Source organism: Ptychodera flava, chromosome 4, assembly GCF_041260155.1.
Source record: "Ptychodera flava strain L36383 chromosome 4, AS_Pfla_20210202, whole genome shotgun sequence".
Classification (NCBI taxonomy): domain Eukaryota; kingdom Metazoa; phylum Hemichordata; class Enteropneusta; family Ptychoderidae; genus Ptychodera; species Ptychodera flava.
In genome coordinates, this window is record NC_091931.1 from 13,735,088 (window position 1) to 13,794,244 (window position 59,157).

At 38.1% G+C, this 59,157-nt stretch overlaps 3 protein-coding genes and 1 long non-coding RNA gene across 6 annotated transcripts; 1 reads left to right on the forward strand and 3 right to left on the reverse strand.

Moving 5' to 3' along the window:
* The first annotated feature begins 5,571 nt into the window (after window positions 1-5,571).
* On the forward strand, window positions 5,572-22,056 carry LOC139130945 (transmembrane protein 272-like). 2 transcript variants are annotated; one of them, XM_070696798.1, is made up of 6 exons: window positions 5,572-5,683; window positions 7,513-7,567; window positions 8,503-8,595; window positions 9,098-9,169; window positions 19,170-19,394; window positions 19,849-22,056. In XM_070696798.1, the coding sequence occupies exons 1-6, from the start codon at window positions 5,660-5,662 to the stop codon at window positions 20,016-20,018; spliced, it is 639 nt and encodes a 212-aa protein (XP_070552899.1). In that variant the 5' UTR covers window positions 5,572-5,659; the 3' UTR covers window positions 20,019-22,056. The 2 variants fall into 2 exon arrangements, with proteins under 2 accessions (XP_070552899.1, XP_070552900.1); XM_070696799.1 differs by lacking the exons at window positions 8,503-8,595; window positions 9,098-9,169.
* Window positions 9,331-17,425, reverse strand: LOC139130946 (uncharacterized). Its single transcript, XR_011552026.1, has 2 exons — window positions 17,356-17,425; window positions 9,331-13,508 (listed from the first exon to the last, which is right to left on the reverse strand). It is a non-coding gene; the product is annotated as an uncharacterized lncRNA (long non-coding RNA).
* Window positions 22,057-22,496: 440 nt separating the features above from the next.
* Window positions 22,497-31,027, reverse strand: LOC139130944 (matrilin-2-like). The gene is made up of 10 exons (XM_070696797.1): window positions 30,988-31,027; window positions 30,427-30,793; window positions 28,626-28,751; window positions 27,999-28,121; window positions 27,359-27,481; window positions 26,941-27,066; window positions 26,290-26,412; window positions 25,777-25,890; window positions 23,412-23,534; window positions 22,497-22,957 (listed from the first exon to the last, which is right to left on the reverse strand). The coding sequence occupies exons 2-10, from the start codon at window positions 30,788-30,790 to the stop codon at window positions 22,821-22,823; spliced, it is 1,359 nt and encodes a 452-aa protein (XP_070552898.1). The 5' UTR covers window positions 30,791-30,793; window positions 30,988-31,027; the 3' UTR covers window positions 22,497-22,820.
* Window positions 31,028-41,582: 10,555 nt separating this feature from the next.
* LOC139130947 (matrilin-2-like) lies at window positions 41,583-55,890 on the reverse strand. Of its 2 annotated transcripts, none has more exons than XM_070696801.1 (12): window positions 55,822-55,890; window positions 54,107-54,513; window positions 48,621-48,743; window positions 48,276-48,398; window positions 46,839-46,961; window positions 46,192-46,317; window positions 45,519-45,641; window positions 45,001-45,114; window positions 44,625-44,747; window positions 44,155-44,277; window positions 43,566-43,688; window positions 41,583-42,182 (listed from the first exon to the last, which is right to left on the reverse strand). In XM_070696801.1, the coding sequence occupies exons 2-12, from the start codon at window positions 54,450-54,452 to the stop codon at window positions 42,037-42,039; spliced, it is 1,593 nt and encodes a 530-aa protein (XP_070552902.1). In that variant the 5' UTR covers window positions 54,453-54,513; window positions 55,822-55,890; the 3' UTR covers window positions 41,583-42,036. The 2 variants fall into 2 exon arrangements, with proteins under 2 accessions (XP_070552902.1, XP_070552901.1); XM_070696800.1 differs by having other exon boundaries at window positions 54,107-55,057; window positions 55,822-55,868.
* Between the last annotated feature and the right edge of the window lie 3,267 nt (window positions 55,891-59,157).

Genomic DNA, 59,157 nt, shown 5'->3' on the forward strand with positions numbered 1-59,157 from the left:
CTCCATATAGCTGGTAACAATACGCTTTAAATAGAACACACTTAACATGAAACGTACACTTGCAGAAATTTCTCATCAACATATTTGCTGAAATGTAAAGATATCTCGTCTGTCGCTCGATGTCATCGTCATCTCTAAAGCGATCAGATAAGACAACACCAAGGTATTATTTCTTAGAAACAACTTCTAATTTAACACCGTTGAGATACACAGAAGGAATTTTACACATCCTACTGTGATTAGGAAAAATACACATGCAGTTAGTCTTTTTGCTATTAAAAATGATGTCATGTACACCACCATAGCAAGTGCAAACATCTATCAATTTCTGTGAATTTATGTGATTGTAGGAATGAAAAATCCTAGATACGAGTCAAAACGTGACAAATGGCTGTATGGCTCTGCAATATAAGTAAAATGACCTCGCATTACAATGTCAAAATAGGGCCCATGGCTAAACTGGTTCATGCAGATGGTGAACACCTATGAAGAGAATGAACCTAGGATCAACCAAAGGAAAGAATTATGGTTTAGTGACTCCAAAGTGTATGAAAAGGGTGTTTAGCGAATCAAAATTTTATGAAAGGGATTTCAGTACATTGCCAGTAATGGAAATACGTAGTGCAACTCCGACTGAACAATCCACTATATTAACCCTGAAGAAAATAATGCAGTTAGTGATGCCAGTAACACCAATTCGGGATACTTCAGTGAAACCTATATAATTACTGATCCTGTTAGACGATCGAGTACAGTTAGAAAACCAGTTGAAAAATTAAATCTTGAAATCTTGCAATGTATTTTATTTTAAGACCGCCAGTCATGTACCACCTTTCTTTTATAGTTGAGGGAGTGTATTATATGCTATATGTCATTTATATTTATGTAGTGACGTATATTGTACTACGCATGCGTAGAATAAGTTACTCTCCTCATGGTTCAGCGTCTAGAGAACAAGAGCCCCCATGTTGCTCTGTACAAAACGTAATCATACACTACACCTATGTTGGGGTAACATAAATATCCTCGACGGAGGATATCGTTTTGGGCATGGGCAGCTTGATTCTTACACAATATAGATTATGTATCTTGCAGCTACACTTATCATCATATAAGTTGTGGGCTTTTTAATAGATTAACAGAAGTATATATATATGTATATTTACATCCCTTTTCTCGCAGGTTCTATCTACAAAGATGATTGTCCAGCTGAACCATATATTCCACTTTATCTCATCATCTGTGGTGCCTTCTCTATAACATTGGTTTTCTTCTTCATGAGTACGGTATGCCTGATAAACAACTGCGGCGCAGACGACGCAGATGACTGCAAAACTTGCTGAGAATGTTCATTTTGTTATATCGATTACCTTTACTGCACGCCAGTCAGTTTTATTATGTACGTATTACCATGCTGGCCGTCAAAAGTGTTGTACATATTACCTTTTGCGTGTCTTTCTAGTTGATAACTAGATCAAAACTTGCTTGCGAAAAATGTTCATCTATTTTGATTGCTCTCGATGCAGGAATAAACAATAATACGTCTTGCATTTTCAAATATTGCTCATCCCGGTCCCAAATTGAAACGTCCCCTGTGTCGACTTATCTGTGTTTCTCCAATGACAGCCAGATTGTAATTTATTTTTTTCTTTGAAATTGATATATCGGTTTGCAAATTAGTGACGCATGATTCGTTTTTGTATTTAATATCCCAACTGGCGAAGTTAACAATCATGTACCTAGATGTATTTCAACAATAATGCAACCCCTCCAGCCCCATAATGGACGAAACTTTGCACGATAAAATCTTGACCTCTCTACGAGGTGAAGCCGCGTACATTATGGGGTGTAATGTTTCTTTAATTCCATTTTAGGCCGGGAAAGGGTACATTATTGCTATTATTTTATAGGTTTTGCGATGCTAATGAATTTGTAGATGTAGAAAAAATGTGACACACAGAGACATACAACCAAGGAGACACAGACACTATATTTGAATCTTTACTTTAAGTAACGTATTACATTCAAATGCATGACAAAAATGGTAGTTGTAGATGTAGTAAATGATAACATTCAATGAAGATGGATGCATGAATCGCCTTTGATAGCTTTTATCAGATTCTGAATGTTATATATGTATGACGATGGTCGCAAAAATAAATATTACTGCTCCTATTGGGGGCCGATGTTGCGCTGGCTTGAAACCGCAAGGTTTGTTAGCTTAGATTTACCGGATTCGATGAGACGGTGTAAATGCAGGATTATGAGTGTCACCGTGACAAAAAATAGTCGTGTCATCCTGGTGACGTTTATCGTAAAATATTAGCTTTTATACCTGCGTATCTATTTTGCATAAACGGAAAATTATACCCATTCGTCATTCATAGCATTTACCCATAGGTTTCACTTGCCTAAAATGATACCAAAATTTATTTTTTTCCATTCTCCAACAATTCTGTGGCACTTTTACAGCGAAAACGGAGTCAGCGTGGACTGTGTATTGTGACCCGCAACAAAATAACGCAGCAACGGACAGAACAGACAGAACATCCAAACTAAACGTCATCAAAGGAACACCGACTATTCAATCAATCACACAAAACATTCAAAAGATTCAATTTGTTCCTCATGATGAGGGGAGAATAAAACAAAAAGTATGGTAAATCCTGTACAGAAGAAGATTGAACGGCGCGGAATCAAGTGTCATGCGCCTGCATCTACACGGTGACAAAGTTGCTTGGTCAATCGAGGTGCCAGCTGGAGCGAAACTTCGACTTAGACAGCATCAACCGAACAATCGCTGCAGCAAGCAGCTCAATGTAGATTGTTGCCAGTTTTGCCAGTATTATACACCGTAACCATATTATTCGATACTTCATTACTCTACGTATATTACAAACGTGCACATGAAATTTTGACGATAGCAAGCACATCGTCATCGACTGTTCGGTCGACTCCTCTGCCCCTCCCCCTCCCAGCACACATCAGCGACTATCCCCAGTGTATTTTCCATAAATACTATTCGTGTTAAGCGTCAGTTGTTTTCCCAAAGACGCTTCTATCGATTCTAAATATTTGTTTATTCACGAAAATGTGCGCTAGTTTGTACTGATATCAAGTTTAATATGAAACCAGGAAGTTGTAAAACTTAACTCTTCTTTCTTGTCTTTGGACAACGGCTGTCAAACCGGCACCTGGTAATGATGATAAGAACTGCAATAAACGTAGCAACAGCCAGGGAGGATTTCAACAGACGAGTCGGCAGCTGGTTACAATTTGGAATGATTGTTTGAACTGGATAGAGTTCCTTTCTGAATAAACGCACAGGGAAACATTCTGCGGATACACTGAACGGGACACACAGCATTTCTAACCCTTTTATTTTTTGTCCCCGAGCGGTATGTTATGAAGTGTCTGCATTGAGGGCGCTCCGACACACGGTCATGGCGGGTAACTTGTTCTATCGAGCTTGTTTGGAGACATTTGTATTGAACTGATATTTCTCCGTCCATGCTCGCTGTAACTTTATCCCGGAGAGGAATGTTTAAAAAATCTCAAAAGATGTGTCAGGGAAGGATATTTAGAAGACAAATTTTACAAGCAACTGTTTTCATGTAGGGCCTAAGTGTATAAGCGTTATCGATAATGTACATGACAGTTTGCATGACATACTGTTGAATTTCCTGTATCAAATTATTTCATACGAATTTTAGCTTACAAAGCGTATCTGTTTTGCAGTAGGTTGCTCCCCGTATACTGTTGATTCTGAACAAATCTAATCATTTTTGGCGATCGTTCCAAGCGCTACCGGATACCTTGACTCTCATGTTACTTCATTCTTTGTTGTGAACTTGGGTAAATTTATTTAATCTTGTATCGAGAATTTTGCGGTGCTTACTTGTCAGCTTTTGTGAATTTAGCCTACTAAATTCTATTTTGAACCATCTGAAAACTGCAACGCAGTTACAAATGCCAAATACCGTCATTAATACTATAAGTTCAATCTACATGTATAGTTGTGTGGCTGAACCACACATACCTCTATACCTAGTGATTGAGGGCGCCTTCCTAATGGTATTGTTTATCTTGTTTGTCTCAGTGTCTTGTTAAGGAGTGTAGACGCTACAAAGACAAAATATTCGGTTAGGACGTTCATATGCAAGCAGGGTATTCGTTCTCCTATTGCCTATGTGTAGTGATCCAGATAATTTGATTTCAATGATGAGATTCTTGGAGCGCCCAGAATACTGATAACCTCGATGACAACTTTGAGATAAAAGACAGACGTACTGCCATCGTTCTTATACAAATAAAAACCTAAATACGACATTGCTAAACCACTCTTCAGTTTATGTAGATCGGTAGATATAACTAATCTAGCATGGGCAAGCAATCATAATGGGTGAGAGCGGTGAACTTAGTCGGAGTGTACTCGAAATATTGATTTTCAAACATAGTAATTGTGTGGAAATGAATTATCATCCCCAATCCAAAATTGTCTGTGATTGGCAGCGGTTTTCATTCTTCAAAGAACAAAATAAAAGTCAAAGGTTTCAGATAGACGATTTAAAATATGTGAAGGTTTAATGGTTAACTTTGAAATCATCATATTCGAGATGTACATAATCTCCCTAAAAGTAAGCGTGTAGCTCTCTGATACTAACCTTTTCATAATCGTTTTGGAATTTTCCATCACCGGAAGTTCATCAATCACGTTGCTTTAACGCAGAATTGAGCAGTCAGCGAAAGACAAGACCAATATCACAAGGTTGCTTTTTGCGGTCATTGTAAAATGGAGTATTCCGATAGAGATCCTAAAGCATTATTTCACACCAGCATGTTAAAGCATATCTCGATATGTATCGTCTCATCTTACTTTGTCTGACCGCGCTGAACGAAAAACGCAACTCTCCGTTGTTCTGTATCATTTAAGGCATTAAATGTTACCGTACCCCAATACATGATAGGCTAATTATGACGTACAGACCTTCTGGTTTGACCCTAATCTCTATCACGTTAAAGCCCATTTAAAAATATTCAATATTGGTCATGTTGAAATGATAGTATCGAAGAATGAATGCCCGGAATTCTGTTTCCTTTCGGTTCGAAAAAAAAACATGAATTTCCGATGACATTATGTCGTTATCTCTAGGAGGCGTAAAGTCAACATTTTCTCTCACTGACAACAAAGACGTTATTCTTTTCCACATAGAGAGTTCATTTTAAGGTCACATTATTGCCGGAGACTCAAGCCGTGCAGTATGTTTGAACTGGACTCTGAAAAACATAGGGACAAAACTGTTCTTTTTATTACGTCGTTCATATTGTTCTAATAAAAATAAGTATTGTTAATTAATATTCACGCTTTATCTTGAGACATTCTTTCTGCAAATAATCAATAAGCTTCCCTGGTTTTTGTCAGAAGACATCTTCATTTATTACCTGTCGTAGTAGTTTAAAAGTAATCCGTAAAATTTAATGTTGTCTTTGAAAAAATGAAGTCAAACGGTTAATAAGTGAGTTTGATGCTGATCAAAAACACATCACGTAGGGGACTACCCGAGATCACGTGATCTGTCACATGACCATTAAATTACACTCTCACGGCCTAGAGGTAATTGAAAAATTTTAAGAACGACCCGACGAAATATTAGCGATAATGGCGGACGAAGAAAACCAGCGTGTGAGTATCTTTTTTAGATCATACAAACTTGAAATTTTTCGTAATATTTGGCCATCCCAATTATGTACGCTTGTTCTAAATCTGTGTAGCTGGCATATTGTTAGAAAGCGATCACGCTTACGTATGCCCCCTACACTGTTCACAACTGGGATGCTACTGTTACTTCCGGGTTAGACACGGTCAGAACAAGAAGGAAACAAGAATTGCATTGTCGTTTGCTCTGAGTTTATTTTCGGATTTGGACAGCATCGTTGAAAACTAGACTCTCGAGATCTAGACCTTATTTAGGCAAATGCAAAGCAAAGTGTTTAGGGCAATTCGTCAAGTTGATCGATAATAACAATATTCGGCAGATATCTCTACGTATAACCAGTTGACTTTCGGTTTGTCGTCACGCACATTTTGTCGCCTGTATGGGGAATAATAAGCCAACCAAATGACTTGGCTTGGATACTCCCCCAGTATACAAGGCAAATAGAAAATTGCAAGTCGTTATTAAGGCCAATAACCATTCTGTTGTACAGAAAATGTTCAATGCGTGCGGGATCCCAACTTGGTCACGCGCTGTCGGATCATATGCACGTATTTGTGACAAATAGAACATAGTTCAAAAGTTTAGAGTTCACTGCGAGGTTGTTTTGTTCTTTACTAAACTCGAATCAGATTCTTGAGAAACAGGTATCACTGAAAAGGGACCTAAATTGCCAGACTTCACATGGAACATTGTATTTTGTCACGAAAACTTACGCTCCTTGAACTTTATCTCATTTCTGAAACGAGAAACATTTGAAAACGCGCTCCTTTTAAGTGAAAGTGTCTATTATTAGAGCACTCAAGTGTATGAGGCCAACTCAATGTATCACACAAACAATTCAAATTGTAAGATAACATTTTCGGGACTGGATTCTTTAGTATCAAAGCGATCAACACAAATCATGTGTCGCCGGGGGCATGTCAAACGTTCAATTTATTTACCAACTACAAAGAGTTCTGTGGACAAAGACTATATACATGTACCTGGCAAAGCTATATGTACGTCACGTCGTTAAGTGCTAATAAACATCTCAGCTGAACTAGTACATACAGACGCCATCTACGTCGAGTTTGCAATATAGACGAAGTCATCATGTCAACAGTGTTTTGCAAGAGAAATGCAAAGCTTTGCGTTAGAGGACTAGTAAGCTTAGGTCATTATCTCAGCTCATTTGCAGTACAGTTTAGTGCTGTGACAATTTTCAATCAAGGCGACGGAATTCTTACTGAGAAAAATACGTAGATATACGAGTACGAGGGTTATGAGAGATGAACACGACAAAATTTCGTGTGCGGAGTCTCTAATTTTCATATAATGTGAATTTTATGGTTCGACCTACAGTTAAAATGTATATCTCATCTCAACAGGAATTCCAGTCACTTAAAAATGCGCCATTCTACTTGTCTGTCTGCAAAACCCGGTGTTTATTTCCCCCTCTTCTTGTGCATGTCCATACAAGTTTACTACTCGTTGCGAAAGGTAATGCTGTAGTTCAAAGGTGTGGAAAGCTGTATCAATCTAGTAATCATAAAAATGCTTTCACCAAATCAAAAACGCCCTCTCGAAGAAAAGTGCCACTAGATCAAGAATTGACTTTTCATCGCAAATTATGTGTCACACATAGAATAATATTGTGTGCACTGATTTCTTGCCCCATTGTACATGTAGTTATGCTTATTTATCTATTTACTATTTATTCATATATTTGTTTTTTTGTTTATATATCTGCTGTTTTGTTATTTGTTTACTTATCGTTCTTTAATTCATATACATACTTTATATTTTCATCCAACAGGATCCCATTCTACCACGGGAAGACAAGCCGCCCTCATACGATGACCTCGAAAAAGGTACTTGTCGACTCACCAAATCGGATATTTGTATTATATCGACGTTCATCTCATCAGAGTTTGTTGCGTTATTCCCGTTCGAGTCGAGGTTTTGTTTTCTTATTTGATGCTCAAATTAACTGTTTATGGACTGACTTCCCACTAGAAATGATGTGTTATTTCCAAGGAAATTCAGTGATTCCATCGTACATGTACAAACAATTTTATGAATTTACAGCGCACAACGCGCACATACATATGCTAAACATTTAGACAAGCTTTTTGCAGATTATTCATGGTTGTTTCTGACAGACGCGTCGGGGTAGCCATGAAACAGCAATTTATAATATTATGAGTTAAAAATTCATTTTAAATTAACAGCGCAGAACGTAAGAACTTAAGAATAGAAACAGGTGCGATTAATGCTATAATTTATTGAATACTACCCCGCACTTTTTCTGTCTGTTGTACTCTGGGCAGCGTTTGAAAACCAACCCTGCCAGCATAACCTTGTTACGTGCAATATAACCAGTTACATCAAGAACCACATTGAGAGAAAGTAGTAACCCATGTTGCTTACATATATAGTAATAATTACGAGGTCAACTTTGTCCTTGGTCGTTCATGAAGGGTTTCGAGAACACATTAACGTGCTTTCGTTGATTACCCTCTACAATGAGAGTTGACTATTTTTGCACAACTTCTTTGTACACAAGCTTCAAGACAAAGTATGCCTAACACGTGTTCCTGTGGTTTTAGCATCATCTTTCCTCTCTTGACCCATTTACTTGTCTTTAAATGTGACTCACTATCTGTCAATTTCCCTCTATTGCTGCGATTACATCATTCTCTCTCTCTCATTCTCTCTCTCTCTCTCTCTCTCTCTCTCTCTCTCTCTCTCTCTCTCTCTCTCGTGTTTTCGTTTCAAAATCGAACGATATCCGTTGGAACCTCAGCCGGCCTTTTCGCTCGTGTTAAGATGGCCAAACAACAATCGTCAGGACCAAAAGAGCTGACAAATTCAATCTGCGAAATAATCTTTGGATCCGGTAAGAAATGAAAATAAATTCATCCCGAAGTGATTTCTTTCCACTGTAATACGTTACGGTAGTAGAGAAGACATACGTGCACAGCGCAATTGTGTGTGATTGGGATGATACAGTCTAGGGGAAAATAAAGTAATTCACTTTGAAACTTGCACAGCATACGGTAGAGTCGATGTGCAATTTATTGAAATAAAAACATATTTCTCGCCACGATTCCATCTCATGATTTTCAATACGTGTATAATTAATCTTGTGATCTTCAACAATTTCAATATAATCCAGTGTTGGATTGAAAGCTTACACTAATGATGAAAATTCAGATTTGCAAATTTATCCAACATACTCACCGACGTTAAAATGTCAATGTGTAGTGTATTTTCTCAATAATTTACCCTGAGTGCATTGCTTAACAATTAATAATCATACAGGAACTACAAGGAAAATCAATGTAAATAAACACATTTTCGAGACATTTATACATTTCTGTTTGTTTGTTCTACTTTAGCTATTCTGTTACTTGGATGCCTAATCTTTTCTACGGTTTCCATGGCAATTCCTATCGTGATGATAATTATCGGTGAGTAATAGTCTCTCTCTCTCTCTCTCTCTCTCTCTCTCTCTCTCTCTCTCTCTCTCTCTCTATATATATATATATATATCCCTGCATTTAAACTAAACCACTTCTGGTCATTTTGCTCTGTTTGTGGGAGATAAATAATCACCAAAAAAATGATGAGATGGAGCGAAAGGCCAAGTATCCTTGACGTTTTAATGAAATATGAAAAATGAGAAAGCAAGAAAAATTCCTCGCCAGTTTCCCAGATTTGAGAGAAAACTACAGGACAACCCCAAACAATGGAGGTCAAAGGTCAACTGGCGAGGAAAAAGTTACACAACAGTAAAACACTGGAGAAAAGGCACATATTAATCTACCACAAAGGTGTGGGCCTCAAAAACGCCAACACCAACCTATGACTAGCAATGGAGGTTGGAGGGGTGAAGGCTGGAGGATAAAATTGTTGGAAAAACCAAACTGCCAGCTGCTTATTTGGCGGTGTGATCGAAAAGAGACAGGGCAATGTTGTGACCCCCCTCTAAGGCACTAATGAATGGCACTCTATTTGCCGTAGAGGGCAGTCTACCCTTGAAAATATGAAAACTACAACTGCATGTATATAAATCCGATTATCTTTCTATAATCGTGGTTTTATATCCCTGCATTTAAACTAAACCACTTCTGGTCATTTTGCTCTGTTTGTGGGAGATAAATAATCACCAAAACAATGATGAGATGGAGCGAAAGGCCAAGTATCCTTGACGTTTTAATGAAATATGAAAAATGAGAAAGCAAGAAAAATTCCTCGCCAGTTTCCTAGATTTGAGAGAAAACTACAGGACAACCCCAAACAATGGAGGTCAAAGGTCAACTGGCGAGGAAAAAATTACACAACAGTAAAACACTGGAGAAAAGGCACATATTAATCTACCACAAAGGTGTGGGCCTCAAAAACGCCACAAGCCACACATCGTGTGGCCGCCCCACCCAAAATGACCAGAAGCAAAGGTAAAACCTGATGAAATTACAAAACTGGTTGACACAATTCAAGAAAACTTAACTATTTTGGTAAACAACAATGCTAAAAATCTATGTATGGTGGCCCCCATCTCGCTAATGTAGAAATGAGGAAAGGATCAAACCAGAAATGACACCCATATATAGCGGCCCATGCCTGTCCTATATATGAGTGCAGAGCACCAATTTCCCTTTTTCTGTTCAACAAGTCATTGACAATGACACAATGCCCTCATGTTAATAGGTACTTAATTAAACTCCCTTCCTGTCAAGTCCATATTTCAACACCAGGTCAAGATGGTTAAAATTAATGAAATACATATTCCCTATGGTGTATTTTTACATAATACTGTACATTTGAAGGCTGTTGAAAACAAAAATACTGTTAACTTGATGATACTTATTTATTTAATTTTATTTATTTATTTATTTATTTATTTATTTTATTTGACTAAAGATGCTATAACAGACCAAGCCAAGTGAGTGAATAAACGTCGTGTTTTGGCTCAAAACCCCTTTATACTGACTTGGCTGATGGGGAATTGATACTGTCTGGCAGGGAAAGGGTTAATTACAAGTCCTCTGAGAGGACTACTGTAAGCTGCCATACTAATAATGGTCATTTAAATGAACCAAATAGTATCTAATCAACAGGATGCTGCCAAACATTTTTGCATCCTATACTAACACTGACAGATTAACATCGGTACCACATTTCATAAAGTTTGATGCAGTACTTTGGACATTCACCCTAAAAACAAAAATCCATTATGTAAATGCAAACTACCCATTAATTTATATATATGTATGATACCACTAAGTGCCAATGATTTGTATTAACAACACTATGAGATCAAAATCTGTACCAAGTTTATTAACGCAGTATTTGTGGATATATCACTAGAATTAGGAAAGTTCATTACATATACAATCACCAATTGATTAACTTGACACTGATAAATGTCTTTTTCACTGTTAAAGCAATTTGAGCTCAACATCTGTACCAAGTTTCATGAAATTTGATGAACTATTTCTTGACACATCAGCCTAATTACTAAAATCCAATAAATATGCAAATAAGCAATTAATTGATAAGAAACTTCTACATATCTTTGCACGGTATTTGACCACTGATACAGCATTATTAGACATATGACAATAATTATGAAAGTTCATTAAATATGTAAAAAAGAAATGAAACTCCTTAATGTGTTCACAAAGTATTATGATGCTGACGGATCAACATCTGCTCCAGATTTCGTAAAATTTAAAAGTATTTCTGGAGATAGCCCACTAATAAGGAAAAGGAACGAAATATGCAAATTAGCAATTAATTAACATGATACTGCTAAGTATCTTTGTACACTATTGTAGGGCTATGTGCTAAAGATATTGACCATTTGTTTCATTAAATCTGCTGCAGTAAATTCTGGACATCACCGTATATTCTAGACATCACCCTAATTGCAAAAATTCATCAAATATGCAAAATAGCAATTAATTGATGCAATACTGACATATGTCGTTGACTGATATTAGAACGCTCTTTGAAAATCATCTGCAGAAAGTTTCATCAAATTTGGTACAGTTGTACCAAAAACAGTGCTCTCATCCAGAATTATGCAAATTAGCACTAATTATGCATGCCACACCAATATAAATTGACATGCATAATAATTATGCTACAGTGTAGTATCCCTGTACCAAGTTTAAAAAGAATTGGCACAGGCATATCTCAGATATCTGCACTCATGAGCCCCTATGCATGGACACAGCACTAATATTAATTTCATCCTTGAACCCCTGTGGATTATACCTGGGGACCCTGTGGATGGATATCGAATACAGGAAACAAAACGGCTGTCACAAAGCCATTTTTGATTAAATCATTACAAAAAACGGCGTGCATATATATGTGAAAAGGAAAAAAAAATGTACTAACTTTCAATGCAATCGCGCCCGGCATCGCTGAGTAATTTACATGAACGAATGCACAGTCATCAAATATAAGAAACAAAATGGCTGCCACACAGCCATTTTAGACCGGATACAAACAAAATTCAATGTGCATATGTATAACATATAGAGTAATCTATGTACTAAAGATGTGCTGTGAAATCACAACGTCCTATGTCCAACACCCCTGGGAAGCAGAAAAGTAGGCCAGGCTCCACTCCCCTAAAAGGGCAAAAATCCCACACATAGCCTGTACAGGGTAAATGTCAGCCACATCAATCTTCTGAAATGAAATAACAAATGCTGTGCCCAGCCTGCTATGCTTAAAATTGAAAAGAGTTAATATCATTGACTGAGGTTCACCTGAAGTTCCCGAAACTGCAACATATTGAACCGAATGACACCACCTATATCGTGCTTATTCTAAGTGGTGATTTCCCCAATCCTGAGGAATCCATAGAAGGCTGTTAGAAACATTGCTCTGAATAAACAACACTGATAAGCTGATGTAATAACATCTGGAATGGTCTTAACTAGACAATGTAAAATATCGCGTGTGATAGGAGACGAGTACCCAGTTTATGCTCTAATGTGCGATATAAATGAACCAGTTTGTGTACCATAAAAGAATTGGTTAGGTCTGAAAAACCTGCAAGTTTATGAACATAGCTTATGCCTGACAAGTAAGTTGACACAGTGGATGGGGCTAGGTGCTGTCTGGAAAGGTAACCAATAAACAATGCAATAGCCGTGTCTGAGAGTGGTAGTGATGGACAATGCACCCCAAAGTGGCTGCCTGTGAACTGTATAAAAGGTCTCCATGCACGTCTGAGAGTGGTAGTGATGGACAATGCACCCAAAATTGGCTGCCTATGAACTGTATAAAAAGTCTCCATGCACGTTGGTATGTTTTCCTAGATGAACAGACAGTTAAGGGCTTGCAGCAGAAGCCTGCTCACTTCCACCTTCAACCGATTGGTAGAAACTGTGAGGGGATGCCAGTTGCCTAGAAACTAAAACCCCCTGACTGGTAATGTCATTGTTAACTGATTGGGCTACAGCTGGAGATGTAGTAGCTGTGGCTGGGCTTGCGGAGGTGAAAAGGCCAGCATCCTTTAAACCCTGGATGACTGTTCGCGACATAATGGCTGCTAATGCACTGGTATCGGTGTGAGTCCAAGAAGTGACACTAGGTGTTCAAACTGCAGCAACAAGTTGTTCGCTATGTTGACTGGTAGTGGGAACTTGTAGGAATTCTTGAATAGGTTCAGCTGCATGTGGAGGATTGACCGATGCTCTCACAGGGGCAGCAAATGTTGTTGTTGATGAAACCTTGCGTTAAGCTGTAGCTGCTCAGGTGGCCGATGCTTTTCGCTTCGGTGGCATGCTGTTGATAAAGAGAAATACTAACAGCAAGTAAAGTGGACTAGACCTTTGGCCCTATTGGCTAATGGTAAGAATAGTCACGCCAGCATAGGGAAGAAAAATAAAATAACGCTTGCACTGCATAATAAAATGTAAAAATTGTAAACCCTTCACCCTGGTAACACATTAATTTAAGTACAAAGAAATTAAAATAACCACTGCATAAATTAAACAGTGCACGTGGCTACAAATTAAATCAACCCTTGAAACAGAAGGTAAATCCAACCAATAATATTGGTAAACCACTCTCCCCTGACAAGGTATGTGAGAGGGTACAAAAACAGCACTAGTGCAAATGGCCACCAAAATGGTTACCGGGTAAGATATTGCACTAATCATGCTGTAAAAAGGGAATATACCTTCATTGGCCAATTGGGTAATTAAAACTATGCAAATAAAAATGCATACATAAGTAATACGTAATAAGGTATATACAACCAAAATTAATACATGATAGTAAAGCCACTCTTTCATGACGAGATATGTCAGTGTGAGTGGCAACAAAAAAAACTGAAATAAGCCCAATATGCATGTACGCAAGGCTGAAAAGTGTAAACGAATGTACGGAAACTGATAACACGTACCGACCCTACTGGCAGTACTGCACCATCAAAACACGCTCAAATTAACCGTAATGATTTAAGAACTGCCCCCTCCCCCCCCCCCCCGTAAGCTCCTATAATAAGCAGACGTTCGTGTGCCCTTATTGATGATAGATGGCGCTTAAAAAGCAGAGAACGTACTATGGGCCAAAATTCCCTCATGGGTCACAATTGCCCAATTTACCTTACCTGATCTCGCCAAGTGCGCTAAAATGAACCCCATCGGCGCAGAAAATCTGTGCACACTTGCTAAAACACGCTTGTGTTTCCAGAAATGCCCAAAGGCCAAGCCTTCTAACTCGGCCTCTAAAAAAGTGTTCAACAGTGAGACACGCTCGTTAAAAACGGCTACTATATGATGTGATGCGCGGGAAAATCTGGCAAACAAAAATAAACTTGACGTCCATGTAAGGCCAAAAAAAAAAAAGAAATGTTTCTGGTCAGCGCGCGCGTCACTTGAACAACAGCGCGTCACCCTTTTTTTTCCTGGTTTGTGGCCGGCGGCTGTGGCAAACTACATACTGATTACTATAACACCAAACCAAAACGGCTGAAGAGAAAGAGAAAATTCTTTGGGGCACATGATCAGTGACTGCATGAACAATTTAAATGTTACTATATTGATAAAACTGTAAAACTCAGTGTTCTCCCCAGACCATAGCGGTCCCGCTACGCTTTCGCCTCTCCCCGTACGCTTTGATTCTCCCCGTTACGCTTTCAAATAGTCCCGCCATCCTTTTACGCTTTGCGTAGCTACCAGCTGATGCATGCATTGTCTACACATTGGCGCCCACTGCAACTTTCAACCTGGTGGAAGGTTTGAAGTATGGTATGCATCAGATAAGTTGTCCGTAAGTGTTGAGAGGAACGTTAAAACAATAGAACAATCGGCTGGGTTGTTCACAAATTTTCATTCCAGAACGACTATTACGACCAACAAAGACCAACTCAGTAGGCCTATACACAGTCGTTTGGAGAGCTATTCAGCGCTGGGTCTATTTGCCCCATAGACGAGTGTGCAGAAGCGAGAAATACCCCAAGTCTGGAAACAGAATGGCTATAAAAACCACGCCATGTCACATTCCGTGTCCGATTTCACTGTGAAAATTAACACGTTCATCTATCATGCAACCGTCGATAGCTCCCTATCATTTTAAAATTTCATACCTGATACTTTATCTGATTCAAAAACGCTCGTTTCGTGTAATTTTCGGCCGAATTCGACGGACACCTCGCCAAAACCTGGGGGTGAGCAACATTCCGGTCACCTCTTGGGTCCCTCCACTTTACTGACGTTGGCGCCGCCTACCCATGAGGGATGACTGGAATGTTGCTCACGCTAATGTTTTGGCCAGGTTTATCCCGAACTCAGCCGAAAATCACAGGAAATGAGCATTTTGTAAGCAGATGAAGTATCAGGTATGAATTTTCGTGTGATTTTCGGCCGAGTTCAGAAGACACGTCGCCAAAACATAAGGCATGAACAACCTTCCAGTCACCCCTCATGGGTACGCGGCGCTAACGTCAGTAAAGTGGAGGTGCCCAACGTCCACTGTGAGGTGACCGGAATGTTGCTCACGCTTATGTTTTAGCGACGTGTCCGTCGAATTCGGCCGAAATCACACGAAACGAGCGTTTGTGAAGCAAATCAAGTACCAGGTATGAATTTTGAGAATGCTAGGGAACGGTCGACGGTTACATGATAGATGAACTTGCTACTTTTCACGGTAAAATCGAACGTCGAAGATGACATGGTGGCACAATCCCTATACGAAATAGCCATTTCATTTCCAGACTTGGGGTATTTCTCGCTTCTGCACACTCGTCTATGGGGCGAATAGACCCAGCGCTGAATAGCTCTCCAAACGACTGTGGGCCTATACATCGCGGACAAGTGTTCACAGAGGCAGGCGGTGTAGCACTAGCAGGGCGTTTGATCACATTCCCATGCTTTGATCAACGAAATGGATCGCAAAAGAAACAAGAGTTAACTGGTAAGGTTGATTATGATTGTACAACGATGAGTTTTATCCTAGTACGATCACGATCGCGATCGAGTTCACATTGCATAAATTTCAATATGGCGGCGGCCATGTTGGTCGACGGGTTTATAACGTGTTGACATTGATACTGGCGTCGCGTGTGGTGCCACTCCGACATGTCCTCTGAAAGATTTTACACCTGATTTTCGAGGGATTCTAGTCGTACTTAGTTCATGTCTTGTGATCATCTTGCTGGTATTTTTAAAATCAAGAATCGAACGACGATGTCCAGTGGCAGTAGAAGTTGGGGGGGGGGGGCGCTGGTTGAACTCTATCCCCGTGATGAAAAATTATTCGCGGTGTTTGTCGTTCAAAAATGATATAAAGAATTGTGTAAAGCTTAACCTTGTGAATTTTCCTCTTTTTTGGCAAGTTTTGACAATTTATTAGCAATAGGCCTATATGTATTAATGAAACTCCAATCAGACGAACCATTTCTTGCTCTCAAAGTTTCAATCTGAATCTTCTGTTTTAATTGCAATTGTAATTACAATACTGTGATGATTTATTTAAGTGTAATAAAGAGTTTCCATGATGTTCAAACTGCACACTTGTGTGTTACCATTGCATTTTGTTGTGAGTGTACATGTATGTGTGGATGCATGTGCAAGCTTACATCCATATGCAAATATAAATTAATGATATGCAAATGATTGTGCAATTTAGCTGCTACGCTTTGGCGCTTTAACTGACCCTCCTCCCTCCCTTGAGGAGGAGGAGAAAAAAAAAAATCCGCGTCGCCGCACCATTTTTTTAAGAAAGGCCTGACCAGAAACATTTCTTCTTTTTTTTTTGGCCTAATCGAGCAAATCTCCACGAAATGCATCAGACTTGATCCGGCAATAGCTGCTGAAAGTTATGACAAATCAATTGCACCTAGCTGTAAAACAACCACACTGGGTTACACTGGACGACATGTAAATCAAAGCCCCGTACATTATTCACCGTACGGCCTCCGATGCCGTGTAGCTGTATTTCTGCAGAACTGCACATGTTCAATGACTGCGGCACAGGATGTGCGTTACGCGGTAATGACATGGACGCCTCGTCACAAAAGAATGACCTAAAATTAACACCTTTGGCTCCATACTGATTGCCAAAAACATGTGCCTGGATGCCCAGCACTATATAAGGGTAGGACCCCTAAGACAAAAAGAGAGCTTGCCTGAAAAATGTAGAAGCGAGGATAAAATTGTTGGAAAAACCAAACTGCCAGCTGCTTATTTGGCGGTGTGATAGAAAAGAGACAGGGCAATGTTGTGACCCCCCTCTAAGGCACTAATGAATGGCACTCTATTTGCCGTAGAGGGCAGTCTACCCTTGAAAATATGAAAACTACAACTGCATGTATATAAATCCGATTATCTTTCTATAATCGTGGTTATATATATATATATATATATATATATATATATATATATTGTATACATTTTGTGTATATATATATATATATATATATATATATATATATATATATATATATATATATATATATATATATATATATATACACTTTTAAAAGAAGCACACTGACACTCTTGTTATTTCGTCTAGACTAAGGTGTAGTTGTTGCGTACGGCGTCTCTTTATATATATATACAGCTTCTTCAGTTACATCTAAAGAGAGTAGTGAAAATGCGTTAAAAAAGAAACGAGATTAACAAAGACAGAGATTTGGTCGTCACAGAAAGCAAGAGAGATTTTTGAAATAGGTGATATTGTAAGAGTGAAATATGCAAGAGCCGAGCCAAAACTTGACAAATAGTACTAAGGCTCGGTAATTTAAACCGAAGGACCTCGCATTTACATGATCAAATCATACAGGGTCCATGACTAAAGTGGTTCGTGCAGAATATATATGGCGAAATCCTATGAAGAGAACGTAAGTTTAACCAAATGAAATAATCATGGTTCAGTGAAAGGGAGTTCAGTGAATCAAAATTGTATGAACGGGATTTCAGTACACTGCCAGGAAAGGAAATGCATAGTGCAACTCCAACTGAAAGTCCATTATGAGGGAGCATTCTTTTTCCCCCGGGGTCGGATTTTGTACTTACATACATTTAAACAAGAAATTTGATTTTTGGAATTTCACTGAAATATTGATTAACTAAACACTATAGTCTATGAGGAACTATAAATAATTTTTTACAATACAAAAGTAGCTAAATCTGTGCTTTGTGAATGCTTGGCAATTGATATAAATGTATGTGGTGAGAATAGGGTGTTTAAAAAAGGAGATGTCAACAACAAAAATTATATTGGAATTTCACTCAAAGTGATTATTTGTAGGTTCAAAAGGGATTCTTTGAAAGTCCAAAGGTCAAATGAATAAATATATGTCAATTAAGATATAATTGATACAAACTGACATCTGCGGGGAGGTTCACTGTTTTTTGGGGGCATGACAATTGGGGAGGGTCACTCATTTTCTTGCAAACACTTTTGAGGGGTCACTATTTTCCCCCTGGGCCATAGGGTGTAAATGGTGAATGAATCAAACCAGATGATTTTTTTTTGGGGGGGGGGGGTAGTCGCATTTTACAATTGATGAATTATGGGGGGGGGAGTAAATTATAAAAATTTAATTTGGTGGGTCGCGTTTTGCATTTCATTTGTACCTTAAGTTCCACCAACCCCGATCTCCCCATATAAACGAATGCTACCTGGGGAAAATACTGCAATTCATTGTACCAGAAATTCGGGCAAAGTAACACTAAGTCAGACAGTCTACGTAAGTAAAACCAAGTGTAATTACTGAACCTGTTAGAAGATCAAGTAGAGTTAGAAAACCAGTTGTAAAATTAAATCTGTAAAATTCACAATGAAGTACATCTGTAGACAATCTCTCATGTACCACTATTCTTTTAAAGGGGAAGCAGAGTGATATATATATATATATATATATATATATATATATTTATATATATATAATGCAACTTCCAAAAATATATCTCTGTTTACACCCTGCTCTCTTAGGTTCTATTCACAAAGATGACTGTCGAGCAGAACCACACATACCAATTTATCTGATCGTCAGTGGCACATTCGTTATAGTGGTCTTCTTCTTGTCAGCATGTGCGGGTGACAAGAAAAGGCGCCTGGTGAACGACGATGTTGAAGATGATGGCGGCGCTTCGTATGGATGTGCCAAATGCTTATCTACTTTGATTAGCCTGTTCCTGTTGGCCTGGTTCATAGCAGGTCAGTTTATCGAATTTCAATTGATTTTGGCAAGATTACGTAGAAGGAGGAGGGTGTGATCTCTGCGACCGACCTGTTAGACTCTGTCTCTCTGTCTCTCTCTGTCTGACTGTCTGTACGTATGTATGTATGTATGTATGTATGTATGTATGTATGTATGTATGTATGTATGTATGTATGTATGTGTGTGTGTGTGTGTGTGTGTGTGTGTGTATGTATGTATGTATGTATGTATGTATGTATGTATGTATGTATCTATGTATGTATGTATGTATCTATGTCTCTATGTCTCTATTTATCTATGTATCTATGTGTGTATCTAAGTATGTATCTATGTTGGTTAGTTGGTTGGTTGGTTTGGTCCTTTCAGTTTTCATGTGTTTTACTTTGTGTACTTTTGATAATAGAAAGGTGTTCAAGAAGGTAAACAATGGCTTAAAATCTTATCTTTCAGGTAACGTCTGGATTTATGGAACATATGAGCCTAACTACAGTAACGACGAAGCACGTGATTATTGCCACAAGACTCTGTATCTCTTCTCGTTTTGGTTAATGAATGCTACTTACATCCTCCTTGGATTGACGTGCTGTCTTGGTTGCCTTGCATGTTGTAGCTCTGATTAGTAACTATCCATCAATCTGAATTGACCATTGTGTTTTGTTACTAAAAGCAGTATTGTTAATTTTGGAAAATAGAAAGTTCTAACGTTTTTCAATCATTTACATCACGTCAGTTCAGACTTTCAACATCCCTGAAACAAAGCTTAGAGAAGGCATGCAATTCTTTGCTAATCATTTAAAGTTATTTGTGAACATGATTTAACCATACATGTGTCAGACGTTTGTTTGATTTCTTATAAGTATAATCCCCTATTCAGAGAAAGTAACAACTTTGAAATGAGGTTAATGACGATTATATGCGTACCCTTAATGTGCATAACCTATAGGTTTAATAGAAAATGTTTGCAGGGCCCTGGATTTGCTTCACATTAACCCTTAATAAGTACTGTGTATTGGAATAGATATTTCTTGATTTCGTTGTGGCTCTTTACTTTTGTTATTAGAACCTAAAGACGATTATATGAAAAGGATGTAATATTTATTAATTAATATTAATATTAATCAAGCGATATGCAACAGACTTCAGTCTAATCTCAAAATGTACCATAAACACAGTGCTTTGACACAAGTATTTACGAATGGTCTGCTGAATACTTGATCGAAGTACACTCAGTGTGACAGTTTTCGGACGACCTCAGTTTTCGGACATTTAGTGACATGCTGTTAGTTACACCCACTTCGCTCCATATCGTTAGCGTTTTACAAGTCATGTGACCTCATATTAAGTCAGGTGACACTGTTGTCCCGTTTTCGATAGTTTTTTTGGTAGAAGCTATTGAGTTCGCTACGAGCGGCGGTCAAAAATTGTCGTCTGACACCGCGTCGGTGATACTGTTAACATAATGCCGTCAGGTCAAAGTAACTGAAATTTTCACTAAATTCCTGATTTAGCATTGAATTTTGAATGTGGGGGCAAATAATGATGTTGAAAATATTCTTTCCATTGTTCGCTACAATTGCATGTAGTTTTAACGAAAACTGCGCGGTTGTTTCGAGAAAAAAAGTACATTTAATGAACGTAAAAAGTGTACAAGTTTTCGGACAGACAATATTTAGCATAATTGTGTAAACGTAGTAAGTGACTTACCGCGTAAAAACTTGACAGGTAAATAATTCCATACAATGAAATATACTCGATATTTTTATTAAATAATGCCTGTGCGATTCTAATACAAACAAAATATGCGATGGAGACAATTATAAGTAATACTCACTGAACAAACTTAGCGAAGTTTGCCACACCGTACGATGCAAGGTGCTGAAAGCAACACACAGAGAGACAGCCCGTGTCCGATATATAAGCGCTATACACGTCGAAATATAGTTGAGTCGTCCATGGATTAAACATAACTAATTATCATCATTCTTATATACAGTTTTCTAAACACATTGAAATTAAAAATCCGTAGTTTGGAGTTTCAAATTATCAATACTTAGCTCCTAATCACATTCCAAACACGACGTCCGATTGCTGGGATTGCAGTCCGATTACTACGCCCTCAACATGGGGTCAAAACTTTGGCAACTTTGACCCCGAAATACCACTCCCGTCATGAACTGAGTTTGAGGATAAACACAATAAAGTTTCGAAAGGTATGGTAATAAGATTTCGTATTGCTGGTCATTTACGAAACGACTTTGGGCGAAATTCACTACCCTGTCCGAACACTGTCACACTGAGTGTACCCTTCGTGGTGATCGTCAGCGAGATGTAACAGGTGCTAAGGAAAATGAAAAATACTTTTTGGCAAACAACTTTTCAGAGGCACATCGGATGTTATTGTTTTCAACGGTTTCTATTGACACCGTGGCCATAAATTCAAATCAGTGACTCTTGCCATTTGGACAAGTGAAGTATCTTAACGTAACGATTATGTAATGCTTTTTTGTACTGGTTGTTATATCACTTTTTAAAATAAGCTTTTTGTCTTTTAAACACTTGTTATTTTTTGTACTATCATCCAATACTGCGAATGCATATGGTTATGAACTGTACCATGTCTGTGTTTGAGTTTGAAATAAATAACTGGTAAGGCGACAATATTAAACCATTTACTATGTGCCAAAAACCACAAACAACCCTATATTTTACTAAAAGAACGAAAAATGTTGTCGTTACGTGTAGCAAATAAGAGCGACATTAATCATACTGCCTTTTGTGAGCATGAATGGTGTTAGGACTGATCACATCATACGATTGTGAACTAACTCGTAGTGTCTGACAATCATGCAAATGATGAACTGAAGAAAATATGTCATTCTGTAAACACAGGTGCGCAAGCTAATTTGATAAGATCATCAATTATACAGAATGAGTACGCGTTTTTTATGTTTCGAAGTGTCGTTTGGCATAACAGCTAGCATCTCATCCAAACAACATTTTCATCGCCTTTTTAGCCCTTTTGTTTGAAAGTTTACCTTACAGTACAGTACACGTCGACATAAGTCTTCTACACGATAAAAGAATCATGAACCATTCAATTGTGATTTGTTGTTTTATTAGCCCTTGTATATTTCTATCTTATTTTTCATCATGACGTTCTTGACGAGAAATTATACGGAAATGATGTTGTGTCGAGCAGAAAAGAAAGTTATTAATAATATTTGCGATTGCATTTATGAAATTTTATTTATGAAATAATGAATTTGCCGGGATAAGAATATGGAACCGACCCGTGAAATTAACTTTGAAAGTAGGATATGTCCAAATATAATTATCAATCTACATCGACACCATGCTCCATCTCCTAAGTTGTGTTTCCAGCGCTATGACATTGCGTTCTTGCCATGGAAGACTCAGATATCTTAAACTTTTAGTTCAACGCAGGTTTTTCTATCCTTATCGAGGGCGTAGCCTTCCTCACAGGTGCAGTAGTAGCTGCCTTCGGTGTTAACGCAGCCATCAGAACACTGGTCAGTGTCCAGCTTACATTCATTTTTGTCTGCAAGGAAAATGGGTTGTGTGTTTAAACGCTTTGCATGGGGCATTTACTCTATTTTAGTAGTTTTTTGTGGAAATAGCGCGAGGTTTCTTTGAAACTATTGATTGTATTTCTGACGTTATTTCAAGTTATCACAGTATTCTCGAAAAGCGTAGTATGTGTCTCGACAACATCGCTCTGATGCGCAATAGACTTTAAGCAGAAATGGCTAAGAGATGGACCTATCTGCTTTATCGGGCTTGTTTGTATATACTTATCAAGAGGTATACTGACTAATGAAAATCATTTTGCAGACTAGGAATAATTGTTATTCTTGGAAACAAGATAACTTTATGAGAGTTCTTATCAGTGATTCGCTGTTGTTGCTAAACAACCTTTCTACTTGTCCGATTTTTAGACTAACGTCCATTATGCGTACAATGAAACTTCTTAATGCTATATCAGTCACATCTACCTTTACATGTGGTACCACCGTCGTTCGACTCATACCCTGGTTTACAGGAACATTTGAAGCTGCCCTCAGTGTTGGTACAGGTATGATCACACCCACCGTTCTCAATGTCACATTCATCAACATCTGTAAATGCGAAACACGTATCGAGTAAAGCCATCAACGCTGAATATCAAAAATCAATATCGCAGGCACAAATTTATAAATTAAAATAAGGCAACACCATCTTATCACTCAAACCCTACAAATCTTACGACTTCCACATTTTTAGGAACGATAAGAGTACAGTGTACATGTAAACTCATATGGGGACTGTCTGTGTTAAGGTAGAATGCGCCTATAGGGATAGATAATTGGCTTCTCATTTTTTTTTCATCCTTTCCAGGTTAACAACCTATTGAGTATCATTTAAAACTCTTCGAGTAAGTAAAATTTTCACCGTCTTAGATTTTCAAAAACATTATTTTCTCCCGATAGAAAATAAAAAAACAGGGATGGCAGCCATTTTGAATTTCAAATATCGGTCAATGTTAGGTAACAAATATCGGTAAATGTTATATTATTATTATTATTATTATTATTATTATTATTATTATTATTATTATACTTTATTTAACGAGGGTAGTCTGATTTACAAAATGAATAATTGTAATTTCCATCAGAGCCCTCCAGGTAGTTTGCTTCTCTAGTACCAATCTTTGCACGGCTACGTGCGATTTTTATGCATGCTTTGGTAAAAGAATCGTTGAAACTTTTATTGAGAAAAGAATATGCAAAGGTTTAAGCGGGCACTACCTTAAGTTTCGTCAGCAAGGCTTCGTTATACATCAGCACATTTTTAATTTTCACAACATACCATACTCGGTAGTTAATTTGATATGTCGATATGTATAATGCGCAATTTGAAGAGGAATTGAACAATATGACGTTATTTTCATGCTTACTGGCAGTAAATAGCCATCAAGAACGGCACGAGCATCGCATTAACAACACAGCATGGTATATTCTAAAGATACCCTAGAGCTCCGCCAGACGCATTAATACTATCCGTGCTTGTTGTTGCCAAAGTTGCAGCAATGACGCACTGAGCAACTGTCATTTGTCAAACAGCATGTCCGCTGGGGTGACACGAAGCAACAGGTGACTGTCAATAGCGGACCTTTGACAAAACACTGGTTGTTGGTGTAAGGTTGGTGACATTACAGATCACTGATTCTAATAACGATAATTAGGTAGGCCAGCGGCATTCGATCGGTATTTTTTAAAATTCCATTTGAACGGGTATTTTTCTGTTCAAACATCGGGGGCAGGATGACAATTGCCTAAGATCATGAGAACAAACATTGTCCTGCCGACAAAACATGAGAATGTAAACGCCATATTTTTACCAATATATGCAGAAAAGATGTGTTTGGGAGTGGCTTCACACGACCGATAACGTTTGGAACGTTCGGGTTTATTTTCCATTGGCCGATAAATATACCGAGTTCCCTTATTCAATTTCAGGTAATATGCGCCTTGAAAGTGAGAGACTTTAATTTTTTAATCTTACCCGAATGAAACTTTCAACCATTCTCTTACCAAATCGAGAATAACAATTAAGGGTCACCTTGCAAAGGTTATTACTAGTGAAACAAATTACCTAACTTTTACCAATATTTGAAATTCAAAATGGCCGTCATCCCGTGTGAACTCTATTGGTAAAAATACAATTTTCAATCTTTGATTGGTTAAGATGGTTAAAAACTTGGCTTACTCCAAGAGCTCTAAACTGAGGCCCCAAAAAGTCGTAAATCAGAAACGAATTGTAAATAAATGAGTCCGAATATCTGTTCCAGAGCGCATGCCTTGACCATGCGTCTAGATCGAAGTAGTGTAGTGTCAACTAACATTATTTCAACTGAACTATCCTCACGGAGGCTGAAAACAAATTAACATTGAACTTGCAGAATATTTAAAACACTGGAAATGTCATAGTGCTCGTAATATGTACATTAATAATACTCCGAAAGGCATTATCAGTGACGGACTTCACTTTGTCTTTTAAATTAGGATTTGAACTGAAATGAAATTCACACAAGAGTAATGGACTAATAAACTAAAAACTGGAAAAATTATTTTGATGTATACACGTTAATGCTAATATTTATAAAACAGACAGACAGACAGACAGACAGACAGACAGACAGACATACAGACAGACAGACAGACAGACAGACAGACAGACAGACAGACAGACAGACAAACAAACAAAGATGCAGATGCAGTTGCATTATTTCATATTTTTCATTGTATCTGGCATTAACGGGATTTTGAATATGTTAAATAAATTTTATCTTAAAAAGGATGAGATATGGTGGATACATACCAGCGCACATGGTATTGTTTTCCTGAAAGCCATACCCATCACTACATAGGCAGACAAAGCTTCCGATGGCGTTGATACAGCCCTCACATCCAGAGTAAACGCATTCATCGACATCTGGAAGAAGAGGAAAAAATGTTGTATCAAATGAAATCTGATAGAATAACATTAAAAGATCTATTGTTTTCGTACTGTTATTGTACGACTGAAATAATACAACGTGCTTGACACGGTTTAGCGCGTTCAAGTGTTGATAAATAAACAGTATTTTCCCAAGTGAACGGAAAGACTCTTTCTCTTTTCTGAAACTTAGTCACAAGTTTTGTGATGAAGACAGAGAAATCAAGAATGCATTTATGCCTCATTCCTAAAGATTGTAACTTCTACCTTCCAAATATCAGATGTGAGGCCCTCTTTGCACTCCACTTATATTTCTTATATCGTTTTCCTTGATAAGAAAAATCATATTATACGTGCAAATAAAATGTATACAAATTTTCAAAATTTTGCAAGTACCTTGACAGGTTCTATTGTCGGTGCTTATTTCATATCCATCGACACAGGAACATCTGTAGCTTCCGACTGTGTTTGTACAAATCTGACTACAACCATCGGTATCATCATTACACTCATTTACATCTGAAATTGAGTAAACAATAGACCTTAAATTAAGTTTACGAAATGCCACAATGGGCTTTTAGTGTATATTTTACGCTTAGACTCAACATGTTACGTAAATAAGTATCAAACATTATGAACGACTCCCAGACAATATATTAAAACTAAAACCAGCCTCTTCTCAGCTTGAAAGATGATGATTTGAAAATCTCATTTACTCTGCGGGTACTTTGAACCTCGACTTTGAAGGCTTCAAGCTTTTCTAACATTTGCATTCGGAACATTTAGGGCCGTTTTTGACAATAAAGATTCGTACATCTTGATCAATAATTTTCTAAATATCGTATACCGATTGTTTCAACGAAAAAAATTAAGCACTGCCGCTGTACAAGGGTTTAAAGCTAAATACTTAGATGCCATACTTCGTTACAGCAAAGAAGCTCTGCTGCGATAGTAATATTTCTTTCAGCTTTATAACTCCTTGCTAGGTATCTTTTTTGAAGACATGATTCTTAATTTTTCAAAGCAAGAAGAACTTTAAGTAATTACCTTGACAGCGTGTAATATTGCAGGAGTCGACTTTGTAGCCATCGTTGCACGCGCACTCCCATGTCCCCGGTTTGTTGATACAAACCTGCTCGCAATCGTCTTTGCTTTCCTTACATTCGTCTATGTCTGGACGATACAAAGAGGAAGAAAGGAATAAACACGGAGACATTGGTATCCAATTATACGTTGCAACCAGGAGAAAAGTGCATAATAGGAAGCAAATCTCGGATACTGTTTATGACATCGAAAGTTACGTTTTACACCAGACATTTAGCAACACGTGAAAGCACTCGTTTGATTGAACGACTCGTCTTGTGAAAGTTAATAGTATACAGTAGGGATAACTTACTTAATTTCTACAATAATGTGACGTACAACAGCTGCATTATCAATTCGAGAGAACAAGTGAATTTCTTACCCAAACAATCGAAGCCATTTTCACTGAGTATGTAACCCCGAGTGCATGAACACTGGAAACTGCCGACTGAATTGGTACAGTTATGCTCACAACCACCATTGTCTGTGGCGCACTCGTCAACATCTGTTGACAAGCAGTGTGATAGATAAGCGAGCGAGAGCCTTACTTGGACAAATAGAGTATTCAATTTTTATTTATATTTTCAAAATCATTTGACAAATCATATCCTTATCATTAGTGGGAATTGCTTCTTGGGAGTGATGTTACTCATACATTCTTGACTATTATTTCGTACCTAAGTCTTGTACTTTTCCGTTCTTTTGAGGAAGTGTTACCAACTCAACATTCTGACTATTCTAGAATTAATTAATGAATTATTCAATGAATAAATTTATTTATTTATTTGTTTTGTTTGTTTGTTTGCTTGTTTGTTTGTTTATTCATATGTCTCTCTCCATCTCATATACATACACATAGTAATATATATATATATATATATATATATATATATATATATATATATATATATATAAAATATATATATAAATTAAAAGATGTTCTGAGGAAAGCAGTGTTTATACGGAAGATCAGGCAATTATTGTATTAGTATACTGGTTTGTCAGCATTACTGATCACTCACCAATGCATGTGGAATTATCATATCCCAGTCGATATCCAACGTTACATGAGCAGCTGTAACTTCCTTTGTTGTTGGTACACTCCTGGTCACAACCGCCATTATCTGAAGCACATTCGTCGATATCTGGTGTATGGAAAGCAATAAAGTCGCTGTGACTGTCACCCGTACTGCATACGACCAAGCTAAACTTGAAACCCTGTCATGTTGTGAAAAGTTATACGCTACCGTCTAAGTTGACCATTTCAAATACCCTAAAATATTCTGAACAAAACATACCCTTAAAAGTGTATAACATTTTAAGTTAATGATGTTTTTAAACTGTCCAGCCCCAACCCCTATAAGTAAGTTACAAGAACAAGGTATCTCTCTGAACAACTAGAGAACATTCAGCTTGCTTCCATGCGAAAATGGACTCTGTAAAACAATTTCAAATTATCTTATCCTGCTTGCTCCACCATTGCGTAGTCTTGCGTCACCTAGTACTAGCATGCCCCCTTGCAACGCGAAAAGTTAATCGGCAACGAAAGGCAATAACGAAGACTTTATAAACTGCCTGATACATACATATTACGCAGGGTTCTTTATCCTGAGTTATTTATATTACCACAGGCTAATAGTTAATCTTACCGATGCATGTGTGACCATCAGTCACGTTCAATTGAAAACCAGTCGTGCAACCGCAGCGATAGCTTCCAGCAGTGTTTGTACAGGTAGTATCACAGCCTCCGTTGTTCGTCTTGCATTCGTCTACATCTGCGTATGATTAGGCAGAACAAAGTGCACATGATGAGATATCACATCCCTGCATACAAGTTAATTGCGTACTACTGCAAAGGTTTAGCACCTATAGGTAAGTTAAAACATCCATCTTACATAAAGACATTGCTAAGCGAAACATAGAATGGCAAGGTTGGAGAATACAAGGCCTGCATCGAACAATTTGAAAAGAAATATAATCTGAGGAATCCATTTTTGTCACCAGTACAGTGGAATATCTCCTGAGATGGGTGCACTTTTCGTCAGGGATATATGGACCCGTTTTTGTTTGATGCACCCAAACGTTACAGCAAAAACATACCGGTGAAGATTTTAAAGGTACAATGCGCTTAGGGGACAGATATTTGGACTCAACCACTTATACAATATTTAGGGGCAACCACTTGAAACTCATCGAGTAAACAGAGTTTTCTGCGGTCTATGATTGTGAAAGCAAAACTTTTTGCTTTCTAAGTAAGGATTAACATACTGGTAGAGTTGACTTTTAATTTCATGTGTCGGTAAATATAAACAATTTTTACGTGTTACTCCCTGCGTATAAATTGCAATGGCCTCTTGCAACCCTTATTCAGAGTCAGGAAAGACACGTAGAATATCAGTATATACGTAGTGCAAGCAAAATAATTCCAGCCTTTCCGTCAATTTTAGGCACGGCAATCGATCAAAGTTACTTACTGAGCTCAAAAGAGTAAAAGTCAAAATGCTAGGTATTTGATGTGCGGGGATTATCTCAAGGGGCAAGAACATACATCTGGTTGGAGAAGACCCCAATCAAAGTGTTTAAAAGGATGCGTAATGATATGCTAGTTAACTTTCACTCCTGACCAACAATTTTATGAATCAGGCTGGTCGAAATCTACCAGCCACGCCGGCTTGGCATGATCCGTTGAGTCGTTGACCCTTTCAGGCAAAGCTACAGACCCAGAAGTACGTGCAAAAGTGGAAATCGTAGAAAGTTAAAGCTTACGTAAAAACGAATCGCAAGATCTTAAACTCTTCGGTTCGGGATATTTCCAGGTTCATGGAACACCAATTGAATGATGCCATATGGACAGAACTGTCCCGAAAGCTAACATCAAAGCTCAGTGAATCCTGGTGTCCAAAATTTTAAATTTTAGCTTCTACTGGGGAAAAAAGTCTGTCAGTCCGTCTCATTTTAATGCTGCAAAAACGGATCACTGACCTACAGCGAATACAACTTCAACTGTTTGAACGAGTTTTCGTGCAAACTCTGAATTGATGCCCGATGTAAGGCGTCGTTAACTGGTATTTCTGACATATTTTCAGGTATTTTTGCTATTTTTTGACATTATGATCTATTGTCTAACTAAAACATTTGGAAATACTCAGTGTTCAACATGAATTGTAAATGTGAATGTTCAAATTTATTTATGAAAATTTAAGAGTCAAGGGCGGACTAGAATTCTTTTTCCAACGATAGCATTATTGTTCACCATTCATTGTGTTGTTAGGGTTTGTTTTCGGCATACTTTATATTGTTAGATTAGGAAAAGCATATAATAAAAATAGAAAATATTATTCAAAGTTAATATCATTGTCTCTTTAAATTCTTGGCGAAAGATAACGATCGTGAAATGAGATATATAGCTGACGGTGGAAACGGCTTCGATTCAGTCTGCATTCTACGTACCTTCTAGACAACAAGTGCCTGACCATCCAGGGTTGCATCTGCACGACGATTGCAAGGGCGTGCCACGACCATTGCAACCAGGGTTGTTACAGGATCGAGTCTTCCGCAGGGAATAATTGCAGGATCCCCCATGCCGAGCCAAGCTTATCACCCTACGAGTACTCGTCTGAGTTCCTCTGGTACCACAGGGTACCGTACACTGGCTCCAAGCGCTCCAGGCGCTGACCCTGCAGTTTACTGGTGGAGGTGGAGGTGGAGGAGGTCGACGCCGCCGCCGCCGCCGAAAAATACCATCTGTTGATCTAACGTCGAGCAACAGGCTGATCATCAAAATGCAAAGCAAAGACCACACATAAAACTTCATTATCTGAAAAGAGATCGAGTTCGAGTGATGATTGTCAAGTCTTTCGTCAACTCTGAAAATAGAAACCATTCTATTTCTCGCTGGATTTTTCAATATGTGTCAAAACGTTAAAAAGTCTGTTTTGGAGACTAATAAAGAGCATACTGGTATCGTATACTGCAGTCGTACATATCGGAAGACTAGATGTTTTAACTTACATTCTCAATATGGGACCAACTGCAAATGCAATATAGAGACAGGCTTAGAGGCGAATAAGCGTTTCGGTCAACTTGCGTTAAATTATATGATGGTTTCTGTACTTAATCTGATGAGCTCCGATTGGATGACAGGCTATTCCGCATTAGTCACACATCACTGGTATTTCCAATTCAAACATTTCATCGCACACAATGTAAATAACGAATTTTGTAAATGTCATTCTCGTTAAACAATAAAATCGCTATGACATTATGGAGTGTAAGACTTCATTGAACCCGGATGTTTTGACAGATTTGGTGTTAAACAGCTGCACAGATAAAGTTGTCGATAAACTAGCAAGAAGAGTGACGAGGAGTTGGTCGAGAGCACAGCTTTTCTGGAACAGTTTGATTGTGTGTATTGTCAAGTGTCCCGTTAAGGAATCAATAATAGCAAATATATTGTACTTGAATTTCAAAGAAATCTCTCAATGTTGAAACGCACACACTTACAGTAACAGTATTGCTAACATCGGTTCTATCGACAACACTACAGAATCCAAGGCTTGGTCACAGGCCGTAGCTCTGCTCCCCAATCTCACGTATGCATTCCCGAGAGGCATGGCTCGCTGGTTCTTCAAGTCCTTCGCTCAAAGCTATATTCCCACAATGATTGGGGAAAAAAGGCCTACCCACTGATACGTTTCCCCTCCCAGCACCCTATCAGAAAACCAATATCTCACGTCCTTAGTACGCTGGGAGTGTTGGATAGATCTGTTCTCACTCTTCGTTGTCGCGTGAACGTAATATAGTTTCTTTTTACTACTGACAAAGGCAGACTAGCAACGGGTACTGTTGAAGGTGTGAAGCGGTTACATAACCCATCCATTGTGCATCGCCTCAGGTGGCCCTCGACACTCTTTTCCGAAGAGTGCCGACTATGGACCCCTCGGTAGTTTTCGGATTTTCGCCAATTGTTAAGCGAACGTGTGTTCGGCAAAGTTCATGTTGTTGTTGTCTTGTGTTGCTGAGCAAAATTGGCGTGCTGGCGAAAACGGGAAAGTTTTGAGCTTCGGAGAGGTGAGTTTTCCCAATTTAAAAATTCCTCTCACACTTTTATGATTATAATGAGTGTATTTGAACCAAGTTTGAAAGTCTTTTATCGATACTGTAAGATTTACTCAATGGTTTCAGTCAGTCATATCGTCTTTCACAAGTTCATCATGGGAGGAAGTGTTTACGAACCTGCTGGCGTGTTATGTTTTGATTGGCGTGAAGCAGTGTTTCTGCCCTGAGAGAACGCAAAGTACATATCTGAAACATGGTTGCTACGCGATAGACAGCACGACGCCATCGACATGCCATCTTGTAAAAAACCAAGCACAAGGAGAAACCAGATATGAACTGAAAATGCTCACGTGTTTTACAACAGGTTCATTAATAGTAGTACGCTTCACGGAACAATGAGATATATGTTATCACTATATGTAGCAGGTTTTTTCAACTTCGCACAGTAGTCTAAATGTTTAATCACTAATTACAAAACTTTATTTAATATGCAAATGAGCTGTTAATTAACTTAACAGTGCTCAATGCTTTATGGGACAATTAGATATCCATCAGATCAACATTTGTAGCACGTTTTATTTAATTTAATGCTGTAATTTTAGAGTAATGTCACTAATTACAAAGTTCATTAAATATGCAAATAAACCCTAGATTAACTTGACACTGTTCAATGATTCATAGCACAATTAAATATTTATCAAATCAATATCTGTAGCACGTTTCACAAAATTTTGGTGCCGAAATTTCAGAGTTATATACCTAATTACAAAGTTTATTAAATATGCAAATGAACCCTTAATTAAGTTTACACTACTAAATGCTTTACAACACAGTTAGATATCTGTCGTATCAGTGTGTGCAGCAGTTTTCATCAAATTTGATGCAGTTATTTCGGAGTTATATGACTAATTTTAAGACTTCATGAAATATGCAAATGAGCTAATTATTAACTTGACACTGCTCAATGCTTCTCAGTACAATTGGATATTTATCCGATTAACATCAGTAGCAAGTTTCATCAAATTTAACGCCGTAATTTTGGAGTAATATCACTAATTACAAAGTTTATTAAATATGCAAATTAACCCTTAATTAACTTCACACAACTAAATGTTGTACAACACAATTAGATATCTGTCGTATCAGTATCTGCAGCAGATTTCATCACATTTGGTGCAGTTATGTTGGAGTTATAACACTAATTACAAAACTTCATAAAATAAGCAAATGACCTATTTGTTAACTTGACACTGCCAAATGCTTCTCAGTACAATTAGATATTTATCAAAACAATATCTGTACCCAATTTCACTGACTTGGGTGCCGTGATTTCAGAGTTATATACCTAATTACAAAGTTCATTAAATATGCAAATGAACCCTTAATTAATTTCACACTACTAAATGCTTTACACTACAGTTAGATATCAGTCGGATCAGTATCTGCAACAGATTTCATCACATTTGGTGAAGTTATATCCGATTTATATGACTAATTACAAACCTTCATAAAATATGCAAATGAGCTATTTATTAACTTGACACTGCCTAATGCTTCTAAGTATAATTAGATATATATCAGATCAATATTTGTTGCAAGTATCATCAAGTCTGGTGCAGGAATTTCAGAGTTATCTCACTAATAACAAAAGTTCATGTAATATGCAAATGAGAAGATCATTGACATGACACTCACAGTATCATCATAATGTTCTGAGATTGTCATCTGTGAAAAGTTTCATGAAATTTTGTGCAGTATTTCTTGATATATGTTTACACTGTCATTACCGTCTCCATAGGGAAACCATTGTACGGAAAAAACGATATTGCATAACTTCATTAATATGCACGCCACACTAACCAAAATCTAATCAGTTCTTGCAAGTAGCATAGGATACATGTGTACCAAATCTGACTTGAATCCGTTCAGGCGTTTTTGAGTTATCGTGTAAACAGACAGACAGACAGACAGACACACACAGACACACACACACACACACACACACTCACACACACACAAACACACACACACTCACACGGACAGACAGACAGACAGACATCGCTATGACATTAGCCCACGTGTTTACACACGTGAGCTAAAAATGTGGTCTCGTGCAATTATTAACCATGCATAAAATCTCCAAAACGTCTGACACCTGTGAAGCTCATTTTAATATGAAAAGGCTATAGTTTATCGAGACGACCATGAATCAAACGGCGTGCCGCACTGCCCGTCTGTCTTTCTATTTGAATGTGTTTTACGAATACTCTTTAGTCCTTTGTTGTCCCACCACCATTACAGCGCGTGTTATTTGACGAACGGGCAGTCTCGTCAAACCTACATCGCGGGCAGGCGATACACTTCAAAGTGATCAGAGTTTGTGTACTCCGTTTGGTGAAAAATATGTATGAAGATTGATCAAAGCACAATGGCATGTGGTTGTTTTGACAAATATATTGGCAAATTATTAATACTAAATGCTGATAGAGCAGTGAGAAGGAAACTTTCAACAAGTATAAACATGTTTCTTATAGCATTATGTGATTGGATGTAGTCTACATGTTTCGAAAGGGATGATATAAGACAAAGAAAGTTATTTATGACAGTGGCATTTCCTACTATAAAATACGAAAACTAGCAAATTTACTAGTATTGAAGGGACATGCGGCGAATGTGAGACAGAAATTCTCCAACTGATGTGAGACATTCCATCTCAGTCCATTAGTGTGATTCTGTTACTCCATTATTCTCTCTCTCTCTCTCTCTCTCTCTCTCTCTCTCTCTCTCTCTCTCTCTCTCTCATATATGCCTAAGCCCTCTCAATTGGAAACAGGTAATTGACCATGGCCATGTTTTTCTGAACAGCCCGTGTCTCTTGCCTTCTGCAGCACACTATTTAAAGAGGCACTCCCACTTGGTAACATTTTTAAAACACATATTTAATGCTAACGGTCGATATTTGACGTGGCGACTGCGTGCGGATCGCGAGATATCGACATAAACATGTCATTTCCCGAGCGTATTTTCACATCTCGAAGTTTTACGATCGTTTCTGATTTTGATCCGAAATCCCCCGAAGGTTTGTTGTTGTACAGATTGACGATATTCTAGGGAGTCTACAATAAGTTCGAACGACGCAATTAATTTACTTTCTACTGCAAAGACTTTATATACAGCATTATGCCTTTACCTCAGGTAAGTTTTATAAATTTTCTCCGTAGTTTTTGTCGTTTTCATTATTCTAAATCAGTTGTATTATATTTTTAACCAATACCACATAGACATCAGCTTTTACGTGTTAAATATTAGCCGCCTCCGCTGACTACATTTTGTCGTCTGCCACACAGCACGTGTGGCTCGCCGCGCGTGCTGCTATGTATCAACCGCACGTAACTGTGCAAGTCACCTATGCGAATTCTGGTGGAATCAGCAAAAATTGTTTTTCGTTTTTTCGCCAAGTCAGTAAGACTCAGCTTTCTCCCACGGGGCATGACCGATCACCGACGTGAGTGGTACTGTGGCGTATAGCAGCGTAAGCGCAGACTCGTACTATAGCTTAGTTGACAATGGCCCCAGTGCCGAACGTTCGATGTTCTGAAGCTGAATTTAGGTGGGCCACCGGAATTCAAACTTTTACTTTTTTGAAGACATGTTTTTATCGAGATCTCGCGATCCGCGAGCAGTCGCCACGTCAAGTATCGACCGTTGGTATTAAAAAACATGTGCTTTAAAAATATTACCAAGTGGGAGTGCCACTTTAAGACAGACGTAAATACTTCAGGCTGCGGTTATTTCTTTCTCAATATACATATGAATTAAACTCTGTTGGTGTAATATAGGGAAAGCAACCCCAGACATCATTCATATCTTGGTTGTTTGCATTTTGTGTATGATAGTTTTATACTGTAAGTGTGTATTGTGTTTGGCTGTTTTAAGATTCGATTAATCTACGTGTCTTGCACAGACTCCAAACAGGAGTGGAGAGACTACGTACGGTATTCGGCGTGGCACAACAATTCTTTGACGCCGCGTTTTGAAATAGTATTTTGTTCATCAGTCGCTTTTGGTTTGTGAATCATATGGAATGATTTACTGATTGCATGTGATACCATGTTGTTCCACGGGAGTTTGTTCTTCAAGCAGGGAAGCTAGAATTTCTACATTTCGGTCTAATTGTGTTTGTGTATGCTCGCGTAATTCGGAGTTTGAGTTGCTTTCGTGAAGTCTTACATTTATATGTGTATCGTTATATTTCTTTTTCTTTTGTCTGCGATTATTGGTTGCTCTTGGAACAGATCTTTTACCGGTTTCGTCTTCTTCCAGTTCAATTCGGTTTTCTGTCAGGGCTTGTTTGATTGTCGTAGATCTGATGTATGACTGTGTGCCGTTTTGAAAACTAGAATATTGCCAATTGTTTCAATTGGTTTTGTGTGTGTGTTCTGTTGTCGAGAATGTTATCTTGGTTGTATCGATGACCTTTATTGCACACCTCTGTTTGTGTGTATTGGCATGCTGACAGAGAAATATTTTGTACATGCTACCGTTTGTCCTATCTTCAAGTTGATAACCAGATCAAAACTTGCTTCAAGAAAGTTTTTCACCTATTTTTTATTGCTGTCGGTGCAGGTATGAATAATAATATGTATTTCGTATTTCAACATTGCTCATACCGGCCACAAATTGCCCCCCCCCCCCCGAGTCGGCTTTTCTGTGTTCTTCCCACATCGTAAATATAGTTTTCCTTCATGTAAGGCGCATTCCTCATAGGTTAATTGATATAATAACGGTTTACAAATTAGTGACGCATGATTAGTGTGTGTTGAATATTACAACTGGCGAAATTTGTGATGATATATTTGAATGTATTGTTTGTTATTCACTAACATACGTTCAGAGTTTTCTAGTTCAACCTAGACTCATATTACAGAGGTCACAGTTTAGATTCTAGATCAAGATAGTGACATAAAGAGACACACAATTATTGAGACACAATTACTGTATGTGCAACTCTATTTTATGTAATGTATTGCATTCTAATACATGATAAAATACATGGTTTATAGTTGTAGTGGTAACCGATATCATTGAATGAAAGAGAATGATTCGCCATTGACAGTCTGTATCAGATTTAAAATGTTATGTAAGTATGACGATGGCTGGAAAAATAAATATTACTGCTCATATTATTAGACAGGGCATATGTTGCACTTGCTTTTATCCGTATTGATGTTAGCTTAATTATTGCCGGACCCAGTAAGAGGATGTGTAAGTGTAGGGTTGAAAGTTCAACAGTAACAAAACATTAAAAGACCTTTTATTGATTGAATAAAAACGGGATTCAACTCATTATTCCTGTATTTCTGTATACGGATATATATCTCTGTTCCCCAAAGCCTCCAAATTTTCAAGACGGCAACGTCTCATCGAAGACGGATAGCCGCAGCTATTTTGCTTGTTTACTCTGTTTATCACCACATCGAAAATGTAGATCAGGAACACTCCAAAACTGGTTACGTTTATCGTGCATATCTCGATGTTTCCCACAGATTATTACGGCTGCTATTTTACGGTAGACGTCACCAGGATGGAGCGATGAGCATAGCTGTATGATAAAATCACTGGAAAAACATAACCAACCAGATTTTTTAGCGTTTTTGTCTTCTTCCAGTTCACTCGTTTTTTGTCAGGGCTTGTTTGATTCTCATAGGTCTGATGTATGGACTGCATATTGTAGCACAGGGCACAGCAGTACGTCCCCTGGGGCAGGGGAGGGATGGGGAGGGTGCAATGGTTTACTTTATTTGATTTTATTAGTAAGATTTTGAACTAAAATTTTACTACGTATGTGACGGCTGTGGTATTGACTTAATTAATGCGCTGATACGTACAGCTGATTAGCCATTTGCAAATGTTTGCGGAGCAATTACAGTGGTGTACACACAAGTTGGAGAGGATATAGGGACTTGTAGGTAATATAGAAAGCAGTCAGACGGAGTGGAGTCGAAATTTTTATTTGAAATACCACAGTCAAAATCAATAAAATTACTGTAGTAATAAAAAAGCAGTCAGACGATTTGGAGTTGAATTCTTTATTGAAATATCACAGTCAAAATTAATAAAATCAAATAAGTAAACCGTTACACAACTAACCAATACCTCCCTCCCTCACCCTAGTGGACTTACAGCTGTGCCCTGTGGTTGTAGCGAAAAATAGAATATTGCCAATTGTATCGTATATTTGTTTTCGTTTAAGTTGCCTATACATCTTGTTTTGTGTTCTATTTCTCCGACGATGATATGTATTTCACTCTTTCTTTTATTGTCGGTATTGCACTTTTTACCAAATTGTGTGACTTTGTGCGTAAAATCGGCTCCCGTTTTGCATGTTCTAATGTATCTTAACGTTGCGCCTTCAATGAGGTCCTTCAATGTTGCAGTGAGGTGGCATGAGTTTCTGTGTACGAACTGGCTGAAATGTGTCTGTTGGTTTTGTGAGTGTGTTCTGATGTCGAGAATGTTCTCTTTGTTGTATCGATGGCCTTTATTGCACACCTCTGTTTGTTTGTATTAGCGTGCTGACAGTGAAATATTTTGTACATGCTACCGTTTGCCTTTTCTTCAAGTTGATAACCAGAGCAAACCTTGCTCCCAGAAAGTCTTCCACCTATTTCATTGTTCGCGATGCCGGTATCAATGATAATATGTGTTTTGTACTTCAAATATGGCTAATCCCGGTCCCCAATTAAAATGTCCCACTGAGTCGGCTTATAATTTCCTTTCATGTATGGCGCATTCCTCTTATGTAAATTGATATACCGGTTTACAAATTAGTGACGCATGATCAGTGTGTGTATTTAATTTTACAACTGGCGAAATTTGTGATGATATATTTGGATGTATCATTCGTTATTCACTAACATACGTTCAGAATTTTCTAGTTCAACTAAGACTCATTACAGAGCTCAAAGATTAGATTCTGGATCCAGATAGTGACATAAAGATACACACAATTATTGAGACACAGATACTGTATGTCCAACTCTATTTTATGTTTCATTCAAATGCATGATAAAGTACACGATTCATAGTTGTAGTGGTAACCGATATCATTGAATGAAAGAGAATGATTCGCCATTGACAGCCTGTATCAGATTTTAAATGTTATGTAAGTATGACGATGGCCGGAAAAATAAATATTACTGCTCATTATTAGACAGGGCATATAATGCACTTGCTTGTATCCGTAATGATGTTAGCTTAGTATTGCCGGACCCAGTGTAAGGATGTGTAAATGAAGGGTTGAAAGTTCAACAGTGTAACAAAAAATTACAAGAAATTTAATTGAATTACCACTGGATAAGATAAGACTCAATTTATTATTCCAGTATTTCTCAACCCGAAATATCCTTGTTCCTCAAAGCCTCCAAAGTTTTATGTTCGCAAAATCGCATCGTAGACGAAGTGTGGCAGCCATTTTACTTGTTTACTTTGTTTACCACCAAATCGCAAACGTAGATCAGGAACTCTTCAAACCTGGTGACGTTTATCGTGCATATATCGAAGTTTACCACAGATTGTCACCGCTGATATTTTACGGTAGAAGTCACCAGTACGAGCGATATGGGCATGGATGTATGTCAAAATTACTGTCATAACCATAACAAAAAATTAGATTATAGTTTTCCCAGAGGTAACACAGTTCCAACACAACAGTGTCACAGATTGGTTTCTTTTGCGAATTTGAGATATCTTCTTTGTTGGAGTACATTGAAGTGTTAGGGATGATGTTACACTTGTTATTGAGATAATGGGTATCACACTTACGCATTAGATGTATTGTGTTGCATCTGATATTCAGTGTCGGCTGAATGAACACTGAATTCAAGCAGCTCTTATTGTTTAGATACATGCAGTTGTGGACACATTAGCTAATAAATTTGTGATGCATGGCCAACTTTTGCGTGAGTTTCTAATAAAGTGTAAACAATAATTGAGTTTATGGCGATTTATATCGGTTGCATGTGCTCTAGTAACCTCGTCGCCCCTCTAGAAACTTTGAAGCTTTCACAATGACAGTTTTCGGAGTTTCAGGTACAGATCACAACTTAAATACAAATAGAAAGGGCATGTAAAGGATATAAACGTATATAAATAAAGTAATACTATATCCATACAGTTGAATTTAAGCTAATCAGATAAAGCACATTACAATTAGGCCTGAGCAATAAAGGCGGTTGTAACTCTACTACCAATATACATGTACATATTTCTTGTACTTTAAGTGGTTTCCTCTGTAGTTAAAACATGCGAATACGAGTAGAGTTGATTTTAAAATTGAGTGAGTGCCATTGCATGGAAATTCAAGGCCTGAGACTGAGCAGTGTAAACAGGCACACAGTAACTGCACTACGTCACACGCGTATCTAGGGTATGGCAGCGGCAGTGCAACAAATGACAAACAATCATGATGACAACCCTGGTACAGCGAGGCGCTTTCAATTTATTCCACATAGGTAAGTTCTATAATATCATTATGCAATGTGGACGATGCTTTTAAATAACTTTCGTGCATTCATTTAATTTGTGCTAACCCGAAAATTTTCCTTGTAATCTGACCGCCCTTTGTTTCCGCATCTATACTAGTCCAGGAGCTCGTTTCAGAATCAGGACGCCATATTGATACTAACAATTCATATAGGGCCAGGTGACTTACCAGTATTTACTGACATGCCTGTGAAGGTGCGTAACGAGAAAACAGATATTCACATATACAAAATGCCACCTAAAACATAAACTGGGATTCATTTTATATCTAACATTGACAGTATGCAATGCATATGAGCTTATTCAGGTCAATTTAAACGTGTTTTTTTTTGTCAAAAAGATACACCACACCACTAAAAGAGAAGCAGATGCATAGACCAGCGCTCTCTACTTTGAAAGGAGGCTGTATTGTCTCAACAGAGCTTTCACCACATGATATCTTGACCATCGAGCCACACATTACGTCAAATCTTAACAATTTAAGGGCGATGGTCGACGTACCATTTATTGGCTGCTTACTTTGTACGAATAAAGAGACAACCTAAGTGAACGCGTGTGAGTATGACTTGTTCCCGTACATAAAGATTACCGCAAAATGATGACTTTCTTCGGTGTGCTGTCATTTTATGATAGGAATAAAGGAATTCTGCACGAAACGTTAACATTCATTGATTCATTCAATTCGTTAAGATGAAATCAGAGCCAAATTCAAATCAACGTGGTCGGTTAAGTCTCGTCCGTTACCATTCACCTGATGATGGCGCTAGCTCTTTATTCCTTCAGTATTATCCGGTATATTGGTGTGCTCCCTTCCAAAAGCGTTACCGATTTGATTTTTCAAAACAAAGAGGGACCGAAAGAAACAAGAAAAGGAACACTTGGTCCTAAGTTCACAAACTTGGCGGATATCCTTAAGTTTGATCTTCGTATATTATTTTTCCCAATAGTCGACTAGTTATATGCGAACGAGCTCAAAATATCCGGTCATTCACGTACTCAAAGTATTCAAATGTTTATATTGCTCTATGCAGTTTATTTGCAATAATTCTATGAAGGTAATATTTACAGTTGTAGTCAAGGTACAAGATACATATCACTTATTATGTAAGCGGAAACCGGTGAATCAATATTAAACAAACATGACATCCGCAATTCGATCAAATGGCAATTTACAGATTCGAGAAATTGAACTACATATGCATGTTAATGGACGGAAAACATAATCTCTATCACGAGAATACAAATACTTTGTACTCGGGGGGGTTTATGAGGTTTACGCTACAACATCATTTGCATCATGAAGTCGACCGATTACATACTTCATTTTTTTATTAATTATGTATGATAAAATATCAATGTCTAAAGTTTACCAATTTACAGTATAATAATAAAGTCCGAAGACTTTTGATCTGTTTCTTGGTCTATTGGCATTGTGACGTGCAAAAAACAGTGGGGGACTTAAGCAACTCCACCTTCCGGTTCGACGCAAGTTTTTCGATCTTCATCGAGGATTAGACCTTCGTCACATGTACAGTAATAGCTGCCTTCGGTGTTAACACAGCCATTGGAACATTGGTGAGTGTCTCTCTTACACTCGTTGATGTCTGGAAGAAGAACAGTTAATTATCACTTCAAGAAATTAAAATAACTGCTGTGAGTTACCGATTTGAGGAAACGTTCCAACCGCTTTTAAAAGACATCTATAGGTATAGGGCGAAAGTAAAATACAATTTTCTTCTTTCCTGTGTTTTGATTCATCGTCGGCACTGATAGAAATATACTTGTTCCAACTTTGACAGTTCAAAGCTAACATTGTCTTGCACCGGAGATATGCTTGCTGTTGCTGCAGTGCCTCTGAAAAACTGAAACAACCTTGTCACTTTATCTTGTTTCATAACTTAAATTTGATGTCGAAATCGGTGCCATGGTCGGTCAACTTGGTATAGACAAGGCATTATATACCAAAGTCAAGTGATAGGACAACTACAACAAAACTACCTCGTAATGTGCGCAAACGAAAGCTCTTCCGAAAACAAACTTGATGGTGATTTTTCGAAAGAGTGTATGAAAAATTGAGATCACTAGTGCAAAGACTACAGGCACTAGGTGGGTCGACATCTTAGATTTTACCACTGATAACCTACAGGTCACCATGGCTTCACCGTTTTGGGTTTCATATAGCTTCGTCTAAACACAGGAGACAATGAATTACAACTTAGGAGATGGACGTAACATACTCGTTCGTAACCTGTTTTCAACGTGTGATATTTCTTAAACAAGGTTCGCTCTCTCTTTACTTGACACTTAATTACAACTCGAACTCATCATTTCACACATTTCTGAAATCTACCCGTAAACAATGCCTGATATACAATTTTTTGGCTGTGTAGGAAGATTACTGTGTCTTTACATCACACCAGATACCATCATGGTGCTTTTTTGCAATTTTATATATATGACACCCAACTGACGATCGTCAAGCACATGAAACAGGCTGTAGAGTAACAGTGGCATATATATATATATATTTATATATACATATATATATATATATATATATATAATATATATATATATTACACACTTTAGTCAATATAAATATATATATATATATATATATATATATATATATATATATATATATATATATATATATATATATATATATATATATATATATATAGACTTTAGTCGGTGTAATAAACTCACAACGCATGACTTTCTTACATTGACCGAAATATATATTTGAGTTCAACATAAACTGCAGGCTCCCTACTTTTACACCATCTTTAGTCACCGTCATTTGGATAAACTGAATAATAAAATTGAACACGGCTAAAAAAGTGGCATTTTGCATCCACTGACGACTTGCGTATATAGCTGATGAAAGTGCCACGCTCATACTGTTCGACAATACATGTAGTCCAGAATAGGGCAAGAAGATAACCACCAATAGTAAGGTGGCAAACATTTCTTTGGTGACTTACCACGGCAGGTTCTACCGTTATTCAGTAGTGCATATCCCGGATTGCAGCTGCACACGGCTTCGTTGCTGACTGTTTCACATCGATGGTCACATGTCTGGGAGGTCCCTGTACAGGCATCTATACCTTAGGAGGATAAAAATTGTCGTGAGCGGCAGATGAATATACGAGAAGTACAGATAAGCTATTGACACTCTCGAATTAAGTTGGAAACGTCTGCTTGCTTTTGGTAACATAGATAAGTTGTTTTCCATGACAGAACATTTCAAGACACTGAAAGATTGTAAAGTTTTCTTTCGTACTTTGCAACTAATTTCAGGGACCACGTTACGGAAGTAAAGTAATATCGACCACACATTCAAGTTTTTAGGGCATTAAATAGAGGGGAAATTGTAAGCGAGTTTTCGTAAACTGTATCGTCATCTGCATGAGTAAGTGAAGTACTGTACGTCTTACAACAGAAAAAGCCGAGAATCGATACTGACATGTTGATGACGTACACTCAGAAAACAATGTTAGCAGGTGTCCTGTGAGGACAAAGGTGAGACTGGAGATTTAATGATATTGGATGAAAGTTTGTCACACAGCTTACTTGAGCACGTCCGGCCGTTTTCGTCCAAGTGATATGGGTTGTTACAGTAACACTCAAAGCTTCCAGGAAGGTTTCTACAACCATGTTCACAGTCACCATTGTCGACAGCACATTCGTCGATATCTGCCAGGAGTTAAGCGAAAGCAAAAAGAATTTGTACATCGCCTTCCACACGAAATACAGAAAGTAAGTTTCTCAAAAGCGTCACCTGTTTTGTAGTAAACTACAAAAATGATTTTAAAGGACAAAGAAGTTCCTTCGTGTTCTTTGAGTGCCTCGATATCACTTTGTTGATCGTTGGTCTATTTATGGTGTAAGCGCAATAACGGAACACAAGAACTTCAATAACAGTCCTCGGAGCAATTTAAAGTTCCTGAAGTTTTGAGATTGAACGTTTGGTTACAACGCCGTAAGTAGAATAGGGTCAAAATATGCATCAGTAATTTATGTTCGTCATACAGTAACTCTACCTGTACAGGTAACTCCATCATCGTCTGATTCGTATCCGGGATGACAGGAACAGTTAAAGCCGCCCTCAGTGTTGGTACAGGTATGGTCACACCCACCATTCTCAGTCTCACATTCGTCTAGATCTGCCAATGCAAGGTACAAGTATGTTGTAAAAAGTTCTCAAAATGTCTCCGTATATTGATCATGCCGCCGGAGTACCCTTAATGATACACACGAAAATGAATATAACAACACGGTAAATGTTCCAAGCCGTCATGACATTTATATCCTACAGTTATGGCGGTGCTCATTGGGATAATGATTATATTGTACGGACGTACTTGATATTTCTCCCACCTAAAAACCTGGCAACTGTTCACATATTTAAATGCATACCTTCGCATGTAGTTGTTCTTGCATCAAAACTGTAGCCGCCGTTGCAGAGACACGCAAAACTTCCTATGGTGTTGACACAATAATTGCATCCATTACTGATGCATTCGTCAACGTCTGTAAAAACAAAATACATTTTACAAATACATTTTTCCTCGACCTTCCTAATTGCACAAGGTAACTGAAATTTTCTCCAAGATGAATTTTAAACCTATCACAAGAAAATATCCATTGATCACGTTTTCATTTTCACTTACCTTGTTTAACTATTTAAAGTTAACGTGATAGATTTCTTGCCGTAAATTTGATTCCGCGAAGAATTTTCTCCTCGGGACATTTAACACTTTTAGTAATAGTCCAGGATTACAAAGAACCTCTCAAAATTATCTTTTGAAACGTCAACAAGTTAAAACCTCAGCATTAACAAAAAACTCTTTCTAACATTTCCAACTGCAACAAAACATTTCTAAAGCGAATCATCCAAGGTGACTTCTCTCCTGTCCTGAGTGCGTATGAATTACCTTGACAAGTGTGGTTGTCAGCAGACAGTTCATAACCGTCAACACAGGAACATTTGTAGCTTCCAATCGTGTTTGTACAAATCTGTGTACAGCCATCAGTTCCTTCATCACACTCACTGATATCTGAGAGTAAACACAGAAATTACAACACGTTCAATGATATTTTCCCCTGTGGATGTTTCCACTCAGCACACATCATTTCTGTTCATAATTAATCGTAATAGACATTATTTGCGATAACTATGAACATGAAGACACAAGTCACCGATGATAATTGTGTAAACGTTGTAAATGTGAAATGATACCCATGCAGAGAAACGCGTAAACGTTCCCCAACATTAACCCTTTAAGCGCCAAAGTCTATTTGTCACCTTTAGAAAATATACTCCTGTCAATTTTTTTTCAGATTTTTGTCAAAATTTTGATAATATACCGCAGCCAATGAAATTTGATGTCCATTTGCTCCAAAATTATCAAAAGTTACAGAAAAAATCATTAAAAATTGGTAAAAATGTTGCACTAATATTTTGGTTGTAATAATTATAGCACGCAAAGGGTTAATAAACTATGAAATGACTGCCGCGTATGTTACCGTAATATCCGTCATACTTTTGCAATGTGACAGTAACTGGACCCATGTTGCAATAGACATTATGGAAAGGACAAGAGTTACCTCTGCACTGTTTGATTTGACACGGATCAACTCTATAGCCATCGTAGCAAGCGCATTCCCAGGTTCCTGGTTTGTTGATGCACACTTGTTCACAACCAGCTGTGCCTTCTTCGCATTCGTCGATGTCTGGGCATTAGAAAAGTAATTGAGTGAATGGCCTTGAGTTGCGGTTCATCTTATTCATTTACATCTGGCATCTTTGTGAGAGATACGTGTATTGACATGTATTGACACTACACATGCAATATTATGGATGAGAAAGAGAGCGAGAGAGAGAAACAGACAGACAGACAGACAGACAGACAGACAGACAGACAGACAGACAGGCGGGCAGGCAGACAGACAGGCAGGCAGACAGACAGACGGCAGACAGACAGACAGACAGAGACAGAGACAGAGACAGACAGACAGGCAGACAGACAGACAGACGTAGACGGGAAGATATGGCTGATGCGACGTACAGGCAGGTAGGATACTGGGTCTGGGAGAAAAGGGCAGGAGATCTTACATACATAATGTTTAACGCTATCGTTTTGCGACAGCTGTATTTTACGAGCAACTCAGGCTCAGCGGAGAGCCAGTCTCGAATAATAAAAAGGATTGATTTATATTAATTGCTGCGTTATTAATCTTCATCGAAGTCTCACCGACACAGTCGAGGCCATTTTCATGAAGGAGGTAGCCGCACACGCATGAACACTGGAAACTTCCGATGGAATTGGTACATTCTTGTTCACAACCACCATTTTCAGTAGCACACTCGTCGATATCTATGGAGAAAAAAATTCTGCAATAATTTGCGTAGTGGACAATACTATGGAAATAACGGGCGACGCGCTGCCATTAACGTTTATTTGTGGGCAAGGGCGAGAGGAAAACCAAAAATTAACCTCGCCCGTTAATTTGGCTTTCCTCTCGCCCGCGCCCACAAATAAACGTTAATGGTCAGAGCGGAGTCTGCAATTTCCATTATATTATCAGCAAACCCGAGAAAACCGTCAAAATTTGCGAAAATTTCCGGAGCGAACGACAACTGGGCCCCAGAAACTGAGCAATACACGGCGCACTGTCACGCGCGCTGTAAAAATCGGCAAATCCGGAGATGTTTTCAGAAAAAAAGTATCTCAACTTGCCCTACAAGTGCTCCATTTTATTTTGTAATTGATTATGATTTACGTTTGAGGTGTAAAGTTACGATACTTTGAGTTGTTAATCTTATTATTCATATTCACGGGCATGTAAACAAACCATTACTCTGTATTTGTAGCATGACGGGACGCTTGCATCTAAAAAACAGTGCACTGTTTTTGGGCTCTTTCTGCACTGATATATGCAATCTAAAGTAGTTATATCAGATATAATCAGACATTACGCAACGCCTAGTCAACAACTTCAGATAACAACAGCTTGGCCGGTACTACTTTATGCCAAGGTATTGTACAGTAAAGCGGTACAAACTCAGTCTCGTGTAAACGTTGACAACAGTATTATCATTTCAGGACATCGGAATTTGTTCCTACTTTTATTAATTTGAACTAACATATGGCTTGTAGTATATTTATAGGTCCTATTCTGTGAAAATTGGGGTACAATGTTCAAAGAAGTTCAAGGCGAACGATTATCTGTATGAGTCGGAAGTGTGTAAGGCAGAGATGTCTTCCCTCTACACCCACTTAATCGCTATCTCTAATCACATATTGCAAACAGCTTACGAGATGGCAAATAACTTTAATTAGGAGCTCCATACCCCTTGAAACCCCTATTTCAAGGGGTGAATGTGCATTGAATATGCATTGTTTATTAGATGGAAACGTCCCCTAATGGTCAGTCACGTGGTTCAGCTCGACAAATCAAAATGCGACGGGCAGGGCATGGTAATATAATCTTATTTCACAGTTTGGAGCAATAGCAAATAGGTTACCAATGCATTCGAAGATAGAGGAGGCATCGAGTAATAACATTTGTGGCGTCTTATGATTTCTGATCATGCTCTCATGATGAATCAGGGAAACGGAGTTCATAATTTGCAATATAACGTTTGTCTTCTTCTATATCCTATCTCAGTGTAGAAAAGCTATACACACCTGCACAAGTATGGTTGTCTTCCGTCAGTTGATAGCCGATGTTACATGAACAGTTGTAGCTGCCTTCGTTGTTGGTACATATCTGTTCGCACCCACCATTATTTGTAGCACACTCATCGATATCTGCATAAAGCAAAATAAAAAAAAACTAGTGATGCCATGCCTAGCTATTCCTAACCTTATTATCGGCTAAGAAAAAAAATAAACAGGAGAACCGCGTGAAAGCTATAGTATATCCACTTCAACGCTTCAATATCTGCTTGACAACTCTTACTTTTAGGGTATTCAAGTGGACGACATTGTAATTGGGAGCGATTTGACTGATTCTGGTAACAACAATCTTACCGAGACAGGTATGACCATCACTGTCCAATGCAAAGCCGTCAATACACTCACATCTGTAGCTGCCTGCAGTGTTCGTACAAATCTGATTACAGCCTCCGTTGTCAGTCTGGCATTCGTCAATATCTGTGTGGTATATCATAAATTGTGATTAATATTAGCCACGGAACTGAACAATTCAGCATCCAAGTTCTGAGCAACCAAGTCATTACCAAAACAGGAAAAGGGACAAGTAAAACGAACAGCAACAAAAAAAAACATCATCAACAACAACGATAACAGCACCAATAATAATAACATTAATAAACAGTAACGACTACGACAACAACTACAACAACAATAACAGCAAGAAGACGAGATTCCTGGAAATGAGTAATTCGACCGATTTTGAATCCCCCTTACAATATCCCCCTTCGAGATTTCAAAAATGGGCCTCTTACAAGAAAGTCTTTTGCCACCATGACAACAACTGTTTCGTGTGTTAGGACGAAGCAACTTTCTTAATCAGAAAAGAAAGGTGTGTGCTATTTCCTTATAAACGTTGCTGAGAGTAGTTCAAATTTACAGACAACAAAGAGACTCATCTAAAGTTTTGGGGTTTTTTGCATTCAATTGGCATTGTGTTCGTTACAGTCAGGATGGTGCTGTTCGAAATGGCTAAAGACTGGCATGTGCATTATAAATTCAAAGTACAAAATTGACTGACTTGATGTTTCTCAGAGAACAATATTGAGTCTATGTCTTTGTGTCAACGTCGCGGCCGAACACGGCACAGGCATTCTGCATTACTGGTTACAACAGCTGTTTCCAGGAAGTACATTGACAGCTACATCACCGGGCAGTGAACATTACAAAGTCGGAGGCTTATACACGTATCTGAGGCAGCAAATCACGGTGCCATGAACTGAATATTACATAGTAATGAGATCTTAGGGAAATGGTCGAGCCAATGAGTGGGCTGTATGCGGACCTTATAGGACCACGAATACAAATCACTCTGACCGATACATATGTGTTGGGTCTTACCTATGAAATAGGACGATTCAAGCAATGAACGTAAATTCTGGTCATCTCGTCAACCGAATTAATGCATTTTCATTGGCACAAATGAAGCTGAAATGATAGCATATTCATATCCCCGCCCCGAACAAATAAACGCTCATATTGACGAAGATGAATGAGTTTATTCTCTGTAACACGCAATGAGTGTTGTTATTTAGGTCATTCTCCCCACCCGTGACCTGAGTTTAATTAGTCTAGAACATGCCGAAGGTCATTTGTTTAGGGTAATTCTCCTCCATGACTTTAAATTCAATTATTCAAGTTAAGAACGTTCAAGAACGTCATGTTTACTACAGGTGAAGACATTTTTAATAGTAATTAGCGTACCAATATAAATTCTAGAATTCTCCAGTGTTGTCTTGATTGAAGGTATATTCTCACCTGTTCCAATTTTGCCACAGTTACCAAGGAAAGAGAAAACATGACCAATTACATATCTTAAGCGGGTGGCCGCCTTTTAAAAACAGCGCCCTAATATTGGCATTTTGAATGCCAAGGAAAGCCCTTTGACTATATATGGGAATAGTTAGGTTTGAGGTGACTGTATACCTGTAAGCTCCCTCTAGTATGAATACATTATGGTACAGATTTTCAGTTAGACTTTCGGGATCACTTCAGTGTTTATTTCAAGACTCCAAGACCTTCACACTCACGCTAGACTTCCTCTGTAAATTATGCACACTTTGGATCTTCATCAAGCCTGCAAGCCAGAGAAGACCCACTTCCTCACTCACCAGTGTCTGTCTGACTCACCTTTGAAAACTTGAGTTTTTGGCGCCCCTAAGCTTAGATAAGTGAACTTTTGCTCTACATTGTAATTTGCACTTAATTTACACCCTAGATTTATTTATAATTTTAATAAATTCATTTTAAAAAAAATCTCTGACTTTACCGCCTTTTTCTGTCATTCCTTGCCGTTCTCGTCCTCTGCTAGTCGCCTCAATACATTTTTACCAGGAGATCACGTTTAAATTTCGCCAAGAACATTACAACCGACCAATTAAAAAGAGGTTAACAACCGCCACCTGTTTTGGATCCATGTTGTATTTCAAAACGCAACCCTAATGGCTGCTGTTTACTGTTTCCGCCAAAATACCTTCTGAATATTTTCTCATACCATGCGGCGGCATGCATGTCATTGTCAAGGTCATCGAATAGAGATGCATGAACAGATTTGCCAGTCACTTGATCTTTTGTATATTTGCCTATACGTTATTTCGACGTCTGATCTGCCCAAAGCCACTTTTCCGTTTACGGAGAATATCACCTTATAATTCTAGTTTGGTAGTGTGTGAGTATGACTTGTGCCACAGTCCTTCCATAGTCTGAGATAATGAGGCCATTATGAATATCTTCTCATAAATATTATGCACTACTGTAGCAGCTGACACATTTATTTCCTTGTGACTTTACTATACGCACTGTACATTTACTGTGTCATATATCTTGGAAGTATTAATGCTGATCCGAAATGCACGTTTCGTTAATTAAAAAGTCCATTCAACTGTGTCGAAGGACTGCATCTTAATCTATCAAAGTAAATATAAGTTCATGTACTGTAACAAAGGTCATTTATTTTGACATCCATTCTGTATAAAGGTCAATTATAAGGTTCTTTATATTGTGAACAATGTGCGATGGAGATACGGACTGCATAAAATCAAACAAGTAAATAACTGTCCTGGTGTTTATGATCCCTTGGCCGTTGATATGAGCCTTGGCCATAAATACATGTACGTTATTGCTATGGATCGACACTAATAATGAGATGATAACTGTATGAAAACAACCACTGTACAGATTGTACATTGGAAGTGTCTTTACCAACACCAACACAGAAGGTAGATGAGAGCAGGTAGACAGCAGACAGGAGAAGTGACAACACCTGGCAGGATGTAAAATCTTTGCATAAGAAATAAATGGTGTTGCGTTGGAGACTATGAACCTCTACAATGTTTCTGTATCCCGACGACCTCTCGCTAGCTATTCCCTGAACGGAGACTGAGCTGTAAAAGTAACTATCTTAAAACGTTCAGCCACTAAGCAAATAACTTTTGAATACCTCTATAAACAATAAGGTGAAAAGCAAACAATTTATCATAACAGCGGGCTAAATTATATAGCAATGTCAGTATAGCTAGCATGCACCAAAATGAAATAGTCACATAGGTTTACTATGAGAAAGGTTTTTATCGGTTTCAACCTATGGAACAGTGCCAATCGGAAGGTAGTTTGTGTGTGTTTGTACTCACTATGATTATGTGCGTATCCTAGTCAAGTATGACTAGGGATATGCTTTCTATTAGCCATGGTCTACAATGGGGTCATAATTTGTTGCCAAAATTTTCTCTCGTTCCTTATTGGTTAAAGTTCATTGTTTTCCATTGTTCATGTTATTGCTTCCCTATGTACCCCATGTCTTTCTTCACCTTCATCATCATCAAAGGCTGTCCATGCCGAACTTCTTTTCTGCACCGAAGTTTACACATTTCAACTGAGCACACTATTATATATTATTGCCTGAATACATGGGTTTATGTGCCCGAGAACGGGTGAAAATTTGCCCGACACGAGGCAGGAGGGCAAATTGTCTCCTGCTGCGAGAACACATAAATCGATGTATTCAGGCAATAATAGTTTTATTAAATTTCTCTTCACATTTAATGCGATATGGTATTTAGTTCCATGCAGGGCATTTTCAAACTATTTTACTGTAATCGACCTGTATCAAACAGATTTTAACGAAAGTCAAAATAGCAGTGCGCGTATGGATATTTTACATCTAGCGTTAAGCGTCTACTTTGACATCGAAAACGTCGAAGACTGCACTGGACCGGGTAACCATGGAAACCGGTCAGTACATCGTTCACCGGCCGACTAACTCCCCGAATGTTCCTAGTACTCAAATCAATGCACTGATTTGCATTCACATCGAGGCATGTAATAAAGCCAATCGCATACAGTATTTCGTACACTGCAACATTTATTGACTGCGTCAAACAACTTAATTTTTCTTGTTTATGAGGATACTTGAATTCATTTTTGTCGAGACAATCTGACTCTTTACGATTACACAGTATTATAGTTTTTGTCAAATTACAGCACAGGAGGTCAAGAGAACATCGGTGTCCATGAGCACCATGTTCAATTGAATGACCATTACTAATTTAAACAGGGGAAACAATGGTATGTCTCAAAGTAGGTCCAATCAAGTACACAACATCCGGGTGAGAACCGTGTGCAACAATACAACCATATTTCACAATTCTTGACTTATTGACAGAGATTGTTTTGGCCAACCTAGTATTAATATTGCTATTTATCTGTAGTATACATACTTGAACTTTAAGCCTACTTGGGCGACTTTTCTGACCACCTACGTCCACTGCTTTTTAGTAGTTATCTAATCACCGTGTATTCCTTTCATGCACAAAGACAATGGGACTATCCCCAGTTTGTGGCACATTTACAGCAGTAAATTCACGTTCGGATTCGTAGGGAGATGTCGAATGCCCGTTAATATTCTTCTATACAGTAAATATTCTTCTATTGAGTTTTTGCAAAAATGCAAAAAAGTGCAAAATCACAATAAGTTTAAATGACATACTTGTCATTCAGAATAATTTCACAGACTTACTACAGAAATTATTGCAATATGCCGTTTCAACGATATGGACGTTTTAAGGTTTATTTGAAATTGCAGCATGTTGACTCAAATTCCGACACGATAATTATCGGTTGGGATTTTCAGCTGAGCTGTGACTGGCATCCGCCATGAAAAATACCCTTAACAGCAGGGCAGACACATACTTTGTGAGATTGATTTATACGTATTTCAGTATTTTTTGAGTATGCGCTTGATCGATGAGTATGACGCATACAGTTGACATACAATGTAAGCAAGATCTACTTTGAAAGAGGGTGTGTTTTATTTTGCCAATCTGGAACACCCTGAAACTCACGGACAATTGTTGCAATTTCAGTAGACTCAAGTTACTTTGTTAAATGTCAAAACCGGTCTAAGCCATCGTGATAATTTCTTTACAGTGTAAGTACGTTGTTACTTTAAAAGAAGCCGTTTGGTTATTCTGCAAAATGAAATTTACCTTCCATGATACTATCATTGTGATCTTTAACACAATCGTACACTTTATTCTTGTTATCAATCGAGTTAGATTTAATCTCATCAACTTCTGAGGCACTTCAACTAAAACTAAAGCTCGTTCACTTTCTCCATGTCAGAATTACCGCTGCATGAAAAGATTTCTGCCTTTATTACCTCTTTCGACCAAAAAAAAGTTAAAGAAAATTCGAGAGCAATCACTTTGTAAGATGCCCAGGATGAGAAAAAAAACTTCAATATTTATTGCGCGGGCCAACACGAAGAAGACTTTCAATCCACTTGGAAGCGACAGGGGTCGACTCACCTGTTTGGCAACATGTTCCTGTCCATCCCGGGTTGCAGTTGCACGAGGAAGTTAAAGGCTGGCCACGACCATTGCATCCTGGCTTGTTACAGGATGTAGTTTCGCTTAGAGCATAGCATCCCCCTCCGTTGCGAGCTGGGCTTATCACTGAACGTGTGCGAGTCTTCGTCCCACTGGTACCACACGGCACCGTGCATGTGCTCCACTGGCTCCAACCGCTTACCGAACAAGGCACTCGGCTAGGCCGACGCCGCCGACGACGTCGAAAAATTCCATCGACAGAGCTCAACTCAAAGAGCAAGATCAGCACCAAAATGCCTATTAACAACTGTGTCTTTTTCTTCATATCTTCACTTGTATATGTAGCAGTTTTATATTGTGAACGAATGAACTGACTTTTCCTCGACCTGCCATCAGATAGATCTAGAATCAGTTGCCTTGTGGTAAAAATATTATACCGATGGACGTCTAACAGAGGCAGTCGGGATGGGTGCTTTGCCATCTCTGGTTGAGTTGACAAAATACCCGTACACGACTGAACCTTCCAGTCAAGAGTTCTACTGTAAAACTTGAAACAATTAAGACCGAGTTCAAAAAAGTGGTTGGGGCTGGAAGAATTGAAATTAAAATCTTATTTTTTCAGATCCCCTCGATACCCTAAAAAATTGTCAAGTCCCCCCCCCGTCTATATGATCAAAAATTTTCAAGTCCCCCTAAATTATAATATAGCCGTTTATTTATTATGAATGCACGCAGAGTTACAAATAAACATGTATTGCATACATCACCACGCAAATGTTCGACACTACCACTTATCAACAGGTTGTAGAGCCATATTCCTAAAGTAAATTCTTAAATTGATTTATTTTTAAATGCATCAGTGGACTTTTTTAATTTTTCAGTCTAAGCCGACTTGAGTTTATCCAACTCTTGCCGGGTCAATAGCAGCAGCTGAAGAACAAACGAAATGACAATCATGACAGACTATGCAAATTGTGAATTCCCTACAGCATATAGAGCTATCCAGTATTCAGCTTGCTAACACAGACTACGTGTACCATGCATTTGTATCATTGACAAACAACTTTCAGTCTGAAAATCTAATTCAATTATCACAAATATGTAGACAAACACACTTTGCTATCAAACTGAATATTGTGTTTTTCAGCATGCTGTAGAGAGACAACAAGAAACTGTATTTGATACATTACATAGAAATATTGAAAAATTATCAACAGTTGTAGCTCCTACCTCGTTACAAGACCAAATTGTTGTTTTACGAAAATTTAATGGCGTTTACACATTTTTAGATTTTTTCGAGATTTAAGTCATAAAATGCTACAAAAATTTCCAGATTTTGTTTAATTTTTACTAACATTAGAAATATTGGATAACATCAAAATGCTGGAATCCAAGATATTTTCAGGTCCCCCTACAGTCAGAGCAAAACTTTCAAGTCGACTCCCCATCCACTATCCCCAGAATTTTCGAATCCCACTGAATTCCTCCAGCCCCTCTCTTTTTTTAACGTAGCCTAAGACCTACCTGTTTACCTACTCCATCCGAATTTACATATTTCAACAGAATTTCTATAGGTAGTAGTCTAGTAAACACATCTTTTTAGGGGGTTGTCTAATTTTGTCCTGCATACCTTGAAATCTGTCTTGGAACATAGCCTGTTGAGTAAAGCACAAGTGAAAGAACACATTACTTACAGTCTTGAGCGACGGTTTGCCTTGTATACAGAGTTACAGGGTTTGACTCTATATACATTATATACATCAAATTTTGCCTTGTTTCCTGGTTCAGATTTGACCAATCATTTTCAGGTTTTCGTGTGACGAGTAACACCATTTTATTGGCCATTAACTTATAGACGGTATGACCTATATATCCCTACTGCGTCCTTCACTTCAGGATCTGAACTCGGTTATGTACTTAGACTTGTCAACTCTCGATGAAAGAATGAGGAAACTAAAATTTTGCATAGCGTACACTAAGCTTGACATTATACGGTATTGAAAAGCCTAGAGTCGCCATGTGTATAAATCCCCAACTATATATGACTTTAGTAATCATAAATCTACAGCTGCGACTGTGAACTTTGCTACCAGTTAACTCGGAGTTATACGCAAGGCCGCAAAACTGATAGACTCAGAGTCACCTATCACCATGATTTTTCTTTCTGTCGCGTTTTCAAATCTGAATTTCGATAAAATGGTCGTAATTATATATTTCGCAGATTGTAAAATCGTCTTCCCAAGAACATCGCATAGATAAGCTGGCCTTGATCATCGTAATGTCTTAGGATGGGCGGGATTCCTCAAAGTCTCGGCCTTTTCATGATATTTTGCACGCGTATATATATATGCTCACAACCGCTAACTGTAATACAATTAGTAATTAGCCATTCAAAAGGACCAACTTCGCCTTTGATATTGTGTTGGTGAGTTTACATGTATTACAATCCTGTTAATTTAGTTCAATCCATCATCAAACGGCAGAACGCCCAATTACGGGATGAGGTACCCACTACACAAAACCCAATGGGGCAATGAGAAGCAATGTGCCTTGCTCAATGGTACAACAGCGTGCTTGAGTCTCCAACTCACTATCCTCCGATAGTGAGTCCAGTTAACCTAAACAATTTCTACCATCAGGGAATCAGTACATTGAGTATACATTTGGTTTGAATTCTCTTCTTCTTGAGAGTACTGTGACGCAAACAATCTAAAATTACAAATAACAATATCGTTTGACCCGCAGATGTCTAAGTCACACTTGCATACAGCTATTTCATTATTGTCGTTTGCTTAGGGATTTAGGCCAGTAGTGTGATAAGCACAAGGTGGCACATAAATGGGCTATAAATTTGCTCCATATACTGACAGCGTATGGCATTCAAGTATCAAAGTGTTTCCTTTCGCAGTGAAGTGGGCATTTTATGCCATAGCCACAGTGCCATAGCTAAACAAAAAGTCGGTAAAAATCATTACAATTTCACATGAACATCAAAATATGCCAACCGTCATAACAAAGATTTGAGTTCATTTGCGGTGGGTCGATAAAGATACACAACCCATCCTTGGCTACCCTGTGTGAGCGAGGAGTCTTTTGTGACTGACGATAAAAAAATGTCGAACTAATGTAATCTAGTTCCACGATAAGTCTAATATTGAGAGCATTGCTCATCCAAAGTCAAAGAAGGACGTACCTTGTGATAAAAATTGAGACACAAGATAACACTTCCACATAGCCGATAATTAGTTTATAATTAGTTTATTTAGGCAACAAACTTTTATGACATCACTGCTATAGCATCACGCAAACTTGTGTGTGCCATGCAGACGGTGCCTCTATGTAAATTGAAATCAACTACACTAATTGTCATAAAACTAACGGTAAAAATATGTATCAGAAAATTCATATTAAGTCTATAGACGATAGTCTGTAAGTTACTATGCCACCAGGTTTTTCATTTGATTATGATACAGATAGGACAAATAAGTCGTTTCAACAAGACTTGTACATGGACAAGTGCATAGTAATGTTACATTTTATCTCAATCTTGAACACGATGCCAATCGTAAACTCTCATTTACAACCCCAGATAGAGCTGGTTTTACCTTCGTAGATATATATATATATATATATATATATATATATATATATATATATATATATATATATATATATATATATATATATATATAGTTGCATCTACTCTCTGTTTTTATTTTCTAGTTGAAGAAGCACTGTGACGTAGAAAGCCACAGGGGTCGTCGGAACTACGCCTGCGCAACGCTGTTGTTTACAAACAATGTATTTCATGCAATATATCTATAGATAGCTGCAAATGCTAAATTTTATGATTTGAATTATTTTGACTTTCACCAATCTTGCATACTCTCGATACACTGTTCACATTGGTGATTTAGTCTCATACGGCGCCCTTTGAGAGCAGTTCCTCGCTTGAAACAGCAATATCGTTTGACCTTGAGTGAGTATACAATTTAGCAATATATCTTTTCATTTTTCTCGCTGGATTAAGGAGCCGAGAGAGTGTAATTGCTCTTTCACATATTGGCACTTATAGCCCCTCGTTGGCGCCAATGCGTGGCCCTCAGAGCTTGAACGCGTTTCTCACTACCACTGTGTCAGGATGTTTGGCAGGGGCTTGCTTCATCAGACCGTTGAGGGCAACCATTGTGCAAGAAGAGTCATATCGCATACCAACGAAGGGTATTATTGGTAATAGGATGTACTTGTTGGCGATTACTGTTCGCATGTCAAGAGAAAGGCTGTACACACAGCTACGATTTTCCATTTCACACTACCGCTGTCTGCTGTGTTACTATCGAGAAAAACTGGCAATAACCTGTAAACACAAAATTTTATTGTAAATCTCAACGTGTTGCACAGTGATCAAGTTATTTTCATTCTTTGTTGGCGGTCGCTAAACAGAACGACAAGGCGAGATCATAGTTATGTTTAGCAGGCAGGCAGGCCACAGACTCTTTGGAAGGTCGATTGTAGTACTTTATTACGTGAAGGAATGTACTTGATATGACAACGCACTTGTAAGCTTTCCAGACAGCGCGAGGACAATCGACTGATACATTGTGAAATAACATCATTGATCATCAGAAGTAGGTCTGATTGACACATGACATCTGAACGTAAGAACAGTGAACAGTTGTGTTGCAAAAACGTCAAAGTAGACCAGAATACTTTTGGATCGTGATTTGTCTACGGAGCGCCCATTGCCTATAAGTATGTGCAGAGTTGCGTCACTGAAAATTCTCGTGTGAACACATTCATTTCAATGAATTGTGGGTTGGAATGAAACGGGTTGGTAGCTTTGGAATGTTATAAAGCACTGCAACTAGTACCGGATTTACGGGCTTTGGTCATGACTCCGCGCAGGCACAGGAGTCTTTCTCAAATTCGAATGAATATGACCAGAAAATTTAACAAAAGCATGTGCACACTAAAAAATGTTGAATGATGCATAATATTCATGCTTATTTGTCCGGTTTTGTTAATGACAA

What these genes read in the sequence shown, in the direction of transcription:
- LOC139130945 (XM_070696798.1), top strand. Translation starts at nt 5,660, where the DNA reads ATGGCGGACGAAGAAAACCAGCGT. An exon ending in CGGACGAAGAAAACCAGCGT is followed by an intron (nt 5,684 to 7,512) that starts GTGAGTATCTTT and finishes TTCATCCAACAG; the next exon opens with GATCCCATTCTACCACGGGA. An exon ending in ATACGATGACCTCGAAAAAG is followed by an intron (nt 7,568 to 8,502) that starts GTACTTGTCGAC and finishes TTGGAACCTCAG; the next exon opens with CCGGCCTTTTCGCTCGTGTT.
- LOC139130944 (XM_070696797.1), bottom strand. Translation starts at nt 30,790, where the DNA reads ATGAAGTTTTATGTGTGGTCTTTGCTTTGCATTTTGATGATCAGCCTG. An exon ending in TGATAATTCCACATGCATTG is followed by an intron (nt 27,482 to 27,998) that starts GTGAGTGATCAG and finishes GCTTGTCAACAG; the next exon opens with ATGTTGACGAGTGCGCCACA. An exon ending in CGGTGGTACCACATGTAAAG is followed by an intron (nt 22,958 to 23,411) that starts GTAGATGTGACT and finishes TTTTCCTTGCAG; the next exon opens with ACAAAAATGAATGTAAGCTG.
- LOC139130947 (XM_070696800.1), bottom strand. Translation starts at nt 54,608, where the DNA reads ATGGCAAAGCACCCATCCCGACTGCCTCTGTTAGACGTCCATCGGTAT. An exon ending in AGACAACCATACTTGTGCAG is followed by an intron (nt 46,962 to 48,275) that starts GTGTGTATAGCT and finishes TTTTCTCCATAG; the next exon opens with ATATCGACGAGTGTGCTACT. An exon ending in AAGAACAACTACATGCGAAG is followed by an intron (nt 44,748 to 45,000) that starts GTATGCATTTAA and finishes TTGCATTGGCAG; the next exon opens with ATCTAGACGAATGTGAGACT.